The sequence below is a fragment of the Nelumbo nucifera genome, chromosome 6 (genome assembly GCF_055504915.1).
Source record: "Nelumbo nucifera cultivar China Antique chromosome 6, China Antique-T2T, whole genome shotgun sequence".
Classification (NCBI taxonomy): domain Eukaryota; kingdom Viridiplantae; phylum Streptophyta; class Magnoliopsida; order Proteales; family Nelumbonaceae; genus Nelumbo; species Nelumbo nucifera.
The window spans coordinates 44,593,812-44,665,900 of record NC_142654.1 but is presented as its reverse complement, the minus strand read 5'-3'; the positions used below and the strand labels follow the sequence as shown (position 1 = coordinate 44,665,900).

At 36.4% G+C, this 72,089-nt stretch overlaps 1 long non-coding RNA gene and 1 pseudogene across 1 annotated transcript; both read left to right on the top strand.

The window, feature by feature from the left end:
• The first annotated feature begins 43,475 nt into the window (after positions 1-43,475).
• Positions 43,476-48,289, top strand: LOC148790821 (uncharacterized). Its single transcript, XR_016077796.1, has 3 exons — positions 43,476-44,002; positions 44,103-46,282; positions 46,400-48,289. It is a non-coding gene; the product is annotated as an uncharacterized LOC148790821 (long non-coding RNA).
• Positions 48,290-48,293: 4 nt separating this feature from the next.
• Positions 48,294-58,170, top strand: LOC148790820 (serine/threonine-protein phosphatase PP1 pseudogene; annotated as a pseudogene).
• Positions 58,171-72,089: the final 13,919 nt, after the last annotated feature.

The window sequence follows — 72,089 nt, the reverse complement described above, 5'->3', positions numbered from 1 at the left end:
GGTGCGTTGTCAGGGTTTCTTGGGTTTCTTCGAGTGTCCACTTATGCGGAAAGCGTGTCGGCCTGTCTAAATGTTGATAGATGTGGCGGCGCGTGCGTTTGTTTCGAAATTTCAAAAAAAGCGCGCCACTTGGGGGCGCGAAAGCAGGCATTTTTTCAAATTTAAAAAAGACGTGCCGCTGCCGTTTTTTCTGAGGAGACGTGCGTTGGCGTTCCGTCAGTTTCGAAAAGATGTGCGCCGGTGCTGTCAGTTTCAGAAAGACGTGCGTCGGCGCTGTCAGTTTCAGAAAGACGTGCACCAATCACGTCTCGGTCTCGGGGGACGCGCGGTCAGGGCGGCCGTAGGCCGTCGGGTTGGCTTTGATCAAAGTCGTTGCCTTTTGGTCACTGTGAGCATAAATAGCAGGGGGGGGGGGGGACCCCGGTTGTTGTCGCTTTTGTATTTCTCTCGAGCTCGCGTCTGAGTTTCAACTCGCATCTAGTTCGCATCCGGGTTTTTTCAGTTCGCGCTCAAGGTCTTCCGTTCGTCCGCGCTCCTATGGTCTATAGCTTTTGTCCGGGTGAATACTTTCCTGGGTCTCGTCACTCCCAATGTCTAGCTCGAATGGCTCAGATAGTCATTTCAGCGGGTCTGATGTAGGTTCTACGAACCAAGTTGCATCCCCCGATAGCCTTAGCGAGCCGGAGGTAGAGCTCGAGGAAGAGTTCGAGCCTATAGGTCGTGGCGCTTCGGGTAGTTTGGCGTCCACCTCTCGCTGGGGTTGGATGTTAGACAAGTTCGGCCCTTCGGCCATGACGCCCGAGGGGCTCTAATCCCTCATTACTTACTATAACTTGCCCGGGGAGTATGCTTATTTTATACCTTCGGGTGGCTTTCCTTGGGAACACGGTCCTGATGAGATCGTAATATTCCGGGAGCAGTTCGCCGCGGGGCTGCGATTGCCTTTCCACCCCCTTTTCGTCGAAGTCTTGAACCACTTCGGCGTGACAGTCGGCCAGCTTCACCCGAATTCCATTCGCAACTTGGTGGGGACAATCTCCCTTTTCTGTGATGAGAGCTTTCCGTTGGACTTGGAGATTTTTTCTTCAACATTGATGCTTAAGAAGCAAGTGGGTCCTCTCCCCGGGTGCAGGCGGGCTTACTACCTGTCTCCTCGCCCGGATTTTAAGTTTTTACACGAGCTCCCCAACAAGGTCCCAGCATGGAAGCGGGACTATTTCGGGGTGCGAAGTGTGCTGGGGTGGCCTTTTCAGACCGGGTGGGGGATGGCCGCTCCTGACTCCGGGGTTACGCTTGACAAGGAGACGGCGAAGGGCCTCTGGCAATGGGCGCGGCTTGGGCTGAAGTGTGAACAGTATCTGACGGAGGCCAAGGTCATTGCGGCCGGCCTGAGCTCGGGTAGTTCTTCACTTAGCGACTCTTATCTTGCTGTCTTTCTTGCTTTTTACTGATGGCGAACTTCTTTTCGCAGGTGTGATGGATTCACGAGGGACCCGGGGTGGGCACTTGTTTCAAGGCATGAAGAGGAGAAAGTGGGTTGCCAAGCGAACTCGCGCCGAGGTGCCTCAGGATGCGGAGCCCGAGGTGTCGGGCTACCAGCCAGAAGATCCGCCCATGGGGCCCGAGATGGTCCCTCCGATGCAGGAGCCGGCGGGGGGCCCTTATGCTGAGACTACATACACAGGGGCTCCTACATACTCTGGGGCTCTTGCTTACTCTGGGTCTGCTCATACACGAGCTGGGCCCTCGGGCTCGGGGGCCCCGGGGGATTTCAGGAGTGTGTTGACGCCGACCCATGCTCTTCAAAAGAGCAAAGAGGCTATCTTCCCCGAGGAGGTCGCAGCGTGGACTGATCTCCCACTGCATCAAGTGGCCTGCCGAGCCGTTACCCATGCCATGGTGGTAAGTGTTTTCCTTTTTTAGAGCTCTTTGGCTTTTGTTTTGTTGGTTCTTTTGATCATTCGGTCTCTTTTGGTAGGTGAATTCTTCTATTCACGCTTTAGCGGCTCAGGTGGAGAGGAGCTCGGTGCAGGCGCGAGCTGCCGAAGAGGCTCGTCGCGCTGCCGAGGAGGCTGCTCGTGCTGCTGAGGCTGCTGCTCATGCTGCTGAAGAGACTGCTCGTTTTTCACGGATCAGGCAGGCGAGGTCTCAGAGAGATGCCGAGGCCATGGGAGTGGTGGTGAAGCACATGGCGGACTTGAGGCTGGATCTGCAGCATCAGGTCGAGTATCTTCAGGAGGATATCAGGGAGAGGACGCAGATCTTTTCTCAAGGTATCGAAGATGCCAAGAAGAAGGCCGTCGATGAGTACATTGCTTCGTCGGGCTTTGATGATCTGATGGTGGATTCATATAGGAGGGATTTTAAACTAAGCCGGTGGATGATCCGGAATACGTACCCCGAGCTTGATGTTAGTGCCATATCCACTTCGCGCATAACTCAGGAGATGGCTAATGCTGCTGACGCCGAGGCAGACTCTGAGGGCGAGGCGGGGCCTTCGGGTTTTGTTGAAGTGCCTTCTGATGATGAAGAAATAGCTCCGGGCTTGTAATTTTTTTTTTTTTTTATGTACTACCCTACTTTTGGAATGGAAGGATTTGTTTAAGTGCTGGTTATTCTCTCCCGAATTGAGCATATTTGCCGAACTACATGTATTTGCCGAACTGACTATACGTCCGGTTTGTTTTCTGCCTATTACCGCACTCGCGCGGACTGTTTTCTTTGCTTGCTTGTGCCAAGATTCCTTCGTTAGCTCGGCATCCTAGCCCGTAGGCATTGGTGGTGATTTTATCCACTTTGCTTGGCGGTCTATAGGTAGTATCACTTTAGGTTGACAATGTTCCATGCTCGGGGTACTTGTTTCCCCTCTAGGGTTTCAAGCTCGTATGCCCCCCCGAGTGCTTTCTTTACTCTGTAGTGTCCTTCCCAATTTGGTCCAAGTTTCCCTACGCCGGGTTCGGGTACCATGACCTTACGGAGAACCAGGTCGCCGAAGCGGAAGTTCCTCTTCTTTACTCGCGCGTTATAGTACCGAGCTACCTTTTGATGGTTGGCCGCAGTTCGGATGTGCGCGAGGTCTCTCACCTCGTCCAGTAGGTCAAGGTTGGTGCGTAACTCGTCTTCCTTTGTCTGCTCGTCGTATGCTTCTAGTCGCAGCGTAGGTACTTCGATTTCCGCCGGGATTACCGCCTCGGTGCCGTAGGTGAGGTTAAAGGGGGTCTCTCCTGTGGCGGTTTTTTCCGTGGTTCGGTGAGCCCATAGAACACTTGGTAGCTCATCCGCCCACAACCCTTTAGCTCGGTCTAGTCGTGCTTTCAGTCCGTGGAGGATGGTTCTGTTCATTACTTCTGTTTGGCCATTTGCCTGCGGGTGTGCGACCGACGTGAAGTTCTGACTAATTCCCATACTTTGGCACCATTCTTGGAACTTGATATCCTCGAACTGCTTGCCGTTATCGGAGATCAGTACCCAAGGTAGCCTGAGGTTTAGCTTCTATCCACTTTGTGAAGTAATCTACTGCCACCACTAGGAATTTTCTCCCGCCTGTCGTTGGTGGGAATGGCTCCAGAAGGTCAATGCCCCATTGGGCGAAGGGCCATGGACTGGTGAGGTATTTGAGGTTGGCAGCGGGCTGATGGTGGATATTGGCATGCTTCTGACACTTGTCACATTTTCTGACAAGCACGATGGCCTCTGTCCTCATCGTTGGCCAGTAGTATCCTTGTCGAAGTGCTTTTTGAGCGAGGGCTCTGCCCCCCAGGTGTCCGCCGCAGAAGCCTTCATGAGTGTCGCGGACTACGAGCTCGGCTTTGGCAGGGCGCAAGCATCGCAGGTAGGGGAGCGTGTAGGATCATCGGTACAACCGTTCGTCTATTATGAGGTATTTGGCTGCCTGGCGCTGCACCCTCTTGGCTGCGTTGCGGTCCACGGGGAGGGTTCCGTCTAGCAGGAAGCTCGCGAGTGGGTCGATCCAGCTCGGCTCTGCTTCAGAGACGGGAGCGACCTCTTCTGCCCCACCGAGAATGCTGGGCCAAGGTAAGTCCTCTACGTACATGGTTCTCATGGCGTTGTGGCTCGTGCTGGCTAGTCGGGACAGGGCATCGGCCTCAGTGTTCTCTGACCTCGGGATTTGCTTGATGAAGTGTGACTGGAAGTTGAGCAGGGCCTCCTTTACTTTTGCCAAGTATGCAATCATTGTGAGCTCGTGTGCTTCGTATTCGCCTGTAACTTGGTTGACCACGAGCTGGGAATCACTGCAGATAACTACATGCTTTGCTCCGACCTTGTGCGCTAGGTTCAGCCCGGCTATCAGTGCCTCGTACTCCGCCTCATTGTTGGATGCCGCGAACTCAAAGCGTAGTGCGTATTCCAACTTTGTTCCGCTCGGGCCGCGTAGCACTATTCCAGCCCCGCTGCCCTGCTGATTCGAGGAGCCATCTACGTGAAGGATCTAGGGCTCCTCATCCCAGTTCGCGCTTGGTCTAACCAGGAGAGATGCTACACTAGCTGCTACTTCACGGGGTTCAGACTCGATTGGCTTGGGAACTCTGAGCGCGCCCGAACTGGGGATCTTGGGCTCGACCGGCTCAGGGGCTTCGAGGCTAAATGTGCATTCGGCGATAAAATCTGCTAAGGCTTGGGCCTTAATAGCAGTTCTTGGCTTGTACTGGAGGTCGTACTCGCTGAGTTCGATGGCCCATTTCGTCAGTCGACCGGAAACCTCGGGTTTGAGTAAAACTTGTCTCAGAGGTTTGTCGGTCAGGACGATGACGGTGTGAGCCTGGAAGTATGCTAGCTTTTCTATCTGCGGGTATCTTGTCTCTGCTTCCTGCAAAATTTTATTAACATAATATATGGGTCGCTGGACCCGGTCTGTTTTCTTTATTAGTACCGAACTGACCACCTCGTCGCTTGCCGAGAGGTACAGTTCTAAGACTCACCGTCCTCGGGCCGGGCTAAGGTTGGCACACTGGCGAGGTAACCTTTTAGCTCGTCAAACGCGAGCTGGCAGTCTTGGGTCCACTCGAACCCTTTGCCTTTGATTGCTTTGAAGAAAGGTAGGCAGCGGTCTGCTGACTTGGACATGAAGCGGCTTAGAGCGGCTATGTGGCCGTTTAGCCTCTGAACTTCTTTTACTTTCCGAGGTGGTCTCATATCTAGGATGGCTTTTATCTTGTCCGGGTTGGCCTCAATACCGCGCCGATTGACAATGTAGCCTAGGAATTTGCCCGAGGTGACGCTAAAGACACATTTGTTGGGGTTCAATTTCATGCTAAACTGACGCAGGATTTGGAAGACAAAATCTAAGTCTTGTATTAATTCTTGTGAAAACTGTGTCTTGACGACCATGTCGTCTACATAATATTCTATCTTCATGCCAATCAGGGGCTGAAACAGCCTATTTACAAGTCTTTGGAAGGTTGCCCCGGCATTTTTTAATCCGAAGGGCATGACCTTGTAACAGTACAGGCCGAACTCGGTTATGAAGCTGGTTTTTTTCTCATCGGACTGGTCCATCCGGATTTGGTTGTAGCCTGAGTAGGCTTCCAGGAAGCTTAGCAACTCATGTCCCGAGGTCGCGTCCACTAGGCGGTCAATTCTGGGGAGGGGGAAGCAATCTTTCGGGCAAGCTTGGTTCAGGTCGGTGTAGTCGACGCACATGCGCCACTTGTCATTCGCCTTTTTTACCAGCACAGGGTTGGCCACCCAGCTCGGGTAATGGACTTCCCTTATGAAGTTTGCTGCGATGAGCTTCTCGACCTCCTCGTCGACCGCCCTCCAGCGTTCTAGGGCTAAGTTGCGTTTCTTCTCTCTAACGGGTCTGACTACAGGGTCAGTGTTAAGTTTGAGAGTTATAAGGCCAGGGTCAATACCGGGCATGTCGGCCGCGGACCATGCAAAAATATCTAAATTTTGAAGTAAAAATCTCACCAGTTCGGTTTGTAGGGGTTCTTCAATGGAAGCACCGATCTGGAGTGTGCGAGCTGGGTCTGTAGCCGAAGTTGGGATTGCGACTGTTTCCTCTGTGGGCGAAGCTCGTTCCTCGCCTTGCTCCGTAGGCCGCTCCAGTTCGAGGTCGTCGGCTGCCTTGGTTTTTCCCTTCAGGGCGGCAACATAACACTTGCGGGACTCGAGCTGGTCGCCCTGCGCTACCCCCACACCGAAGTCCGTAGGGAACTTCATGGCCAAATAGTAGGTGGAGACCACTGCCCGTAGGATATGCGTGATCGGCCGCCCTATTATGGCATTGTATGGGGAGGGGGTCGCGACCACCAGGAAATCATGGTTGAGTCTAACCGCACAAGGCCATGTGTCGACTTCCACAGGTATTGTTATTTTTCCGAGGGCCTGACTTCCTCTCCGCTGAAACCCACCAGGGGAGTGTTCGCGGGCTTCAGTTCACTCCTCTGTAGCTATAGCTGGTCAAATGCTGATTTAAAGAGGATGTCCGCCGAGCTGCCCGAATCTACGAGTACGCGTCTGACCTCGAAGTCGCTGATCCTTAGTTTAATGACAAGCGTGTCATCGTGGGGGTAGTGGACCCCTCGAGCGTTGTCCTCCGTGAAGAAGATTGGTTCTTCGGTCTTTGGTCTCTTTGGGGGGTTCCGTTCCTCGAGGGCCGCTTCGCAAACTGAAGTCCGAGCTGCTGCCGAGGTACATCCTGCTACCACCGAACCTCCCACAATTACATGGATGGTTCCCCGAACTGGCCTCTCTTCCGGAGGCTGTCGCTGCAATGGTTCGGCAGGTCTACTGCTAGATTCGGGGGCATCCTTTTTGTGTTCCCCTGGCCGACCTGCCTTATTGTTATTATGGTTGTGCTGTACAAAGTTTCTCAAGTATCCGCGACGGATGGGCCCCTCTATCTCGTCCCGGAGATTATTACATTGCTCGGTGCTATGACCATGGTCTCTATGGAAACTACAATACAAATTCTTATTTCTTTCGTTTGGATTTCCCTTTAGGCGAGGTGGCCACTTCACGTATGGGGCGTCCTTGATCGTCATTAAGATCTCGATCCGCCTTGTGATCGTCATTAAGATCACGTATGGGGCGTCCTTGATCGTCATTAAGATCTAGGGGAGCTCAAAACGACTGGTTCGGCTTCGGCTCTTGGGCCGGGTTCTTCCGGTCGACTGGGTTAGAGGGCTCGCCTTCCCTCTTTCTTTTCTCGTTCCCGCCCTCGGTTCGTTGGTTGATTTCTTCCTCTGTCCTCATGAACTTGTCCACGAGCTTGAGGAATTCGGTCACGGTTGCGGGCTGGTTAGCTACCATGTGCCATTTGAATTCTTTGTGCGTTACCCCTCTTTTTGCCGCCGCGAGCTGCACCGCGGGGTCTAACCGCGGTATCTGCAAGCATGCTTCATTGAATCGCTTGATGTAGCCCCGTATGGATTCTCCTTCCCTTTGGACTACTCCGAAGATGCTTTCCTCTGCTCTGGGGCACCGTTTGCGGGTGACAAAGTGTGCGGTGAAGACCTGCACGCACTGAGCCCAACACTTTATCGACCCGGGGTTCAGGTTCCTATACCAAGTGCGGGCTACCCCCCTGAGGGTGGTGGTGAAGGCCATGCACATGCATGATTCGCTGGCCCTGGCGAGGTGCATTTGGGACTGGAAAGAGTCAACGTGGTCGTTGGGGTCGAAGGACCCGTCATACTTGTCCAGAGGTGGGAGCTTGAAATCTCTGGGCAAGGGGACCGCCAGGAGTTCTGATGCGAGGGGGCAAGGAACTGAGAGAATCAGGGCAACTCCTACCTCGTCCGAGCTCGTCTCTTCTTTGCCTCTGAGCTCAGACAGGACACGGGTGGCGGTTCGGTGACTTCGCCGGCGCCTTCGCTGTTGAGTGGGCCTTGTACTGGCACTGCTGGCCTCCGTGTTGCCGAGCTCGATGGGCCCGAAATGCTGGTAGTCTGCTGTTGCCAATGCGCCGAATCGGTTTTCCGTGAGTGGGAACTCGGGCTTGGAGCGCCGAGGTGCTGATCTCGCGGGCGAGGTTCCCGACCCGCCTGCGAGCTATGAGGCGGGGATGATTTTTTTCTCTCTTCGACCTGGAGACGAGGCCTGGCTATTAGGGGGGTTCTGGGGCCTGGAGGCCTTTCCTTGGTGGGGGTGCCCATCCTGCGGGGAGGCCTTGACCGGCCTCGGAGCAGGGTGGCGAGGTGGAAGTAGTGGTTGGTTCAGCGGCAGTTGGGGGAACTGCTGTTGATAGTGATACTGGGAGATATTGTGCAGCACATGGTGCTGGTGAAGCTGGTGAAGCTAGTGTTGTTGGAACAGTTGCATTTGGGCTTGCATTGCCCGCATGCACTGCATCAGGTCGTCCAACCGGTTTTGGCTGGCTGCCAGGGGGACGGCAGTCGGTTCAGTAAAGGTTGTCTCAATAGGGGGAGGAAAAGGGGATGCTTGTGGTAGGAAGGTTTACGGGCGCCACTGCTTGTGGCGCATTCAAACTGGGGATTCCATCCACTGAAAGGGGGATGGTGAACTGTCCAACACACACCATGGGAACTTGAAGCTGTTCCCCGGTGGTGTTTATCTCCGTGCCGCGTTTGGCGTTGCTGGAAGAGGCCATGAGTGTTGAGTTTTTTGAAGAAGAAAAGGGGGTATGAGAGTTTGGAGGGAGGCTTTTTTGAAGCGCTTCCCACACGGCGCCAATTGATGATGCGCAATCCGACCGGTCTTAGCTGTCAGCGATCTTACCTCTAAACCGAGTAGCAGAGAACCTGAAACGGAGGAGATGAGGAAGCTCCGGGGAGAACCCGGTGTAAAGGCTCCGAAGCTTAAGTTAGAATCCTTCAAAGGCAAGATAAACTAGATAGCGCAAAGTTTGCATACATCCTCTTTGGGGATGGAGAGCCTTTTATACCACCTCGCGCACTCACTCCTAGACTCCTGTTAGGTCGGGAATGAGTATTTCCGTGCTTCTGCCAGTTCAGGCGTCATCGCCTCTGCTGGGGCAGAACCGTCACTGCTCCTTTTGTCGGAGCCGTCTCTGTAACTGGAGGCAGTGGTGACAGGTGATGGTGGCAGGTGGCCGTTTGAAATGCGGCCGTCAAGCGTCAGATCCCAAGTCAGTCAGGTGCGCCGCCCCTGGATACGGACTCCTTCGGTGTCAGGTACAGCGCGGTTCGTCCAGTTCAATGCTCCGGAAGCGAAGTGCCTAGAGCGGTGCGTGAGGCGAAGTCTCGAACTCGGATAAGGGGGGGCCCCGAACTGTCATAAGACGGGCCAGTTCGGGTCTCTGCTTTGTGTGACTCAGGGTCAAAGGGAGAGTTCGGGCTCCTCACAGGGAATTCGACCACTAAGTAGGGAGTTCGGGCTCCTCGCAGGGAGTTCGACCACTAAGTAGGGAGTTCGGGCACCCTGCAGGGAGTTTGATCATTAAGTAGGGAGTTCGGGCACCTTGCTATTCTAACTTAAACAAACCAACATAACTTATACCACTGGTTAGATAATCTAATTACTGTATGTTAAACAACCCAAAATAATTAGAGAAGCTGGGAAATCAACTCAAGCCCTTCAGTAAGTTAAACCTGACCTGTTCAAATCAAAACAATGAGAATAAACGTGGTTCAATCCAATCAAACCCTTTTAAGGAACAAGGAAAAAAATGAGCTGAAAACGTGACATAATCACATTAACCAACAAGAGAACCAAGTGTATTAAAACGCTAAAGTAACTGTTTTAACTTAGATGAACCCAACAAATCTTGAGAAGCTAAATCTACTCACTAGGAATGATAAGTGTCAAAACAGAACCTAAGGAACAGATTCAAGATACTCTCCACAGGTTGAATAGATGTGTTTGTGCCAGAAAAACTCACCAGACTTCCAAAAACGAAAAAAAATGTTTTCATTTTTCGAAGAGTTTATTATTCTTATCACTTACCATTACTCAGTCAGAAGAGTCTTCAAAAACCCTAAGGGATAATACGTTGTTGGTTTTGAAAATTATAAACCATTATGACTAACAACTTGTTAAAAAAATTCTCACAACAGAATCCGTTACAACGGAGCACAAACCAAACACAGTATGACCAACCAAAATTCGAACCAACACAACCATGTAAGGTTGTCCGAATATGTCATTCAGTAACCGATATAACAGAAGCCTTGGAGGAAGTAATCCACTTTTTTTAACAAAATCCAACCAAATCTTTCAAGACATTTTCAGAAGGAATCCATGAAATGAAAACGTCATTGAATTCAATCCAAACAATCCAAGACTATCCAAACTGACATGACCCAAGGCTAAATTAATGTCAACAAAAATGAAACAAGATGCAAACAATTTTAGATAACTCACATTCAAACGAACCTATCCTAATTGAAATGAATCAAACACAACAGAGATAAAACCGTTTGGTAGACATCGAATATAGCTAATGTAAATCAAGCCCATTTTTAAAATCCTGGGAAACTGACTCTTGCCAACCCTAGGTAAAACCAACTACACATTATTCAATACTAACCAAGCCGTGGCCAACCAACCAACCATCAGTCAAATCTATATAAAGTAATAAAACATATTAGATCAATAAACTCTCATTACTAACTAAAACAAACCAAGGATAAGCTAGGAAATCAACTCCACACCTCTAAAAAATATAACCAGACCTACACAAGGCAAAATTAAATGAATAAACCTAGATCAAGCCAAACAATCCCGTCTAAAAAATCTAAAACATTTCGAAAAAAAACATGACATAATCAATTTAACATATAAGAACTGAGATTTTTACAACTCTAACCTCGCTATTTTAACTTAAACAAACCAACATAACTTATAAAACTGGCTAGATAATCTAATTATTGTAAGTTAACCAAACCCAACATAATTACAGGAACTGGGAAATCAACTCAAGTCCATCAAAAAGCTAAAGTTGACCTGCTCAAATCAAAACAAAGACAATAAACGTGGATCAATCCAAACAAACCCGTTTAAGGAACAAGAAAAAAACATGACATGAAAACTTGGCATAATCACATCAACCAACAAGTAATTGTTTTAACTTAGATGAACCAAACAAATCTAGATAAACTAAATCTACTCGCTAGGAATTATAAGTGCCAAAACAGAACCTAAGGAATAGATTCAAGATACTCTCCACAGGTTGAATAAATGTGTTGTGCCAGACAAACTCAATAGACTTCCAAAATTGAAAAAAAAAAAGTTTTCATTTTTCGAAGCATTTATTTTTCTTATCACTTACAATTACTCAATCAGAAGAGTCTTCAAAAACCATAAGGGATAATACGTTATTGGTTTTGAAAATTATAAATCATTATGACTCTCAACTTCTTAAAAAAATTCTCACAACAGAATCCGTAACAAAGGAGCACAAACCAAACCTAGCATGGCTAACCCAAATTCGAACCAAGACTACCATGCAAGGTTGTCTAATCTGTCATTCAGTAACCAATAAAAAAGAAGCCTAGGAAAAGTCATCCACTTTATTTAACAAAATCTAAATCAATCAAGACATTGACAGAAGGAAGCCATCAAATCAAAATGTAGCTGAAATCAATCCAAACAATCCAAGACTATCCAAACTGACCTGACCTAAAGCTAAATTAAAGTCAACAATATCGGAACCAGATGCCGACAATTTTAGATAACTCACATTCAAACGAAACTATCCTGAAAAAAATGAATCAAACTCAAAATAGATAAAACAATTTAGTACACATTGAAGATAGCTAAGGTAAATCAAGCCCGTTTTTAAAATCCCGGGAAACAGACTCTTGCCAATCCTATGTAGAACCAACTACACATTATCCAATACTAACCAAGCATTGGCCAACCAACCAACCATCAGTCAAATCTATACACACTAACAAAACTTATTAGAACAATAAACGCACTTTAATAACTGAAACAAAACCAGCATACCCAGATAAGCTAGGAAATCAACTCAACACATTTAAAAAATATAAACAGACCTATGCAAAGCAAAATTAAACGAATAAACCTAGATCAACGCAAACAATCTCGTCTAAATAATCTATAACATTTTGAAGAAAAAATATGACATAATCAATTTAACCTACAAGAACAGAGATTTCAACAACTCTAACCTCGCTAATCTAACTTAAACAAAACAACATAACTTATACATCTGGCTGGATAATCTAATTATTCTAAGGTTAAACAGATCTAACATAATTAGAGAAGCTGGAAAATCAATTCAAGTCCATCAAAAAGTTAAACCTGACCTGCTCCAATCTAAACAAAGACAACAAACGTGGATCAATCCAAACAAAACCTTTTAAAGAATGAGAATAGCATAATCACAACAACCAACAAAAGAAACAAGCGTATTAACATGCTAAAGTAACTGTTTTAACTTAGACGAACCCAACAAATCTAGAGAAGCTACCGTGCAAGGTTGTCCGAATATGGAATTCAGTAACCGATATAACAGAAGCCTAGGAAGAAGTAATCTACTTTATTTAACAAAGTACAATGAAATCTATCAAGACATTGACAGAAGGAAACAATCAATTCAAAACGTAGCTGAAATCAATCCAAATAATTCAAAACTATCCAAACCGACCTGACCTAAAGCTAAATTAAAGTCAACAAAACTGGAACAAGATACAGACAATTTTAGATAACTCACATTCAAATGAAGCACTGGCAAACCCTAGGTAGAACCAACTACACATTATCCAATACTAACGAAGCACTGGCCAACCAACCAACCATCAGTCAAATCTATACACACTAACAAAACTTATTAGAACAATAAACTCCCTTTACTAACTGAAACCAACCCAGCATACCCAGATAAGTTAGGAAATCAACTCAGCACCTTTAAAAAATATAAACAGACCTACGCAAAACAAAATTAAACGAATAAACCTAAATCAACCCAAACAATCCCGTCTAGAAAATCTAAAATATTTCGAAGAAGAAACATGACATAACCAATTTAACCTATAAGAATAGAGATTTCTACAACTCTAACCTCGCTAATCTAACTTGAACAAACCCACATAACATATACAACTGGCTGGATAATCTAATTATTCTAAGTTAAACAAACCAAAACTAATTAGAGAATCTGAAAAATCAACTCAAGTCTTTCAAAAAGTTAAAACAATAAACAATAAACACCTTTAAAAAATAAACTCCCTTTACACACTAACAAATCTATACACACTAACAAAACTTATTAAAACAATAAACTCCCTTTACTAACTGAAACGAACCCAGCATACCTAGATAAGCTAGGAAATCAACTCAACACCTTTAAAAAATATAACCAGGCCTATGCAAAGCAAAATTAAATCAAGCCCAATAATCCCATCTAAATAATCTAAAACATTTTGAAGAAAATACATGACAAAATCAATTTAACCTATAAGAAGAGAGATTTCTATAACTCTAACCTCGCTAATCTAACTTAAACAAACCCACATAACTTACACAACTGGCTGGATAATCTAATTATTTTAAGTTAAACAAACCTAACCTAATTAGAGAAGCTGGAAAATCAACTCAAGTCCATCAAAAAGTTAAACTTGACCTGCTCAAATTAAAACAAAGACAACAAACGGGGATCAATCCAAACAAAACCGTTTAAAGAACAAGAAAAAAACACGACGCGAAAACTTGACATAATAACAACCAACAAGAGAACCAAGTATATTAAAACCCCAAAGTCACTATTTTAACTTAGATGAACCAAACAAATTTAGAGAAGCTAAATCTACTCACTACGAATTATAAGTGCCAAAACAGAACCTATAGGAACTGATTCAATGTACTCTCCACAAATCAAATAGACGTCTTTGTGCAAAACAATCTCACTAAACTTCTAAAAACCAAAAAATGAAGTTTTCGTTTTTCGAATCATTTGTTATTCTTATAACTTACGATTACTCAGTCAGAAGAGTCTTCAAAAACCCTAAGAGATAATACGTTATAGGTTTTGAAAATTATAAACAATTATGACTCTCAACATCTTAAAAAAATTCTAACAACAGAACCCGTTACAGCGGTGCACAATCCAAACCCAGCACGGCCAACCAAAATTCGAACCAACACAACCATGCAAGGTTGTCCGAATCTGTCATTCAGTAACCGATATAACAGAAGCATGGGAAGAAATAGTCCACTTTATTTAACAAAATCCAACCAAATCTATCAAGACATTTTCAAAAGGAAGCCATCAAACCAAAACGTAGCTGAAATCAATCCATACAATCTAAGACTAACCATACCAACCTGACCTAAGGCTAAATTAAAATCAATAAAAATGGAACAATATGTGGACAATTTTAGATAACTCACATTCAAACGAACCTATACTGATAGAAATGAATCAAACCCAACATAGATAAACCATTTAGTAGACATTGAATATCGCTAAGGTAAATCAAGCCCATTTTTAAAATCCCGGGAAACAGACTCTTGCCAACCCAAGGTAGAACGAACTACACATTATTCAATACTAACCAAGCCCTGGCCAACCAACAAACAAACAGTCAAATATATACAAAGTAATAAAACTTATTAGAACAATAAACTCCCTTTACTAACTGAAACGAACCAAGGTTAAACTAGGAAATCAACTCTGCACCTTTAAAAAATATAAACAAATAAAGCTAGATCAACCCAAACAATCCCTTCAAAAAAATCTAATACATTTCGAAGAAAAAACATGACATAATATATTTAACCTATAAGAATAGAGATTTTTACAACTCAAACCTCGCTATTCTAACTTAAACAAACCAACATAACTTATACCATTGGCTAGATAATCTAATTATTGTAAGTTAAACAAACCCAACATAGTTAGAGAAGCTAGGAAATCAACTCAAGTCCATCAAAAAGTTAAATCTGACCTGCTCAATTCAAAACAAAGACAATAAACGTGGATCAATCCAAACAAACCCGTTTAAGGAATGGGAAAATAACACGATGTGAAAACTTGACATAATCACATCAACCAACAAGAGAACCAAGCATATTAAAATGCTAAAGTAATTGTTTTAACGTAGATGAACCCAACAAATCTAGAGAAGCTAAATCTACTCCCTTGGAATTATATGTGCCAAAACAGAACATACAGGAACAAATTCAAGGTACTCTCCACAGGTTGAAATGACGTGTTTGCGCAAACAAACTCACTAGAGTTCCAAAAATGAAAAAAAAGAAGTTTTCATTTTTCAAAACGAAGTTGGAATCAATCCAAACAATCCAAAACTATCCAAACCGACCTGACCTAAAGATAAATTAAAGTCAACAAAACCGAAACAAGATACAAACAATTTTAAATAACTCACTTTCAAATGAAACTATCCTGAAAGAAATGAATCAAACTTAACATAGATAAAACCATTTGGTAGACGTGGAATATAGCTAAGGTAAATCAAGCCCATTTTTAAAATCTTGGGAAACAGACTCTTGCCAATACTCTCCACAAATCGAATAGATGTGTTTGGGCCAAACAAAATGCAACCAAATATATCAAGACATTGATGGAAGGAAGCCATCAAATCAAAACGTAGCTGAAATCAATCCAAACAATCCAAGACTATCCAAACCGATCTGACCTAAAGCTAAATTAAATCAACAAAATTGGAACAAGATGCAGACAATTTTAGATAACTCACATTCAAATGAAACTATCCTGAAAGAAATGAATCAAACTCAACATAGACAAAACCATTTGGTAGACATCAGATATAGCTAAGGTAAATCAACCCATTTTTAAAATCCAGGGATACAGACTCTTGCCAACCCTAGGTAGAACCAACTACACATTATGCAATACTAACAAAGCCCTGGCCAACCAACCAACCATTAGTCAAATCAATACAAATTAATAAAACTTATTAGAACAACAAACTGCCTTCACTAGCTGAAATGAACCAAGGATAATCTACGAAATCAACTTCGCACCTTTAGAAAATATAACCAGACCTACGCAAGGCAAAATTAAACGAATAAACCTAGATCAACCCAAACAATCCCGTCTAAAAAATCTAAAACATTTTGAAGAAAAAACATGACAAAATCAATTTAACCTATAAGAAGTGTGGGCTACCCCTTTGAAGGTGGTGGAGAAGGCCACGCACATGCAGGATTCACTGGCCCTTTGCCAGGTGCATCTGGGACTGAAAGGCGTCCACATGATCATTCGGATCGAATGATCAATCGCACTTGTCCAGTGGAGGGAGCTTGAAGTCTCTTGGCATGGGGACAACAAGAAGTTCTGGAGACAGGGGGGAAGGAACTGAGAGGAGAGGAGTAGCTTTTACTTCACCTGAGCTCACCTCCTCTTTACCTTTGAGCTCGGGCAAGACACAGGTAGCAATTCGGCGAGCTCACCGGCGTCTTCGCTGCTGCTTTGCCGGATCAGCGTTGGTGCTGCTTGCTTTAGTGTTACCGAGTTCGATGGGCTCGGACTGCTGGTGGTAGCTCTGGATCGAAGGACCCAGCCTGGTGTCTACGGCTAGGACCTCAAATGAACTTTCTGCGAGCGGGAGCTCGAACTGCCAGTGCTGGGGCGATACGGGCTTCACTGGCTGGGAGGCCCCCGACTTTCCCATAGGCTGCAAGGCGGGGGTGACTGGCCTCTCCTTTCTGCCATGGGAAGAGGCTTGGCTCTTGGCAGGATCCAGGGCCTAGGAGGCCTCTCCCCGGCGAGGTCGTTCACTCTAGCGGGAGGGCTTGGTTTGCTTTGAGGCCGGGTGTCTAGGAGGGAGTGGCTGCTAGGCCCGAGGCAAGGAAGGGAACTGCTGCTGATACTGGTACTGAGAGACCTGATGCAGCACTTGTTGCTGATAGAGTTGGAACTGCTGGAACTGCTGCATTTGAGCTTGCATGGCTTGCATGCACTGCACTAAGTCTTCCAACTAATTCTGGTTGGTCGCTGGGGGCACAACTGAAGGTTAAGCAGAGGTTGCTCCAGCATAGCTTAACGAATCTGTTACACATATGATATAGCTATGGTTAATTTAGGGCAATCTTCCAAATCCCATGAAACTGAGTCTAGCCAAACCAAGATTGAACCAACTACACCATAGCCAAAACCATCCAAGCCATCCAATCGACCACCAGTCAAATCCTAAACCACTAGCACAGCTTGAAAGAACACTAAACCCTCTATTCTAATTTAAATGAAACTAGCATGCTAGATAAACTACGAAATCAACTCAACTCCTTTGAAAGATGGAACTATACATACTCAAAGTAAAATAAAGCCCATAAACCTGGATCATTCCAAACAATCCGTCCTATTTAACCTAAAAAACAAATCAAAGCAAAATCAAGAACTTAATCACTTTAACCAACAAGTACCAATTTTATTTCTACTCTAAACTCACTAATTAAAACAAGCCCAACATATTTAGGTAAAGTAGAAAATTAACTCAATTCCTTTATATGATTAAAACAGACCTAATCCCCACTGAGAATTATATCTAGATAAACTTACTATTCTAACTTAATCGAACCCATTATATCTAGATAAACTAAATAAACTCACTGAGAATTATAAGTGGCAATAAAAGCCATACAAGCAGATTCGAACTAATCCCCACTGGATGCATAAAATTTGAACTAATCCATTATTCATTATTCAAACAAACCCTCCGGCTAGTACCTGATTGGACCTAAGTGCAAGTGGTAGCTGTTAGACAGTTTTGTATGCCCTTAGCTTCAATCAGAATGAGGTAATTTATGAGTTTATTGTAAATGAATAAAAGAGCATATTTGATTCATGTTCCCTTGGTATTTTTCTGTGTAATACCCTTAAACTGGACACTTAATGAGACTCGTGTTAGTTTAGAATGTTCACAGCCAGTGGATCGGTCTCGGGAGACCTATCCTGACAAGGTTGACACTGTGGTGCCACCAAGTCGGTTGGGGTGGACTGTCTCAGTTGCCAGGGTGAGACCCTAGGCACATACAGTGTAGGATTAATTGAATCTTTGAACTGGATCAGATTTTCAATATTGCCCTGGACCTTGGAGATTGATGGGCAAAACTGGAAAGTTACACCCGACCCCTAAACTCAATTATGATACTGCACTAGGTGTCGGATTGGGCTGTCTTTGATATTCCAATCGGTGAGATCCTTAGCAGGGGTCAAAACCTGGGTATGTTGGGACTGTCTGAGAATTCATTTGAGTGGGTGATCATAGTGACAGGATCAGCCCCTTTGTCGGACAAAGGTAATGATCGAAGATGCACTCTCACTGATGGAAACCAAGACTGCCGGCAGCCGATTTCAATCGTTGAGATTTGTTTTGCAAAATATATTTTATATGAGATATAAAAGTATATATACTATGGTTTCTAAAATGTTTGCAAGAAGGTTTTAATTCCCGGGATCCATATAAGTGGAGAGTGCAACACTGTTCCTTGCAGCCGAGGGAGAGGTCCTCTTTTGTCGGGCAGTGTATGATCGTTATGGGCTGAGAGGTTGAGTGTAAGACCATTGAGGATAATACCTGATGGGCTAATCTTGCATCTGCCCACAATCCCAAGGTGTTACAAGGTGGCTTGGCCCAGGGACCACTTAGGGTAAGTGTTGGGCCCATAGAGCCCATTCGATGGGTTTCAGGGGGTGTACTGTCTTTAACAGTATATTCGGCCAGGCCTTGTAACAAAGGCTGGGCCGAACCCATGTGGCTGATGTGTATATCAATGCTTGGGTCCCACGCCATACAAGGAAGCCCAACTGGGCAGCAGTTAGGACGGTTAAGTGAGCACATAAGCTTAATTTGCCTAAAGCCCATTTCGAACTGGGCTATTTATTTAGTTAATTAAAGGGGTGAATTCTGAGATAGAATTAGCAGATAGGATAGGGTCAAGACCCTATCCACTCAGAGAATCCAGATCTGAATGTAATTCAGATCTAGAAACCTCCTAATGAGATTAGGAGAAAGCTAATCTAATCTGCATATAAGATAAGGGTTTTATCCCTATCACCTAAAGAGAGGTCTTATCCAAATATGATTTGGATAAGCTGCTCCTAATGAGATTAGGAGCTGATCTTTTTTAGGTTAAAAAAAGAAGGAGGGGGCGGCAGCCTTTAGAAAGACATCATATTTTCTTTAGTTGAAAAATCAAGAAGAGAGAACTCTGACCCTGCGAATAATCTCTTGCCGCGCCCTGTTTGCCAGTTCGATCTCCAGCTGTGGGAGAAGTCAATCTTCGATCTTGACATCAGTTCTTTGTGAAAGGATTGAAAGGAAGCTGTGTTCACATACCATCCTGCTATTTCTTGCGAATGACAGAGTTCTTGGAGAAGAACACTGCTGATTCTGCTCCATCCTGCACTGCGCCATCTTCAGTGGGAGCAGTCTTTGGATCCTTTCTTGGGCGTGAACACCTCCATTGGGAGATACTACTTCTCCGTATCAGGTATAATTCTCTCCTACTCCTTTTGGTTCAGATCTGATTCAGTTTAAGGTTCAAGAATGATCCTTGAAAATATGATTTTCTAAATAGGGAATGTGATTCCCAGTTGAAGGGAGAGAAAAATTTTTGAAATTTGCCCCCTTATTCCGCAACCTTTGGGCATCAATGGGATGGATCTCTCATCTTGAACCATTTTGTTTCAGATCTGAACCTGCGCAAATGGGCAGAAGGTGTTCTACCCGATTTGCGCAAATATGGATTTTGGGGAATCTGTTCCCAAAATTAATGGGCGAATAATCTGAAATTATTTTTATATAAATCTGATTATTATTTAGAACTGTTCTTTATGATTTTCTTGATTTATGGGTTGTTCGTACAAGAGGAGATCGAATTCTTGGTTTGCGCAGGGAACCTGCGATTTTGCAGTTCTTGAATTAATTTTTGGTCTGTAAATAATTTTTTTTTCTAGACTCAATGTATAGGTATTCGATCTAATGTAATTATTAATAGAAATAGGATTTCTATTTATTTTATTTTGGATCGAAGATGGCGGCGCAGAAAAGGAGATTTCGCAGAGAAGAAGTTTTCGTAGATGGGAGAACTGCATTCTGCGATTTGCAGTTTGTGAAACTACAAACTGTGATCTAACCTCTGTTTTGTAGGGTGGATTGTGTGAACAACCCTGTTTGACTGATTCTTGGTTTTATTTCATCAGTATTTAATTTCAGATTATTTTCTTGAATTAAAGATTTAATTAAAAATCAAACCCTAGACCCATTCGAACCAAGATTGGTTCAAATTGTTTGAACCGAATCTAGGGTTTAATCAAGGCTGAAGGTCAGCCCTAATTTTCCCACTAACAGGCCTAAGGATTGATGTTTAATTAAATGGTTAATTCGGCCCAACCTGTAAAGGCCCAGTTTTAAAAGGTTAAAACTGCTGAAAGCCCACTTAACATTTAAACCTATATGGGCTGAACCATTCCGCCCATGTACCTGGATAATATTAATGGTTAATATTATGGATTTAAAATGGGCTTCAAATGGGCCTTACAGATGATTAATTGATTGGATCAATTTATACCTGCATGTGATGTATGGATGTGTGATGTGCTACGTACATGGGCCATAAGTACTTGGCCCATGCTCCATCGATAGTGGCTCTTGCGCACATCATGGCTGAATGCACATCATTGCCATGGTGTTCCTTTTGGTCATTGGATGACCTCCCTCAGTGGTGGGCCCCACACCTCATCGAGAGGTTACGTGCGGAACCCTAGCCAATTTAGGCCCACCGAAATCTGGCTTTATGAAAGTCAGTGAAAGCCACTTTGGTTTGACCTAAAATAAGGATTAAGGCGTAATTAACTGTTCCCTCCGGCTAATATGAGTGCATGTGATAGGGAGATTCATATGATGAACTCTCTAAATGCCTTCCATCATTAGCATGAGGATGGGTCCTTCAGTAATGAGAAAACGCACGAGAAAATGGGCTATCCATTTGCTGTTGGGCTTGACTGAGTGTTTCATAAGATGATAGGGGTGTCATAGACCGATGTGGGAGGGGCTTCACCAGAAAATGGAAACTCTTTCACGATACCTTGGCGTTCACGAACATGATGGGTAAGACTCACTGGACAGAAGGGTTTACCTGAAAACGGCTTTGAACCATGTCTGACAAAGGCCAAAGGGAAAGCTCATGTGATGAGTGGATATGATCCTTCACAGAAAGGTGGTGGGGTTATGCAGCTGAAACAGTTGGCTCCATCCACCCTATGTGATTTCCCACATTTCCAGAGACAACCTGTAGTCTCCGTCACTGGGGAAGGAGAGAAATCTCAGAGACGAATAAATGGAAATGGAACGTAGATTAAAATCCATATCTATGAAATGAACATGAATCAAATAAGATTGTGGACTGATGTTTGCTCTTTTATCAGAAAATGGCAAACGGATCATTTGCAAAACTGCTTGATGACAACAAGTTAAAGGGCCCAAACTATGCTGACTGGTACAGGAACCTTATGCTAGTCCTAGCTTCTGAAAAGCTGGACAAAGTGGCAAAGAATCCTGCCCCGGAGCGTCCGGGTGATAGGGCTTCTAAGGCCCAAAGGAGAGACTATCAAGAATGGGAGGAGAAAAACTCCCTTGCCCGGTGTTACATCATTGCCTCCTTACACAACTCGATACAGAGGCAGTTCGATCAGATCAAACTTGCCAAAGACATATTGGACAGTCTCAGGACAATGTATGAAGAGTAGAATCGTTCTACTCGACAAAAGGTCTTGAAATAGTTCATGACCGCACAAATGCCCAAGGGTCAACAAGTTCACGACCATTGTCTTCGGATGATGGGATACATCAACGAACTAGAGGCTCTTGGATCCGGGCTGGAGCTTGCAACCCAGATAGATGCTATCCTTAATTCTTTGCCTCCTTCCTTTAATCCGTTCATCATGAACTATAACATGAACAAGCTGAATGTCAACTTGCAAGAGCTCAGCAATATGTTGCAAAGAGCTGAAGAACTGATTAGAAAGGATGAGCCTATAGCCATGCTTGTTGAAGCTGGCAAGACAGGCAAGAGAAAGAGGAAGGCAAAGAAGCCTCAGAAGAAAGCCACTAAGGGTAAGAAGCAAAAGAAAGACAAAGCATCGGATGCCTGTCACTTCTGCAAGAAGACCGGCCACTGGAAAAGGAATTATCCTGCCTACCTGGAATCCAAGAAAGGTAACTTCGAAACTTGTGTTATAGAAACCAATTTATTGGTAGCTTCTGCGTCCTGGTGTATTGACTCCGGGGCTTCAATTAATGCGTGTAACTCACTGCAGGGGTTCAAAGTAAGCAGAAGGCTAAGTGAAGGAGAAGTCACACTCTACTTGGGAACTAATGCAACTGTTGCAGCCGCGACCATAGGAACCGTGGAGTTATTTTTTAGAGAATGAACAATTGTACTGAAAGATTGTCTTTATGTACAAAATTTAAGGAGAAATTTCATTTCTGTTTCAAAACTGTGTGCAGATGGTTATTCTGTCTTCTTTAGTAATACGATTACTATTAAAAGAAACAACAGATTCATCGCATATGGGGATCTAGAGAATGTATTGTGAGGATTTTTATACGAGATCGAGAGTCATAATGGTTTATAATTTTCAAAACCAATATCGTATTATCCTTAGGGTTTTTGAATACTTTTCTGACTGAGTAATTGTAAGTGATAAGAATATTAAACGCTTTGAAAAACAAAAACTTCTTTTTTGGTTTTTAGAAGTCTAGTGAGATTGTTTGGCACAAAGACGTCTATGCGACTAGTGGAGAGTACATTGAATCTGTTCCTATAGGTTCTGTTTTGGCACTTATAATTCCTACAGTGTAGATTTTGCTTCTTCTAGATATGTTGGCTTAATCTAAGTTTAAACAGCGACTCTAGTGTTTTATTACTTTTTGTTCTCTTGTTGGTGGAAGTGATTATGTCAAGTTTTCACGTCATGGCTTTTTCTCATTCTTTAAACGGGTTCGTTTCGATTGATCCACGTTTATTGTCTTTGTTTTGATTTGAGTAGGTCAGGTTTAACTTTTTGATGGACTTGAGTTGATTTCCCTAGGTCTCTAAATATGTTGGGTTTGTTTAACTTAGAATAATGAGATTATCCAGTCAGTGGGATAAGTTATGTGGGTTTGTTTAAGTTTGATTAATGAAATTAGCGTTGTAAAAATCTCTGTTCTTATAAGTTAAATAGATTATTTCATTTTTTTTTCTTCGAAATATTTTAGATTTTCTAGATGGGATAGTTTGGGTTGATCTAAGTTTATTCATTTTATTTTCTTTTGTGTCTGTCTAGTTATATTTTTTACAGGAGTTGAGTTGATTTCCTAGTTTATCTGGGCATGCTGGGTTCGTTTCAGTTAGTAAAGGCAGTTTATTGTTTTATAGGTTTTGTAAGTGGGAATAGATTTGACTGATGGTTGGTTAGTTGGATAGGGCTTGGTGAGTATTGGACAATGTGTAATTGGTTCTACCTAGGTTTGGCAAGACTAAATTTCTAGTTATTTTAAAAATGGGCTTAATCAACCTTAGCTATATTCGATGTCTACCAAATGGTTTTATTTATGTCAAGTTGGATTCATTTGTATTAGGATAGGTTGGATTGAAAGTGAGTTATCTAAAATTGTCTGCATCTTGTTTCGATTTTGTTGAATTTCATTTAGCTTTAAGATTAGGTCGTTTTGGATATTCTTGGAATGATTGGACTGATTTCAGCTACGTTTTGCTTTGATGGCTTCCCTCTGGCAATGTCTTGATAGATTTAGTTGGATTTTGTTAAAAAAAGTGGATTAATTCATCATACGCTTCTGTTATATCGGTTACTGAATGACTGATTCGGCCAACCTTGCATGGTTTGGTTGGCTCGAATTTGGGTTGTCCACGCTGCGTTTGGTTTGTGCTTTGTTGTAATGGATTCTATTGTGAGGATTTTTATACGAGGTTGAGAGTCATAATGGTTTATAATTTTCAAAACCAATAATGTATTATCCTTAGGGTTTTTGAAGACTTTTCTGACTAAGTAGTTGTAAGTGATAAGACTATTAAATGCTTTGGACAACGAAAACTTCTGTTTTAGTTTTTAGAAGTCTGGTGAGATTGTTTGGCACTAGCATCCAATCAACCTGCAATCAAATCCATAACCTCCAACCATGCTAATAGAACACTAGACCCTCTATTCTAATTCAAACAAAACTAGCATGCTTATATATAAACTAGGAAATCAACTCAACTACTTTAAAAAAATGAAGTTAGACATACTCAAAGTAAAATAAAACCAACAAACCCGAATCATTCCGAACAATCCTACTTATATAACCTATAAACAAATAAAAAATGAAGTTAGACATACTCAAAGTTAGAAGATTAAAACATAGCTATTAAAATAAAAAATAAAAGCAAATAAACTAGGATCAATCCAAACAATGCCGTTAAACAAATGAAAGCAAAAACTCTACACAGTTCTTTCAACCAATTAAAAAGAAGCATATTACAAATCTAACTTACTATTCTAACTTAATCGAACCCATTATATCTAGATAAACTAAATCAACTCACTGAGAATTATAAGTGGCAATAAAAGCCATACAAGCAGATTCGAACAAATCCCCACTGGACGCATAAAATTCCTTCTTTCAAACAAACCCTCCTTGTCTTCTAACAACCATATAAAGAGGCTTCATTATTCAAATCCATAATTATTTAAACCACTTATAATCACTCAAACCCAAGGGTTCTCCAAAACCAAAGCTATCAAATTATCATATGCAACCTATAAACTATAATCATTCCCAAAATCTTAAAAGAACAATCCCAATCAAATCCATCACAACAGAGCCCAAACGAAACCAAACGTGGCCAATACAAATTAGAACCAACAAAACGACACAATGTCAGCCCGAATCAAGGAGACCAAGACATTGCCACATCAAAACCATCGAAGCAAAACATAGCTCAAATCATTCCAAAAAACCCAAGATTATCTAGACCGACTTACCTATCAAGATAAAGATAAATCAAACTCAACAATACTGTAACTAGATGCTAATAATTTTAGAGTACTCACTTTCAACGAAACCTCTCCTGATATACAAATGAATCCAATCCGGCATAGCTTAACGAATCTGTTACACATAAGATATAGCTACGGTTAATTTAGGGCAATCTTCCAAATCCCATGAAACTGAGTCTAGCCAAACCAAGATTGAACCAACTACACCATAGCCAAAACCATCGATGCCATCCAATCGACCACCAGTCAAATCCTAAGCCACTAGCACAGCTTGAAAGAGCACTAAACCCTCTATTCTAATTTAAACGAAACTAGCATGCCTAGATAAACTACGAAATCAACTCAACTCCTTTAAAAGATGGAACTATACCTACTCAGTAAAATAAAACCCATAAACCTGGATCATTCCAAACAATCCATACAATTTAACCTAAAACAAATCAAAGCAAAATCAAGAACTTAATCACTTTAACCAACAAGTACCAATTTTATTTCTACTCTAAACTCACTAATTAAGACAAGCCCAGCATATTGAGATAAAGTAGAAAATTAACTCAATTCCTTTATAAGATTAAAACAGACCTATTAAACGAACCATATCTTGATAAACTAAATCCACTCACTCAAAATTATAAGTTCTACAAAAATCCACACAAATAGATTCAAACTAATCCCTATTGGCCGCATAAATGTCCTTATATCAAAAGAACACTCTTTGTCTTCTAACAAGCATATAAAGAGGTTTCATTATTCAAATCCATAATTCTTCAAACAACTTATAATCACTCAAACCGAAGGGTTATTAAAAGCCAAAGGATATTATCAAATTATCAGCTGCAACTTAAAACCGAATCCATTACAACAGAGCCCAAACGTATCCAAACATGGCCACTGCAAAGTAGAACCTATACAACCACACAATGACGGCCCAATCTGCCATTCAGTAACCAATCCAATCAAAGATACCGAGACATTGCCAAATCAAAACCGTTGAACCAAAACATAACTAAAATCAATCCAAACAACCCAAGATTATCCAAACCGACCTACCTATCAATACAAAGACAAATCAAACTCAACAAAATTGTAACTAAATGCTAACAATTTTATAGTACTCACTTTCAACGAAACCTCTTTGCAAAGCTTAACCAATCTTGTACACGTCTGATATAGCTATGGTTAATTAAAGGCATTCTTTCAAATCCCATGAAACTGAGTCTAGCCAATCCTAGGTAGACCAACTACACAATATCCAAAACAAACCAAGCCCTAGCATCCAATCAACCTGCAATCAAATCCATAACCTCCAACCGTACTAATAGAACACTAGACCCTCTATTCTACTTCAAACAAAACTAGCATGCCTATATATAAACTAGGAAATCAACTCAACTACTTTAAAAAATGAAGTTAGACATACTCAAAGTAAAATAAAACCAACAAACCCGAATCATTCCGAACAATCCTACATATATAACCTAAAACAAATCAAAGCAAAAACAAGACATAATCACTTTAAATAACAAGAACCGAGCTTATTACTACTCTAAACTGACTAACTTAAACAATCCCAGCATATTTAGAGAGAGTAGAAAATGAACTCAACTCCCAGTGAGTTGATTTATCTTTATTAGCATATTCGTAGCTATATCATATGAGTAACAGATTTGTTAAGCTATGCTGGATTGGATTCATTTGTATATCAGGAGTGGTTTCGTTGAAAGTGAGTACTCTAAAATTATTAGCATCTAGTTACAGTATTGTTGAGTTTGATTTATCTTTATCTTGATAGGTAAGTCGGTCTAGATATGATATTTAACCCACTTTAAATAACAATCCTAAAACTCCCAAACCCGAATCATTCCGAACAATCCTACCTATATAACCAAAAACAAATCAAAGTAAAAACAAGACATAATCACGTTAAATAACAAGAACCGAGCTTATTACTACTCTAAACTGACTAACTTAAATAATCCCAGCTTATTTAGAGAGAGTAGAAAATGAACTCAACTCCCAGTGAGTTGATTTATATTTATTAGCATATTCGTAGCTATATCATGTGTGTAACAGATTCGTTACGCTATGTTGGATTGGATTCATTTGTATATCCGGAGAGGTTTCGTTGAAAGTGAGCACTCTAAAATTATTAGCATCTAGTTACAGTATTGTTGAGTTTTATTTTACACCCTCCTTGTCTTCTAACAACCATATAAAGAGGCTTCATTATTCAAATCCATAAGTATTTAAACCACTTATAATCACTCAAACCCAAGGGTTCTCCAAAACCAAAGCTATCAAATTATCATCTGCAACCTATAAGCTATAATCATTCCCAAAATCTTAAAAGAACAATCCTAATCGAATCCATCACAACAGAGCCCATACGAAACCAAACGTGGCCAATACAAATTAGAACCAACAAAACAACACAATGTTAGAAGCTATAAGCTATGCGTCTAGTGGGGATTAGTTCGAATCTGCTACACATTATGGATTTGAATAATGAAGCCTCTTTATATGGTTGTTAGAAGACAAGGAGGGTTTGTTTGAAAGAAGGAATTTTATGCGTCCAGTGGGGATTAGTTTCTCTCATTTTCTCACCTAATTACTTATATAGTTATGCTATTAAGTTAAAATATATTTACTGAACTTACTAAGTTATTTTAGTTTATAATCAAATTATCTCTCTCTCTCTCTCTCCCTCCCGAGTTACATATTTAGGGTTGTCAATGGATTGGGTTTAGATCTAGATAGTTTGGATATTTATTCATTTTTCCAAAAGTTAGTAAATTATTATCCATAGGTTTTATTTATTTATGTAACTAAAATATTCATCTAATTAATGATTTAATTTATGAACAACGGATTAGTTCTGGTGTAGAATAGGCTGTACATGTCTTGTCCCAATAATAACTGAAAATTTATTTATTTATTTTACTAAATTAAATTATTCATTTATTTGTTTTAATATATTAAATAAATTATTCCATAAAGTTTTATTTATTTAATTCAACCTGTGACCACTATTTACGGTTGTCAATGATGCAAGTTTGGTTGGGGATAGCTTGGACTAGTCTTGCACCAATCAAAAGTGAATATTTATTTATATTTTTTTGTTAATGTTAATTATTGATTTATCTATTTTATAAAATTAAGTAAATTATTATCCATAGATTTCTATTTACTTAATTTATTGAATTCTTTAATTAACTAATTAATTAATTATTTTCCTAACAAATTATTTTTCTCTCTCTCTCCCGTAGTTTATTTTTAGGGTAATTAATATGTTTAGTGAGGTGTGGGATAGGATGTACCTGTCCTATCCCAATAATAAATGTAATTTTATTTATTTATTTTTCTAAACCAAATTAATCATTAATTATTTTACAAAATTAACTAAATTGGTATCCATAGGTTCCTATTTATTTAATTTATTAAATTATTCAAGTAGTTAATAATCTATAGATTCCCCCCCAACTCGAGCAAAATTTTTAGGTTTATAAATTGGATAGGTATCGGTTGGGATTAAACCTTTTCATTAGTTGGGCCATGTCTGGTTTGGGCTTTGCCTTTATTTCAACAGAACTTATTAAGGCCCAAGTCTAAGCCAAGGCCAACCATCAAAACTAGATTTTGAGCCTGTGCCCAACCATCATATAAAGCTCGGATTGCGATAATGAATTTTTTGTTCTTTGTCTCTTTCTCATTTTCTAGAAATCTCTGTTCCATATTTGTTGCTAACATGTAACAATTTACAATGATGCCATTAATAAAGAGCTTACTACTCTCTCTTTTTCTTGCCTAATTATTTATATACTTATTTTAAAAAGTTAAAAGATTTTATTGATTTAATTTACTAGATTATTTAATTATATCCCTCTCTATCTTACTGCTCAGTGTCCAATATTTAAGGGTTGTCAACAGGTGGGGATTGGTCTAGGTAGCTTGGATATTTATTTATTTTATTAAATTAAAATTTTCAATTATATATTTTACAAAATTAAGAAAATTATTATCCATAGATTTCTATTTATTTAATTAACTAATTGACTTCATTAATTAATAATTTATTAACAAGTTATGAAGGTTGGGATTAAACTTATTCACAGGTAGTGCCAAGTTTGGGTTGGACTTTGTCTTTATTCAATACAATATATTGAAGCCCAACTTTAAGCCCGACCAACCACTAGATCTATCTCTTGAGTCGAGCCCGGTGAGGAAAGTGTTATTGTTTATTACTCTCTTATTTCCTCACCAATTTATTTATATATTTAATTTAGTAAGTTAAAAAATTTTATTTATTTAATTTTATCAAAAAATTATTTTAGTATATCTCTCCCTCCCCCGAGTCTAATATTTTGGGTTATCAATGGGCCGGGCTTGGTTTTAGATAGATTGGATATTTATTTATTATTTTACTAAATGAATTGAGTCATTATATATAGACTTTATTATTTAGTTTAATAAATTAATAAATAATTTAATTTTCTCTCTCTGGATCCTTATTTTTTGGGTTATCAACGAGTTAGGTCTAGTGTGGTATAGCATGTACCTGTCCCATCCCAATAATTAATGAAATTTTATTTATTTATTTATTTTACTAAACTAAATTATTCGTTTATATATTTAAATACATTAGATAAACTATATTATGTATAAATTTTTATTTATTTGATTCAACCCGACACCCAATAATAAATGAGTATTTAGTTATTTTATTAAATTAAATCATTGATTTGTTTATTTTACAAAATTAAGTAAAATATTATCCATAGGTTTCTATTTTTTAATTTACAAAATTATTCAAGTAATTAATAATTTATTTAACTATTTAGTTATTTCAATCCCTCTCCCTAAGCCTAATATTTAGGGCTATTAGTAGGTTAGGTCTCAGCTTGGATTAAAATTATTAACGGGATTAATAGAACATATTTATGCGCAAGTCTGATTCCAGGTTGAACTTCAGGCCTACATCTTGAGCATGAGCCTAAAGTTCATATAGAGCCCGAATCATGGTGAGGAAATTCATTGTTCCTCTCATTTTCTCACCTAATTACTTTTATAGTTATGCCATTAAGTTAAAAAATATTTACTAAACTTACTAAATTATTTTAGTTTATAAACAAATTATTTCTCTCTCTCTCTCTCTCTCTCTCTCTCTCTCTCTCTCTCTCCCTCCTGAGTTACATATTTAGGGTTGTCAATGGATTGGGTTTAGATCTACATAGTTTGGATATTTATTTATTTTTCCAAAAGTTAGTAAATTATTATCCATAGATTTTATTTATTTACGTAACTAAATTGCTCATCTAATTAATGATTTAATTTATGAACAACAGATTAGTTCTGGTGTCGAATAGGTTGTACATGTCTTGTCCCAATAATAACTGAAAATTTATTTATTTATTTTACTAAATTATTCATTTATTTGTTTTAATATATTAAATAAATTATTCTCCATAAAGTTTTATTTATTTAATTCAACCTGTGACCAATATTTACGGTTGTCAATGATGCAAGTTTGGTTGGGGATAGCTTGGACTAGTCTTGCACCAATCACAAGTGAATATTTATTTATATTTTTTTGTTAAAGTTAATTATTGATTTATCTATTTTATAAAATTAAGTAAATTATTATCCATAGATTTCTATTTACTTAATTTATTGAATTCTTTAATTAATTAATTAATTAATTATTTTCCTAACAAATTAATTTTCTCTCTCTCTCTCTCCCGGAGACTACTTTTAGGGTAACTAATATGTTTAGTGAGGTGTGGGATAGGATGTACATGTCCCGTCCCAATAATAAATGTAATTTTATTTATTTATTTTACTAAACCAAATTAATCATTAGTTATTTTATAAAATTAACTAAATTGGTATCCATAGGTTCCTATTTATTTAATTTATTATATTATTCAAGTAGTTAATAATCCATAGATTCCCCCCCAACCCGAGCAAAATATTTAGGTTTATAAATTGGATAGGTATCGGTTGGGGTTAAACCTTTTCATTGGTTGGGCCACATCTGGTTTGGGCTTTGCCTAATATTTAGGGCTATCAAAAGGTTAGGTCTCAGTTGGGATTAAACCGGTTCACGATCCGTGCCAGGTTCAAGTCTTTCTTTGCCTTCATATCAGTAAAACATATTCAAGCCCAAGTCTGAGCCTGGGCCGGCAATCAAGCCTAGACCTTAAGCTTGAGGCCAACCCTCATATAAAGCCCAAAGCACGACTTGGAAATTTTAATTCTTTGTTTCTCATTTTATTGCATAATTATTTATATATTTATTTTATTAAGTTAAATAATTTTATTTATTTATTTTTATTAAAAAATTGCTAAAAAGCCCTCTTCCATAGATCTTGCTAAATATCTAATTATTTGTAATGATGCCATTAATAAACATCTATTATTTTATTAAGTTAAAAAATTATTTATCTAATTTAAAGCTCAGATTATTATTTTGAGCGTGCCTGATCATATAAAGCTCGGATTGCGATAAGGAAATTTTTATTCTTTGTTTCTCTCTCATTTCCTAGAAATCTCTCTTCCATATTTGTTGCTAACATGTAACTATTTACAATGATGTCATTAATGAAGAGCTAATTATTCTCTCTTATATTCTTGCCTATTTATTTATATACTTATTTTAAAAAGTTAAAAGACTTTGTTGATTTAATTTACTAGATTATTTAATTATTTCCCTCTCTTTATTACCGTTCTGTGTCCAACATTTAAAGGTTGTCAATGGGTGGGGTTTGTTCTACGTAGTTTGGATATTTTATTTATTTTATTAAATTAAATTATTCATTTATATATTTTACAAATATATGTAAATTATTATCCATATATTTCTATTTATTTAATTTACTAATTTATTTCATTAATTAATAATTTATGAACAGTTTAGGGTCTGAGTTGGGATTAAACCTATTCACAGGTAGTGCCATGTTCGGGAAGGGCTTTGTCTTTATATCAAAAGAATACATTGCAGCCCAACTTCAAGCCTAACCCAACCATCAGGTCTATCTCTTGAGTCAAGCCTAGCGAGGAAATTGTTATTCTTTAGTACTCTCTCATTTCCTCACCAATTAATTTATATATTTAATTTAGTAAGTTAAAAATTCTATTTATTTAATTTTATCAACATATTATATCCCTCTATCTCCCCCTCCCTCTCCCTGAGTCCAATATTTTGGGTTGGTTTTAGATAGTTTGGATATTTACTTATTTACTTATTTATTATTTTACTATATTAATTAAATCTTTATCTACAGATTTTATTATTTAGCTTAATAAATTATATAATTAATGAATAAATTATATTATTAACAAATTATTTCTCTCTCTCACTCTCTCTGGATCCTTATTTTTTGGGCTATCAACGAGTTAGGTCTAGAGTGGGATATGTACCTATCCCGTCTCAATAATAAATGACATTTTATTTATTTATTTATTTTACTAAACCAAATTATTCATTTATATATTTTAATACATTAGATAAACTATTATGTATAAATTTTTTTTTATTTGATTCATCCCAACACCCATAAATAAATATTTAGTTATTTTATTAAATTAAATCATTGATTTATTTATTTTACAAAATTAAGTAAAATATTATCCATATATTTCTATTTTTTAATTTACTAAATTATTCAAGTAGTTAATAATTTATTTAAAAATTAAGTTATTTCAATCTCTCTCCCCGAGCCTAATATTTAGGGCTATTAGTAGGTTATGTCTCATTTGGGATTAAAATTATTAATGGGTTCGACCAGGTTTGGATTGGGATTTGTGTTTATATCAATAGAATATATTTAAGCCCAAGTCTGAGTTTGGGTCGGCCTTCGGGCCTAGATCTTGAGCATGAGCCCGACGTTCACATAACGGTGAGAAAATTCTTTGTTTCTCTCTCATTTTCTTACCCAATTATTTAAATAGTTATGTATTAAGTTAAAAAAGTTATTTATTGAATTTACTAAATTGTTTACTCTATAAACAAGTTATTTCTCTCTCTCTCTCCCTCCTCGAGTTAAATATTTAGGGTTGTCAACGGATTAGGTTTAGATCTAGATAAGTTGGATATTTATTTATTTTACCAAACGTTAGTATATCATTATCCATAGATTTTATTTTTTTTACTTAACTAAATTATTCAATTAATTAATGATTTAATTTATGAACAAAGTATTTTTCTTTCTCTCTCCCTTTTTAAGTCTATCAATGGATTAGTTATGTTGTCGGATAGGCTATAAATGCCTTGTCCCAATAATAACTGAAATTTTATTTATTTACTTTACTAAATTAAATTAGTCATTTGTTTGTTTTAATAGATGAAATAAATTATTCTCCATAAATTTTTATTTATTTAATTCAACCCATGACCAATATTTATTTAATTCAACCCATGACCAATATTTAACTAATAAGTTATTTCTCTCTCTCTCTCTCTCTCTCTCTCTCTCTCTCTCTCTCTCTCTCCCCGAGCCTAATATTTAGGGCTATCAAAAGGTTAGGTCTCAGTTGGGATTAAACCAGTTCACAGTCCGTGCCAGGTTCAAGTCAAAACATATTCAAGCCCAAGTCTGAGCCTGGGCTGGCCATCAAGCCTAGACCTTAAGCTTGAGGCCGACCCTCATATAAAGCCTAAAGCACGACTAGGAAATTTTAATTCTTTGTTTCTCATTTTATTGCATAATTATTTATATATTTTATATTATTAAGTTAAATAATTTTATTTATTTAAAAAATTGCTAAAAATCCCTCTTCCATAATTGTTGCTAAATATCTAATTATTTGTAATGATGCCATTAATAAACATCTATTATTTTATTAAGTTAAAAAAATTATTTATCTAATTTAGGCCAAGTTCAAGCTGGGATTTGTCTTTATATCAAAAGGATAGGGGTGGAGGTAGGGGGGACCCAGGGGAGCCATGCCCCCCCCCCCCTATGGCCCAAAAATCCCCACTATTCCATGTAAATTTCCTAGGAGTGCAACTTTTCCGTGTTAGGGTTGGGATTTTGTCAAAATTTCAATTGGCCCAACCTGAAGTCTGAGCCCAAAACAGTGTAAACTGTTAACTCGGGACAACCCGAATTGCACCCCTAAATTTTCCCCTCCCCCACTCTCCACCCCAATGGGGTGTCCCCCCTTTAACCATCCATATTTATTCCCCCCAGACCCCCAAATTCCAACTTAGTTTTAGGCCCCTTCATGAAAATTTTCTAGCTCTACCCCTGCAAAAGAACATATTCAAGCCCAAGTACGAGACCAGCCCAACCATTGGCCCTAAATATTGAGTCGAGCCTGCCCAAGGAGATTATTATTCTTGTTGGTGATGATGGAATCAGATTACCAGGTAATGCTTTTGACTCTCAATTTTATTTTGATAGGCAAGTACTCTCTTTCTTTGTAATCTGAGTTGGTTCAGATTGATGTGCTTTGCCTAAATTTAATAAATCTGTTATATTACCTTTTTTAGCCTTTTTTTCCTAATTAGACAAAGAACTGTTGTTGGTTGTATTTTGCAACAATTAATAGACGTTTGAGATAGTTTTAGGGACTTGTTAGATGCTTGAATATCGTGTTTTCTTTTTTCCTTTTGAATTTTTGTTCATTCGCGCAATCTCTCTCTCTTCCCGTCCTGGGCAGATTTTTAACTTTCTAGCTCCCTTTTGAGTACAAATTAGTATATCCAATTTTCTCACCGGTGCTTCTTAATTTTCATTGGTCATTTAATTGTTCAGAAGGAAAAGGTTTGCGATTTGCCAACAATCATGAATTTTTAGCAATAATGACCCTGTCCAAAACTTTATTCACATCTTTCTAACAAATCAATGTTGGACACATTACTCTAACTCCTCAAAAAATTACCAATTGAAACATAAATATTTTCTATTGAGTTTTTGGATGAGATTGAATGCAATTAGTTATTAATTGGAGATATGCTCAGCTTGGTTGTTAGCCTGTAAAAGACCAAGAAAATGCAATCTGTCATGAATTTGTGACCACATGCTGGTGTTGACGAAGTACTAGAATTTTAATCCATACCAACACCAACAAAGAACATTTGAAAGTTAACCACATGCTTTGAAATGGATTTGTTCTTGTTTAATGTTGTGTGAATATCTTATTGTCAATATGGGTTGCTTTTCTTGTCAATATGGGCACTCAATCTATTGTTGCAAGGGTAAATATCTTCTAATGCTGTTAATATTATTTGATTACTTTAAATGAATTTATTTCGTTTAAGACTCATCTTTATAATGAAACATCAGGGGTAGGGGTATGCATTGCTTTTCTTATCAATATGGGTGCCCAATCTGTTGCAAGTGTGAATTTTGATAGCAGTTCATATACTTTACCCATATGATCTGCAAGCATATTTCTAGATTGCAAGAATGTGGTGTATCTTTATTATAAAAATTTGATTCAACAACTTAAGGTTGTTTGTACTCACTAGATGATTTTACTAATGAAATAGATTTGTAATAACCAATTACATGGACGTCATAGATACCACGGATATTTCTTTATTTTTTATTTTACTTAATTAACTAAATTACTATCTACAGATTTTATTCATTTTGTTTAATAAATTATTCAATTAATTAATAATTTTGTTCACTAACAAATTATTTTGGGCTATCAACATAGGTCTAGAGTGGGATGGCATGTACCTGTCCCATCCCAATAATAAATGAAAACTTATTTATTTATTTATTTTACTAAACTAAATTATTCATTTATATATTTAAATACATTAGATAAACTATTATGTATAAATTTTTATTTATTTGATTCAACCCGACACCCAATAATAAATGAGTATTTAGTTATTTTATTAAATTAAATTGTTGATTTGTTTATTTTAAAAAATTAAGTAAAATATTATCTATAGATTTCTATTTTTTAATTTACTAAATTATTTAAGTAATTAATAATTTATTTAACTATTTAGTTATTTCAATCTATCTCCCCAAGCCTAATATTTAGGGCTATTAGTAGGTTAGGTCTCAGCTTGGATTAAAATTATTAACGGGATCAATAGAACATATTTCTGCGCAAGTCTGAGTCCAAGTTGAACTTCGGGCCTACATCTTGAGCATGAGCCTGAAGTTCATATAGAGCTCGAATCATGGTGAGGAAATTCTTTGTTTCTCTCATTTTCTCACCTAATTACTTATATAGTTATGCTATTAAGTTAAAAAATCTTTACTGAACTTACTAAATTATTTTAGTTTATAAACAAACTATTTCTCTCTCTCTCTCTCCCTCCTGAGTTACATATTTAGGGTTGTGAATGGATTGGGTTTAGATCTAGATAGTTTGGATATTTATTTATTTTTCCAAAAGTTAGTAAATTATTATCCATAGATTTTATTTATTTACGTAACTAAATTATTCATCTAATTAATGATTTAATTTATGAACAATGGATTAGTTCTGGTGTTGAATAGGCTGTACATGTCTTGTCCCAATAATAACTGAAATTTATTTATTTATTTTATTTTATTAAATTATTCATTTATTTGTTTTAATATATTAAATAAATTATTCTCCATAAAGTTTTATTTGTTTAATTCAACCTGTGACCAATATTTACGGTTGTCAAAGATGCAAGTTTGGTTGGGGATAGCTTGGACTAGTCTTGCACCAATCACAAGTGAATATTTATTTATATTTTTTGTTAAAGTTAATTATTGATTTATCTATTTTATAAAATTAAGTAAATTATTATCCATTGATTTCTATTTAGTTAATTTATTGAATTATTTAATTAACTAATTAATTAATTATTTTCCTAACAAATTATTTTTCTCTCTCTCTCCCAAAGACTATTTTTAGGGTAATTAATATGTTTAGTGAGGTGTGGGATAGGATGTACCCGCCCCGCCCCAATAATAAATATAATTTTATTTATTTATTTTACTAAACCAAATTAATCATTAATTATTTTACAAAATTAACTAAATTTTTATCCATAGGTTCCTATTTATTTAATTTATTAAATTATTCAAGTAGTTAATAATCCATAGATTCCCCCCCAACCCAAGCAAAATATTTAGGTTTATAAATTGGATAGGTATCGGTTGGGGTTAAACCTTTTCATTGGTTGGGCCACGTCTGGTTTGGGCTTTTCCTTTATATCAACAAAACTTATTAAGGCCCAAGTTTAAGCCTACGCCAACCATCAAGCCTAAATTTTGAGCTTGTGCCCGACCATCATATAAAGCTCAGATTGTGATAAGGAAATTTTTGTTCTTTGTCTCTTTCTCATTTTCTAGAAATCTCTCTTCCATATTTGTTGCTAACATGTAACTATTTACAATGATGCGATTAATAAAGAGCTAACTACTCTCTCTTTTTCTTGCCTAATTATTTATATACTTATTTTAAAAAGTTAAAAGATTTTATTGATTTAATTTACTAGATTATTTAATTATATCCCTCTCTATCTTACTGCTCGGTGTCTAATATTTAAGGGTTGTCAACAACTGGGGATTGGTCTAGGTAGCTTGGATATTTATTTATTTTATTAAATTAAATTATTCAATTATATATTTTACAAAATTAAGAAAGTTATTATCCATAGATTTCTATTTATTTAATTAACTAATTGACTTCATTAATTAATAATTTATTAACAAGTTAAGGAGGTTGGGATTAAACTTGTTCACAGGCAGTGCCAAGTTTGGGTTGGACTTTGTCTTTATTCAATAGAATATATTGAAACCCAACTTTAAGCCCAAGCCAACCATTAGACCTATCTCTTGAGTCGAGCCCGGCGAGGAAAGTGTTATTGTTTATTACTCTCTTATTTCCTCACCAATTTATTTATATATTTAATTTAGTAAGTTAAAATTTTTTATTTATTTAATTTTCTAAACGATTTAATTTTATCAAAAAATTATTTCACTATATCTCTCCCTCCCCGAGTCTAATATTTTGGGTTATCAATGGGTCGGGCTTGGTTTTAGATAGATTGGATATTTATTTATAATTTTACTAAATGAATTGAGTCATTATATATAGATTTTATTATTTAGTTTATTAAATTAATTAATAATTTATTTTTCTCTTTCTCTGGATCCTTATTTTTTGGGTTATCAACGAGTTAGGTCTAGTGTGGTGTAGCATGTACCTGTCCCATCACAATAATTTATAAAATTTTATTTATTTATTTATTTTACTAAACCAAATTATTTGTTTATATATTTAAATACATTAGATAACTATTATGTATAAATTGTTATTTATTTGATTCAACCCGACACACAATAATAAATAAGTATTTAGTTATTTTATTAAATTAAATTGTTGATTTGTTTATTTTACAAAATTATGTAAAATATTATCCATAGATTTCTATTTTTTAATTTACTAAATTATTCAAGTAATTAATAATTTATTTAACTATTTAGTTATTTCAATCTCTCTCCCTAAGCCTAATATTTAGGGCTATTAGTAGGTTAGGTCTTAGCTTGGATTAAAATTATTAACGGGATCAATAGAACATATTTATGCCCAAGTCTGAGTCTAGGTTGAAATTCGGGCCTACATCTTGAGCATGAACCTGAAGTTCATATAGAGCTTGAATCATGGTGAGGAAATTCTTTGTTTCTCTCATTTTCTCACCTAATTACTTATATAGTTATGCTATTAAGTTAAAAAATATTTACTGAACTTACTAAATTATTTTAGTTTATAAACAAGTTATTTCTCTCTCTCTCTCTCTCTCTCTATCTCTATCTCTCTCTCTCCCTCTTGAGTTACATATTTAGGATTGTCAATGTATTGGGTTTAGATCTTGATAGTTTGGATATTTATTTATTTTTCCAAAAGTTAGTAAATTATTATCCATAGATTTTATTTATTTATGTAACTAAATTATTCATCTAATTAATGATTTAATTTATGAACAACGGATTAGTTCTGGTGTCGTGTACATGTCTTGTCCCAATAATAACTGAAAATTTATTTATTTATTTTACTAAATTAAATTATTCATTTATTTGTTTTAATATATTAAATAAATCATTCTCCATAATGTTTTATTTATTTAATTCAACATGTGACCAATATTTACGGTTGTCAATGATGCAAGTTTGGTTGGGGATAGCTTGGACTAGTCTTGCACCAATCACAAGTGAATATTTATTTATAATTTTTTGTTAAAGTTAATTATTGATTTATCTATTTTATAAAATTAAGTAAATTATTATCCATTGATTTCTATTTACTTAATTTATTGAATTTTTAATTAACTAATTAATTAATTATTTTCCTAACAAATTATTTCTCTCTCTCTCTCTCTCCTGGAGACTATTTTTAGGGTAATTAATATGTTTAGTGAGGTGTGGGATAGGATGTACTTGTCTCATCCCAATAATAAATGTAATTTTATTATTTTAAAGTAGTATATATTATTTTATGGAAAATGTTTGCAAAAGGTTTTAACCTCGGAATCCATCTGAGTTGAGAGTGTGACACTATACCTTGATTTTCCTGTTCCATCAACCTCAAATGTGGATTCGTCATGATTGAGGACCGGAGAAAAAAAATCTACCAATGTTTTAAAATAGGATAAAAGGTAATGTTTTAAAAACCGACCCGAAGACTAAAACATTTTTGCCTTTGGGTCATAGGTAGGTTTCGAGTGTCTAGGTCCAACGGGTCAGACAGTGCCACGTCAACATGGTCTGACATGTTGACTATGCATCTAGTCTGATATGTAGGTATGTATATGTATGCATATATATATATATATATATATAATATTTTTTCCAACTTCATTCGAAGAATTTCTTTTTGTTTTACTATCTTTATTCTAGTGGTGGTGGGGGATGTGTTGTGATTTTACATATGCAAGTTCGCATTTGCAACTTGAAAATCTAAGTTCTGATATGCGTAGATAACCTAAACAAGTTAATGGCACTTATGATTTGTTTAGTATTATGCATCTAGTCTTAGTGTTTTATGATAATCTCAATTTGTTCCCCTTTTCAAGGGTTGTGTTTTACTTAAAGTTCGTCTTCCAAACTTCATGCCTAAAGGGTTGAAATCTATAAAATTAAACTGAGTGATCAAAAAGCTTGGTTTCAAAGTTGTTTTCACCTTTTCCTAAAAAAAAAAAACTGAGTGATCAAACAACTCTTTTTTTGGGTATGCAATGGTTAATGAATTGGATGGTGAAAATTTTGGAATTGACCCTTGAAACTAGAAAGACAAAGTCTTGATATAAATGGTTACAGATTTGTGGTCAAGATTGTATGTTGCAAACAACAACATTGTTGCATGAAGCTTAGTATCCTCTAACTAGAGGTGTAAATCGGGTCATGTTGGGCCAGCATGGCACTGTCCGCATGTAGACCGCACAAAGAGCAGATTGTGTCATGCTGGCCTGTGGGCCAAGCCGGACCGTGCTTCCCTCCCTTGGGATAATTTGTGGGGTTAGCCCGACACGACGCACAACTCGAGCCCGTGCAGGTTTGGGACAAGCGAGCTACAAGTCGTACCGATTGGGAATATGGGTCGGGCTTTGCGCTTGGGCCGAATCGGGCCAGAAAGGCCCATACTGATTTTTCTTGTTGTCATTTTGACATTTTATTTTGTTTTTTTAATTTTTTTGCTAAGTAAAACTAAAATACTTAACTTTCATTTGGGAACAAATTGAAAAAAGCAAAAAATCTAACAAAGAAATAAAAAAAATTCTTTACCAAAATACAAAATGGATAACAAATTGTAAAAAAATAGGAATTTTATTTCATTTAAAATATAAAAATTATAAATTGAAAATAAAAAATTACATTGTTGAAAAAATAACAAATAATTTAAATAAAATTGAAAAAATGACTCTATCTCCATGACTTTAATCATGTGCTCCATCAAGTGTAGTAGTGTCATGACCTCCTTTGTCTTGTAATTTATCCTTAACATCTAACAAATAATCTTTGAAGTGGATGTCTTTTTCTTGTTTCTCATAGAAGAGCAAATGTCTATCCAAGTGCCTAATGCTACCCTTGCTACTAAAGTTAAAGCCAATCCTACATTTTTGGCAAATGGCTCTTTTTCTCTTCCCCTCAACTTCATCTATTTTAAATATTTTCTAAATTAGGCTAATGAACTTAAAGTTAGGGAATTAGTTTCAGGAGGAGGAGCCAACCATTTTTTTTTTTAATTCTAAAAAATAAAAATTTATTTAATTGCAATTACTTGCATGATTAGATTACCAGTTTAGAATCTCAACTTGATTTTAACAGTTGAAGCCTCAAAGCCTCCTAAATTGCTAAGTGTATGACAGTATGCGATTGTATGAGATGAGATGAGAGTATGAGAATTGAGAAAAGAATTGCTAAATTGGTGTGGTGAGAATAGTGGAGGATAGGGTTATTTATAGGAATTGAAAATAATTCAATTGCCTAAAATACCCTAAATACTAGTAGTTTTTTAGTTGTTGAGAGGGGTATTTTGGTTATTGTAAAATATCTATCACTTTACCCAAATGCCCCAAATGTCTCAAACTAGTTGATATATAATTATAGGATATAGTTATTGAAGGGGCATTATTGTCCCAAACTAGCTATTTATAGGCTTATAGTTGTTGATTGAGGTGGTATGTCTATAAAAGCCCCTTGAAAAAAAGTTGAAACTAGCTGTTTGGGGGGGGGGGGGGGTCCCCCAAGGGCCCCAACGGCTAGTTTCTCGAATGGGATACACTCGATCCATTGCGGGCTTGTAGGTTGTGCTACATGTTGGGCTGTGTCGTGCAGGCCTATGGACCTGAAACCCCCAACCCAGCATGATCCACATGATTGTGTTGTGCCCAGCACGGCCCGTGTGCAGGTCTGGTCCAAAATCTTGTTATGGCCCAGAACAATTCGATTTACACCTCTAATCCTCTCCCTTGGAAAGCGGGGTGTTCAAATTTGGATCAAAAACCGAAAACCGAACTGAACCAAGCTGAATAAGCTAATTCAGGTATTGGTTTGGTTCGGTTTTTGATGTGTTAAAAATTTAATAAAATCAAACAGAAAACCAAACTACTATACTATATAAAATTGTATATTATATAATTAATTATTTATATTAATTGTATTATGTTTCACTAATTTATGGAAAAATTCTCGATTACTACCTTGTAGTCCTAGTGTCATTTTACTCCCCAAACATTAAAACACGATAATTTGGTACCCAAACTTTCAAAACATGCCAATCCAGTACCTACCATTAACCATACGTTTAGTGGCATTTAAAAAGACACAAATGCCCTTCATGTGTCATCTAATTCTCTTTATCAACCATCCAAATGTTGATAAAATAATGAACAGTGCCAAATCCTTGCCTCTTCTATTCAAGAAAGTTGGAGTCACTATAATGCCCACTAAGACATGACCCCAGCTTTCATGAATAGAAGAGACAATGATTTGAGACTATTCATTTTTTGTCAACGTTTGGATGGTTGCTAAAGACAATTAGATGACACTCAAAGGGTGTTTATGTCTTTTTAAATGCCACTTAACGACTGTTTAATGGGCTGGTTAACGACAAGTATTGGATTGACACATTTTGAAAGTTCAGGTATTGAGTTGTCACATTTTAAAGTTTGGGGACCAAAGTGACACTAGGCCCAAAGTATACGGTACTAATTAGGAATTTTCCCTTAATTTAATTATTGTTTTATATATTACTCTTTTTCTTAAATCTCCCTTTAGGCATTGAGCCCAATCGGAATTTTTGTTAGTATCAATACTAAATAAAAACACTAATTTAAATTAATTACTACTTTACTAATTAGTGTTTAGTAATTAATAGTAACTAGTAAGTGGGAAACACAAAAGACAACACATTGGAGTGCCCGAGTTGGGTTAGGAGTCAAACTATCAAAGAGTAATTACTAATTAGTATTTACTAATTACTAACTCTTGTTTGATTTTTCCCTTTTTCTACTAACTCAGTCATTTTATTTTTTAAATACGGTATGGATTGGTTCAGTTTAAACCCTGTTTCGTTCGGTTCAATTGAGGGATATGACCAAACTAAATAGTGGGTTAGGTCATCAGTTTGAACCGAACCAAACCGAATGTACACCCCTACTTGTCATATAAATTAAACAGTTATGTAAGGGACACTTTCATCATATTCTGAATTCTCAAATCATACCTTGTATTATGATAGAGTCCCTCTTATGTTCGGACATTCTCAGAATTCCCTCTCACCACTCTGTTCCACAGTCCAACGCGCCGGTGTGTGGTGAGTGGCCAACGGGATGCTCGGGTTGGGGCTCGAAGAAGATGAGGACAAGAGATGGGGAGGGGAGAGTTCGAATGACCTTAAAACTTTTGAAAGAAGCCCTGTTTTTGAATTTTGTCTTTTTGCGGGTGGTTAAACCGGGTTTGTTCAGCTAACGGCTGAACACCCGCTAATATTAGTATTTTTGTCGAAATGCCAATGTGGCCCACGAGTGCATAAAACGTGGACTCTCACAATCCGGACTTCGGTCCCAACTTTACACTATCTCGGATTCGGACTTCCGGCCAGGCCCATTAGAATTTTGACAAAACCCAAGCCCGAGCCCGGCCAATGAACAGGCTTCGGACGTTCTGAAAATTCCCTCTCCCCACTCCGTTCTCTTTTTCTGTCTGGCTGCTTATTCCCTTTTTGATCTGTCTGGCTACTTTGGATGGAGGTGAAGGACACGGTAATTCCCGAAGGCCACCACCGCTCGATGACTAATTCTGTTAGAATTTTAAATATACCGTTGTAAGAATCGTGGTATTTATTCTGCAATCTTTGATACGCTTTACCTTGTCATTTAAATTGATTTTGTAACGGTCTAAATCCTTATCAATCGACCTGAGAGCAAGAGATCATCGATTAATTTCTATATAAGAGTTGGTGTTTTCCATTCAGAGAAGAGCTCGATATCGTGCTTCTTAGAAAAGAGAAAACAGAGAACAAAACCACTCGATTTCCTCAGACTTACCTGCGAATGGCGATCCATGGCTCCAGAGCCAGTTCACTCAGGTGGAGCTTCGCAGCTTGAATTCCTATGTGAGTAATCCTCAAAACCCTAAAACCCAAGTAGCTTTCTTGTTTGTGGGTTTCTTCGATGTTTTGTCTATTTTCTTGATTTGGCGGCTGGTTTCTGCAGTTCCTCTCAATGAGGAGGGAGATCGGGCGAGTGACAACCGTTGGAGAGTCTTTGACTGAGGGAGATCGGGCGAGGGAGATCCCGCAGTTCCAGGACGTCGGAGCTGAAAACCGTTGGAGAGTCTTTGACTGAGGAAGAGAGGGCTGCGTGTTTGATCGAATCGTATCGGGACATGGACGAGGAGGTATAGGATTTTGAAGTCTTCCTTCGGGTGAGTATAAAAGATCATAGCGAATGATCTTTCTATGATATGTGTAAAGGTGTACTATGTGTAACTCTATTTTATGTTGGCCAGTAGATGCTTTGATTCCGAGACAGAGCTGTGTCGAGTAATGGGCATATAATCGTATTAGTATGTAATGCAGCAACTGTCACCAATAAGGAAATGTTCTCGGAAACCTTCTAGAGCACCAATAAGGAGTTATTTGATGCGAGCTGATGGTCATCTAGGTACTAGGAAAATGCCAAAAGCTATGAGTTGAGGTTGTGAAAACTGAGAAATGACCTGATGACTCGTGGTTTGGCAGAGGGACCTAGGATGGGCTGGAATTATGATATGATAAATGTAGCTGACCCAGTATAATTGGTAAATGTCTCTGTTGAACTGAATCAAGTTGAGTCCAGTTTTCAGAGAATTTGGCTTGTTGGATGATTGTTCTGGATTTGAAACATAGGGTACATGGTTTGTTTAAATGATCTATTTTAAAAATGCCTTCCTTTGTTTATATTTTGTTTGGTAGATCCTTTTGTGTTATATTCCTTTGTAATGGTTTGTCAACTTCTCAAGTACCTTTTATTGCTGTTTATATTAGTAGTAATGGTCTATTGACTTTTAAAATAAATAAATATAAAGACCATTCAATACCTGAATGGTCTATTAGATTTTATGGCTGTGATTTATGAGTCAAATGAAAATAATTTTTAAGTTTTTTTGGTGTTGCTTCTGGTTGTCCACATTTGTATCTCTATGCCAGCCTGATGATGCCTTTTGCACTTTACCTTTTCTTGTAGCACTTTAGAGGAGCTAAAAATCCATTATTTTCTGCAAGTAATTTGATGCAGTTTTGCACCAATTTCTCAAAACATTGCAATGCATCGTGTCAAGATAAATCTGAAACTTATTGGAAATGGTTTTAGGAGGTTCCTTTTTTTGTTCTCCATAACAAAGCAAAATTACTTTCTCCAATGTCAAATCCTGAAAATGGAAATGATAATTATATTTGCACCTGAAATTTGCAAATAGAACTCATTAGTATAAATGCCTTCTGTCTTACTATGTCATCTATAACATGCATAATCTTACCAAAGAGATTAGACTCATTTGCTTATATATTATATGTTGAGGCATGATTAAATTTGATCATGTCTAAGCAGTCATATAAAAAAAAATTTTGGTCTCAGTAGAGATGATTGGGCATCATTGCATTTTGTGATAAAAATTTTTAACAGAACTGAGCTAGTTGACTGAGGAATTGATATAGCTTTGTTGCCAGACACCCTGATCATATCCATCTTGAGACCCATTATTATTTTTTTCTGTTCCCCCATGCATGTATTCCTTATCTATCTTACCCAGCAGAGTTGGGAAGCTCATCAAGATTTTCAGAAAACATCCCACCCTTCTAAGTTCTAACCTTCTACCTATCGGAATATACACATTCCTTTTTCCTCCCTTACCAAAAAATTCCTGCCAGGGTTATAAATTGGCCTTTCTAGCAGGGTTTCTGTTCAACAACCTCCTACCTAAGGATGGATCCAGCCTATGGGGCATGTCTCTCCTCATCCATTCACACCATTGAGTGCCCCTGGAAAGTCTGCGGACACGATGCCCACCTGGCAATGTTAAACTCGGCTCCTTCCGCTTTGCAAGGAACCAGATAAGGGCCACCATGACTCTGTGAGGGTGTACTTTGTAAGCAACGGGTGGATAAGGCTTATCACCTTTGGACGTATTGGACATACACTTACTTTACTAAGCTCTCGGCTCTGATTCTCTGCCCACTAGCTCTGGTTCTCTTTGGCAGCTTGGTACTAACTTGCCTGTTAGAGTCCCCTTGCCTGGGTCATCCTCTCGGGCTCTTTGATGTGTTTGATCTTGTAGATACGACTTGATGACCTTAGTTCACATTGTTTGAGCTGTCATTGCCAGACTCAGCGCGATTTGGTCCTCATCACCTTGTGTATGTCTTTTTCTCTGATGTACATCTTCTCATGTACTACCTCTTTTAGTTAATCAAATATTTTGTTATCCTTTCTCAAAAATTAAAATAAAGTAACACCATTTGCTCTTTTTTAAGCTATCTGGATAGAGTGCTACAGCCAGATCTTTGACTCAAAAGCTTCCATCATAGAGGTTGTTATGCATAGGACTGAGTGATACCTGATCTGCTGGCAAAGGGACTCAGCAATTCCAGGGGTTACAGCTAAGCAATCCAGTGTAACTGGGATTCCATCTCTCTCTCTCTCTCTGATGCAAGCTGTCTTGTGTACATTCTGTTCTTTGTTTTGTTCATCTGAGTATATATCTCAATACTCCATTATAAATGAAGAGTTTCCCTGCTTTACAGCAATATAATCATATACCACTTAAAAAAATGCTTATCCTGAAGAAAGTCATTGGTAAAGAAACTCAAGTTGAAATGAGGGAAGTGTTGGGAGTGTTATATTTAGGAGGGGAGTTTTCTGAACAGTTGGAAGATGGGGAAATAAGAGAGCAGAAATCGGGGGAAGTTTTAGAAACAGAACACTATGTGAGGTTCAATTGAAAAGAATGGGGTGGGAGTTAATTATCAAAAAAAAAAAAGAATGGGGTAGGAGTTTAGTTGACACCGGTAACCATATTTGGAGTATGGTTTTTGGATAGAGGTCTGAGAGAATCCTTGTTTTTTCTTGTTTGTAATGGTTCTTATATTTGGGTCATAGTTTTCAAAGTGTGACATACCCATTATGTGTGCCATACCGCCATTAGTCTATGTAAGTTCTTATTTGATTAGTCATGATGGGGAGTTTAGGATGCTTGTTGGTTCTCTTGTCCTTTGTGGGTAATTCCTTACAACCTATTTTTGTGTCTTCATTTTGTTTTAATGAATTTTTCTTTACCATAAAAAATGCTTATTCTGTCCAAGATTCCAAGGAACTTATCCCATAGTTTTGGAGATGTATTAGATCAGATGCCTGTGAGCAGAAAATCTGAATGTCATGTAATTACGTCTCTTTCACACTTTTCCTACTACTCTCCCTCATTGAAAGATTGAGTCACTAGGGTCAGAAATATGATGGAGGGAAAGGTTTTAGCTTCAATTGAAATGAGATTTTCTCCATTTTGTAGCATGGAAAGATCCATGATGAACTTTAGAAGAAAGTAAAGGAGAATAAAGAGAGAAGAAAAGATTGGGAGTAAAGGGCCAATGGAAAGAACTACAAGATTGGTGATGGTCGTTCAAATGGCCTGGGAGAGCAGGGAACATAGAGCCAAGAAGACTAACTGGATGTGAATTCACACTCGCATCCAACTTTCTTTCCCTGATGTTGTTTGCCTTAGCCAAACTATGTGGTGAACATGTTTAGAACAATCAAGTGTTGAACAAGTCGAGATCAATGAAACATGGGGGACCCTCATGGACCAACTCCTGTAATGTTCAGGATCAGTGTCTCATCCACAGACTCCACCAGGTTGGTTTTTACCCAATAAAGAACTAATAGAGGACAAATATTCATATCTAAGCATTTATCTTTTTGTTGACTTCATCCTATGTGTCACATCATAGGTGTTAAGATTAATCAGATTTTATAACAGACATTGTCTAACACATGGTAACAGCATATGTTTGCCTTTCCAAAGCCTGTTATCTTAGATACAAAAATGACAACTCCCATTATCTACATGCTTTTATGATTGTTTTGATTGATATTTGAGAAAAATGATTGTGGATTTCGATTGAGTAATGAGTATCTCAGAGAAAAGGCAGCCATATTTTGAATTTTATTAAGTACCGGAAAGAGCAAGTTGTTTGTTTTGTTGGGCATCTACCCATGCACACAGCTGATGCAAATGCATAAAGATAATTTTCATATTTACCAAGTTCCCTAATTCAATTACAACATTTTCTGTTAAACTGCAAATATCTTGTGTGGAGTAAAAGTGTAGCTCCATTCATTTGCTTTAATAATGAAATCTCCATTGCTGAACTACTTGACTCTTTGGCAGGAGATATCCATGGTCAGTATTCTGATCTTCTTCGGCTTTTTGAATATGGTGGACTCCCACCTTCCACAAATTATCTCTTCCTTGGGGATTATGTGGACCGTGGTAAGCAGAGCATAGAGACCATTTGCCTTCTCCTTGCATACAAAATTAAATACCCGGAGAACTTTTTCCTTCTTCGGGGCAACCATGAGTGTGCTTCCATCAACCGAATATATGGGTTTTATGACGAGTGCAAGAGAAGTTTTAATGTCCGCCTTTGGAAGACATTTACAGATTGCTTCAACTGCTTGCCAGTGGCTGCTCTTATTGATGACAAGATCCTTTGCATGCATGGAGGATTGTCCCCTGACTTGAAGAACTTGGATCAGATACGGAATATTGCTCGTCCTGTTGATGTGCCCGATCAGGGACTTCTCCGTGATTTATGGTCTGATCCTGATAAAGATATACAAGGATGGAGAGAAAATGACAGAGGTGTATCTTATACATTTGGAGCTGACAAGGTCACTAAATTCCTTCAAAAACATGATCTAGATCTCATTTGTCGTGCTCATCAGGTAGATATGATTCAAATGCCATAGCCTGGCTCTTTTGGCTTGCTTAATCAACTTTTGTTACTTCATTAACATATGCATCTATCGGCTTATGTCTAATTCTATAGATTTCAGTTGTGCATCTAGCATCAAATCATGGTCTAGATTAGTGCATGTTTCATGAAATCATAGGGTCCCATCAGAATGGCATAATTCATAATCCTCACTAAAAGTTATGGCAAACAAGTAGGGGTGCTACAACTTCCATATCTAGTAGTGGACTTTCCAGTGTGATAGAAGGTAATTTGGGTGACTAATGATGAAAAATAGATATGAATAAACAAAGATACAGCTTGCTGTCCACCAAAGTTTGAGTGGGAACTAGATTTCATCATGGAAGCACTTACAGAAGTAAAGAAAAAGAATTGTTGCTCTTAGTTTCCAAGGTGCCAAGGCAAGGCTAGGTGACCATGGCGGGGCGCCCGGGCACCTAGGCACCTAGCCCTCACCTAGGCGATGGAATTTAAAAATAATAAGTTGATGGATTTCTACCCATTCTGAACTAGTTTCTTTGGATTTATGTATTCTGCACTTTTGTGCTTGTGTTTCTTGCAGTGTTGCTTCAAGTAGGCAAAACAATTTATTAGAGTTACAACTTATAACTTAGGAGTTGGAACTTAAAAGAACTGAAGGGGGTGGAGCCCCTATTTGAGATCAACAAAACATAGGGAACAAATACTAAAATAAAAGAAAATGAATGTGAAAAGTAAACAAATGAACTTTACGAAGTTCAACCTTGATGGAAGAAAGAGGTATGAGTTGGAATGCAAAAAGAATGCAAAAGGTTGTTACATAACTCTGCAGGAATTCTTTGGAGGAAGAAAGAAGCAGGTGGTCTGCTTCCCAGAAAGTAGAAGGGGTAATGGTTGGAAGGCAGTGGCACAGGTACTGAGTGACTTTATTCAGCAGCTGAAAACAAAACAAGTAGAGGCTATAGCAAAGGAAAAGAAAGGGGGTATACAAAAGAGAATGGAAGACCCCAGTGACAGAAACTGGTTGATTGCAGAAAAAGGAAAAAGAAGTTCTAAACTACAGTAGAAAAGGAGAACTAGGGGAAGAAATTTGTGGTGGAAACCTCAAGTTCACCAAAGGATTGGAGAGGTATTGCGCAGGCGATACTCAGAGAATTAAACCTGCAAAAGCCGATGGTGATTACTCCTTATGCCTCTTGTAAAGCTTTGTTAGATCTGGGTGAAGATGAAGTAGAGATTTCAGCTTTAATTATTCACTCAGAGGTTGGTGTTGCCACAGTCTCGAAATGGTGTCCTCTCTGCAATACCAAAAGTTTTGTGATTGAGGACAATGTAATAGTCAGATTGCTAGGGTTACTTTTCAACCTCTGGAAGGAGGAAGTATTACAGTCAATAGTTGTAGTCTGTGATGCAAGATTAGATGGTGTGTTTGATTGTGATCTCCTTCAGTTGTAGTGATGTTAGGTGGTATTAAACCCAATGATATTCCAAAGAAGATAGAGGTTGTTTCAGATGGTTTAGTTTACCCCGTTTGGCTTGCTACCTCCATTGAAGCCCAGCTATGGAAGGAGGGAAGAAGAGAGGAAGATGAAGAGACAAAACAGGCTTGATTGTGTGGTTTGCAAGGCAGTGTAGTCTCTACAAGAGAAGTTAAGGCAACTGAGGTTCCCAAGAAAAAAAGAGAAAAAAGATGATGATTTAAACACTTGGGGAAAGTCTGCATGGCAAGGTGGGCTGAGGGATGGCAGGTCCTATGTTCAGTCGGTGACAGGGGAATTAAATGGAGATGGGCTTGTTCCAGTTCAAATTTCAAAACAAAATGAACAAAGGTCGGCAAGGTTTCAGGGTTCAAGCCAATCCTGTGAGCTGGTTCAGTCTGGTCCAATGAACCGAGGCTAGTCAACCATTCACATGTTATTTTAAGTAACACGTGATTGGCAAAGGGATAGAGGGTTGGGCCAAGGCCCATCAGGATCTAATGGGTCTAGGCAAGTGAATGGGGACTTTTTTAAATCGGGTGGACCCAAACCTTAAAAAGCCACGCGCCCTTTTAAGTAGGCACGTGACCAAAGGAGATGGGGAGATGATGGACCAAAACGATGGTCTATCATCATCTCCCTTGAGCAATTCGCAACCAACGCCTGCGGGAAGTAGGGTTAGCCGCAGTGGTGCGGCAAATCTGAACTGGGCTTGTTGCTGATCAAAACTAAGGAAAGGGTAATTTGGCAGGTAAGGAATGAATTCAGGCACTTCAAACAGCTTTGTAGAGATATGCTCATCCAAATAAGATGGCTTAGAAGATCTGCAAACAGCATGGCAGATGGCCTAGCTAAACAAGGAATTCAGAGACAACCCATGTTTTGGGCTCATGTGAAAATTTGGGCTGGCTTTTTGGGTTTGCTGTTTTTTTTACAACCTCTAGTTGTATCTTTCTATTCTAAATTAATATTTCAATTTTTCTGTTGCTGATCAAAAAAACAAAACAAAAAAAAAATTGCTTATCATGTTACTTTGAACAGTGAAAGAAACAGGGCCTTTTACCTCTTCTGACCGCACTATATAGCCCTCCCCCCTCCCCCATAACAGAAATATTTTCCTTCAATTCAGTCCTACATCCTAAACATCCTAAAGACCACCACTTTATATTACATTCTATCATTTATGGGCGATAATTGGTGACAGTTGCTGCATTACATACTAATACGATTATATGTCCATTACTCACTCTGTCTCGGAATCAAAGCATCTACTGGCCAACATAAAATAGAGTTACACATAGTACACCTTTACACATATCATAGAAAGATCATTTGCTAGATCCTTCCACTAATGATCTCTTCGAGATTGTAAAAGATGGCGTTCTTCTATGGTGATTTCCCTGTTAAGCTCTTTGCTTTAATTTGAATTTGGAGATGGTTTTCTTTCTTGGTTTTGGGGCTTTGTAATCTGAAGGCATATTCTTTGATGTAGTAAACTTATCAATGTAGCAGTCCCTGGGACACTGATGAACGAGCAATCAATACAAAGAGGGTGTTGAACCCTTGGGAAAGGAATGAAAATCTTACACTATGCCTCGATTCTGCTAAGGCTATTGGATGTACAGTAGTTAATATTGGCACGCAGGACTTCATTGAAGGGTAAGTATACATGCTGTTTCAGTCGTTAGTTTTTTTCTATTTTCAAGAATATTTTGGTCCTGTCACTAGTTTTTTGATAGTTTTCTGAATATTCTGTTCCATGCCAAAGTACAAAGAAGTAAAACTTATTAACCTAATATTCTATTAGGTTCTTTTCATATGAACCCTGAAGATTATCTAAAAAGTGCATGATAGAAAGCCTGTAAACTTCAAACAAGATTGGAGTTTGCTATCTATGTTTATTTCATTATTCTGCCCTTGCTTGTACAATAGTTGATACCATATGCTCGGTAAGTACAATGCTAAGTTACATGTTTTGTGTTGTTGCACTGCACATTCTTTTTTCTTTATTTGGTCATTCTGACGACTTTGGTTGGATTTTTGTTATTTTCTTCCTCTATAATTACGTTGGCATATTGCAATCTATGAACAAATGTATATTTTGAGATGGATTTTTGTTGCATCATGTTGATTTTGATTAAATTTATTTTTCCCTCTACTAAGTTATGGAAGTTGGTAGGGTGCTCCTAAGTGCTAGCAGTTTCTGGTCAGTAAGAATATTAATATTCTCTGTGTTTTTTTTTTTTATTTCCTCTGTCATCTAGTGCTTCGGTTGATATCTCAAATCATTAAGGTATGCTCTGGTTGTCATCTAAAAATCACTATTTATATGAATGAAGTTTGAGCTTTCTTTAGTCTTGATTCTGGACTGTAATTGTTTGAAAGCCATTTTTCTATTTTGACTTTTGAGCACATGGTGATGATACAAACTGAAAATTATATAAGTAATATTTTCTATAATTGAAACAATTACTTTGATGTTTCAACCTTAGATACAACTATGGGCGGACCTCAATTTGAGGAAAGCACCTCAATTGGTGGAGTTAGTTGATGATAGTAAGGTGAAATAGCCTTTGTATAGAAGTTTTCTGCTTATTTGTGATTTTTTATGAAATGTTATTTGCTACTTTTTAGCTCATATGTTGTATTTTGTTCATAAATCGTTAGGACGTGGAGGAGCTGATGAATCAACCACCTGAGAAGATCTTATTGAGATGGATGAACTTTCAACTGACTTTCTCAGCAGATGTGAAGGTAAGTTAAAATTGGGTTAATAGATTCCCCTTTTCTTTATTTCGTTTGTGTGTTCATAATCACTATAACCTACCTTTGACTTTCTCAGCAGCTTGAAAACTTAATATGGTAGTGTACTATCTCAAAGTGGATATGAGATATCTGAAACAAGTGGTTGTTGATTCATCGAAACTCGAAATCCCATTTAATTATATTTGGCAGTTAGAACTAAAAGATGCTTTATAACTCAATTTTATTTCATCCCACTTGGTGCTTGAATCCCAAAAACCAGAAACCAGAAACCAGGCTGCATGTTTCATTGAGTTAATTGAAATCACTTAGCAGTAAGCACTTTCCAGTTTCCATACTTTGAACACTGGAACATGCCTACTTTTCTGATCAGTAATTGGAAGGCCCTCTTCCTCCTCCTTGCACAAATATAACAAAAGCAAGTGTGCAATTAGTGAGCATATGCAATTGCAACTTGTTTAAATCTCAACATTAGGACAAGCTCTTTGTAGTAATAGCATCAAATGCATCAAAGTTTAGTTTATGCTAATAAGTCATTTTCTCTAATTGACTTTAAAAAGTCTGAAATCATTGCTATCCAAAACTGGCCTTTGGAAGATTTAAATAGCTGGTAAATTCTTGGGATCTCCAAAAAAGGCAAAGTGATATATTGTGTTCTATACCAGAAGTATTCATTTGGCAAGAGAGAAAAGCAAAGTGTTTTTAAAAACAAGAAGATGCAAAGGGATGAAGTACTTAGGAATATCCTCCAGTATTAATTGTTCTTCAAAGGAACAACAATGTTTTCTAGTTGAGGAAGTGTTAACCGGAAGGATTGGTGCCAATTTGGGAACGGATCCAAGAGGATTAACTGATTAGGTAAATCTTATTTGGTGCATGTTACTAAGGTTTTTTCGTGGTTAAAAGAGAGACTTGTTGAGACTGGACCCAGCAATAAATATAAGAGGGTTTTTTCAAAGAAGGTTGGTTCTAGAGCTACGAATCATAAGGTTCTTATTGATATTAACTCCAGTGATCAAATTAACATTCATGACAGTTATGAAGTTGGGGAGTTGAAGATTGGAGTCCTTGAGGTGAAAGGGAAGGGGGATGTGGGTAAAACTTTGATAAGTAATGAAATTTTGAACTTAGATAATGGGAAAAGGAAGAGTCGAGTGGACTTAAGGAAACTAGTGGAGAGGGATATTGAAGTTGGTAAATCTGTAGGGCTATTCTTTTTGGGTGGTGAGGCTTTTGCTAGAAGGGCTTTTGAAAGAGTTTGAGAAAAAGAAAAGGCGAAGTGAAAGAGCAACACTCAAGAGGAAGGTGGAGAGGCATGGGATGAGGGAGAGGGTCAAGATTTCAGACGTGGAGGACTAAGTGCGATTGATGGGAGGAGTTGTGGAAGTTTGATTTGCTGGTTTTTACAGGAGGCAGATGCTGTTGTTTGAAGTGTTCAAGAGGGTTGGTTGGAGATTTTCTCATCTTGATCAGGGCTAGTGTTGCTTTGTTTAGTTCTTGGAATATGGTTTTAGTTTGGTTTTGTGTGTTGACCCTGGATTTGTGCTGTAATTTTTTTTTTCTCATCTTTTGCTGTTTGCTGTTGTGGGAGTATTGTTTTTGCTTTCGGATGATGTTTTATCACCTTTTAATTGTAATCCCTTGTTTTATTTTTTAATGAAATTTACTCTGGAAAAAAAAATCCTTTGTTCTCTAAGCTCCTCATATGGTGTTAAATGAGTTCAAAGACTACTGCTTCAAAGTGTTCTTTCTGCATATAATCTGTGGGGGTAGTTTTGTAGTGCCCTTGTCCACCTTAGTTGTGTTTCTTCCATTTTTTTGAAATACTTTCTCTTTTGTTTTGTTTTTTTTTTTTTTTGTACAGTTAATGTATAGGAGTTCCTGGTATTTGGAGTTTTTAATAGCTATTGCCCACCTTATCCCATTCTTCTGTTCCTTCTCCTCCTATTCGTGTTTTCTCTTTCGACCCAAGTCCACACTCAACCTCCACCTTTACTTCCTCAAAATGCAAACCATCTTCAAAACAACCTTTATCCTAACACATACATACATGCATTGATAGGCTGAATAAACTGAAAATCTCCTCAAATTTATTGTTGTTTATTAGGTGAATTCCAAGAGGGAATATAATGAGTGAGAGAAATCTTTGTAAGTGGGAGACTTTATTCTTGTGAATGATCCAAACTTATCACAATTCATGAGGTTAAGGAAGCTGAATATGACTTTCACCATGACCAGCCCTAACTACCTTCATGTGTACAATGCACTTGATTGAATAATTGATAATCATTCGAGCTAGTTCACATCTGAACTGCTAATGCATGAGGTTCAACAATTGAAAAAGAGAAAAAGAAAGGGACAAAGTCCAAATGACTTCGCTGGCATGAACTGAATAGTAAAACTAGCGGTTTATGACATGAGTCGGTCCTAACTCCGCTATTCCGAGCTGAATAGTAAAACTAGCAACTTGGAATATGAGTATTGTTATCTGCCTCAAGCCTGTGACCAATGTGAGATGGAGCATAAAATGCACTCACACCAAAAAAAAAAGAAAAGAAAAAAAGAAAGAAGCAAATACCCCGTGTGAGATGGAGCATAAAATGCACTCACACCAAAAAAAAAAAGAAAAGAAAAAGAAGAAAGAAGCAAATACCCCGTGTGAGATGGAGCATAAAATGCACTCACACCAAAAAAAAAAGAAAAGAAAAAGAAGAAAGAAGCAAATACCCCGTGTGAGATGGAGCATAAAATGCACTCACACCAAAAAAAAAGGGGAAAGAAAAAAAAATTGGTGACGGCTGAGGTTCAAAGGGACAAAATGTGGTTGAACACTCAATGAGGTGCAGTGACAGATTTGAGACCAAGCTCAAAGTAAGGGTTAAATTTGGCAATCAATGAGCTGATTTATATATTGAATTGGAAGTGAATGTTGGGGCATGAAGAATTTCATATTCTCCCCTTCCTTGACTCTTCTGTATGTGATAAGAATGACAATTCAAAGGAATGAATCAGAATACCTACACAGGTTTCCCAACCACTCAATGTATTCTCATCCTAGAATTCATCCGGTAAATGGTAATAATAAGGGGGGATGATCAGTTTATGGCTGAGGTCTTTACTTGAGGACAAGCAAAAGCTTAACCCACTTGTGAAGGGGTACCTTTTCCCTATGCCCAGTCATTGCCAATGTTTCCCTGAAGGGTGCAATGCCTACTTTCATCTCATCATACAAAGGCATCATCGCTCTATGGAAACTCTACATTGGCTAACTATTCTTGGGTGATGGTGCCCCTCATGTGCATTGAAAACAGAGAGGACACATCCTCTACTGATATCCAAAACTCCCCAAAAGGCCCAAAAAATGTGTATAACAGCAATGACCCAGTAATGGGTCCATACCTTTTTGATGATTATGTGCACCTTTAATCTTATAATGCTGGGCTTTTCTGCTAGAATGGAAACCTATATTGTTGGTGATGATGGAATCAGGTAACCAATTAACGATTTTGGTTTCAATTTTATTTTGATAGGCAAGTACTCTCTTTCTTTGTTTTTCGGTTGTTCTAGAGATTAGTGATTTAGTCTGAGTTGGTTCAGAATGATGTGCTTCGCCTAAGTTTTCTAACTCAGTTATAATACAATTTTTAGTCTTTTTTCCTAGTTACACTAAGAACAATTGTTTGTGGTAATTTGCAATAAATTATAGAGGTTTAAGATAGTTTTAGGGACTTGTTAAATGCTTGGATTTTGTGGTTTTTATTCTATTTTCCTTTAGAGTTGTGGTTTAATCGTGCAATCTCTCTCCTCTCTCTCCCTGGGTGAAGTGCTTGTTATTTTTGCTTTTTGAGTACCAGAACTTAATCCACTTGTGAAGGGGTACCTTTCCCCTATGCCCAGTCCCTGCCAATGTTTCACTGAAGGTTGCAATGCCTACCTTCATCTCATCATACAAGGGCACCATCGATTTATGGAAGACACTTTGCATTGGCTAACTATGCTTGGCTGATGGTGCCTCACATCCTCTGCTGATACCCCAAACTCCCCAAAATACCCCAAATGTGTATATAACAGCAGTGAGCCAGTATTGGGTCCATACCTTTTTGATGATTATGTACAAGTTTAATCTTACAATGCTGGGCTTTCTGCGGGAATGGCAACCTATATTGTTGGTGATGATGGAATCAGGTAACCAGGTAATGCTTCAATTGTTTTAGAGATTAGTGATTTTAGTCTGTGCTGGTTTACATTGATGTGCTTTTCCCAAGTCTTTTTTTGTTCTAGTTAGACAAAGAACAGTTGTTGCTTGTATTTTGCAATAATTAATAGAGGTTTGAGATACTTTAAGGACTTGTTAGATGCTTGGATTTTTTTCTCATCGGTTCTTCTTATTTTCATTGGTCATTTAAATGTTTAGAAGGAAAAGGATTGCCAATAATCGTGAATTTTTAGCTATAAAGACCCTGTTCAAAACTTTAATCACATCTCTCTAACAAATAAATTTTGGACACATTACTCTTAACTCCTCAAAAAATTACCAATTGAAACAAAATATTTTCTATTGAATTTTTGGATGAGGTTGAATGCAATTACTTATTAATTGGAGATATGCTCACTTGGTTGTTAGCCTATAAAGACCAAGAAAATGCAATCCGTCATGAATTTGTGCCCACATGCTGGTGTTGTCGAAGTACTAGAATTTTAATCCATACTAATACTAGCAAAGAGTTATTTAAAATTTGAAAGTAAACCAAATGCTTTTACTTATTTGCATCTTAAGAAATTTATTTTACTAAATTAAATGATTCATTTATTTATTTTAATAAGTTAAATAGGACAAGTAGGTCTTGTGTTGTGTGATAGCTTGTCACATAATTAATAGAGGTTTGAGATTTGTTAGATGCTTGGATTTAATCTTGGATTTCTCTCTCTTTCTCTCTCTCTCTCTCTCTCTCTCTGGGCCACATTTTAACATTCTAGCTCCCTTTTGAGTTCAAATCAGTATGTTGAATTTTCTCACCGGTGCTTCTTGATGTTGATTGGTGGTAACCAAACATTTAATTGTTTAGAAAGAAAAGGTTTGTGGCGACTTGGTCGAATTGGGGGAAGCTGTAGGTATTATTGCGGGTCAATCTATTGGAGAACTAAGGACTCAACTAACATTAAGAACTTTTCATACCGGCGGAGTATTCACAGGAGGTACTGCAGAATAGGTACGAGCCCCTTCTAATGGAAAAATAAAATTCAATGAGGATTTGGTTCATCCCACACGTACACGTCATGGTCATCCTGCTTTTCTATGTTATATAGACCTGTCTGTAAAGAAGATCTGTGATCCCTTAAAAAAGAAAAATATTCGTGACTACTTCCAGTGACAATTGTTCGGTCGATCTGATGGATACAAGAAGCTCATATTCTTCCAGTTCTGATTTTCTCAATCAGATGAAAGAATAACGGCCTAAATCCTAACTCTTTTTCTTACATGAGCCTTCTCTATTTCAATTTCATTCTATTCACCCCACGAAAAAAAAGAAAATGCAATCTTTATCTATAGATTTTCTTTCATTCTATTTTACTATATGAATTAAATCTTTATCTACAGATTTTATTATTTAGCTTAATAAATTATATTATTAACAAATTATTTCTCTCTCTCTCTCTCTCTCTCTCTCTCTCTCTCTCTCTCTCTGGATCCTTATTTTTTGGGCTATCAACGAGTTAGGTCTAGAGTGGGATATGTACCTATCCCGTCTGAATAATAAATGACATTTTATTTATTTATTTTACTAAACCAAATTATTCATTTATATATTTTAATACATTAGATAAACTATTATGTATAAATTTTTAGTTATTTGATTCAACCCAACATCCAATAATAAATAAATATTTAGTTATTTTATTAAATTAAATCATCGATTTGCTTATTTTACAAAATTAAGTAAAATATTATCCATAGATTTCTATTTTTTAATTTACTAAATTATTCAAATAGTTAATAATTTATTTAAAAATTAAGTTATTTCAATCTCTCTCCCCGAGCCTAATATTTAGGGCTATTAGTAGGTTAGGTCTCATTTGGGATTAAAATTATTAATGGGTTGGGCCAGGTTTGGATTGGGATTTGCGTTTATATCAATATATTTAAGCCCAAGTTTGAGTTTGGGTTGGCCTTCGGGCCTAGATCTTGAGCATGAGCCTGACGTTCATATAACAGTGAGAAATTCTTTGTTTCTCTCTCATTTTCTTACCCAATTATTTATATAGTTATGTTATTAAGTTAAAAAAGTTATTTATTGAATTTTACTAAATTGTTTACTCTATAAACAAGTTATTTCTCTCTCTCCCTCCCCGAGTTAAATATTTAGGGTTGTCAACGGATCAGGTTTAGATCTAGATAGCTTGGATATTTATTTATTTTACCAAAAGTTAGTATATTATTATCCATAGATTTTATTTTTTTACTTAACTAAATTATTCAATTAATTAATGATTTAATTTATGAACAAAGTATTTCTCTTTCTCTCTCCCTTTTTAACTCTATCAATGGATTAGTTATGTTGTCGGATAGGCTATACATGTCTTGTCCCAATAATAATTGAAATTTTATTTATTTACTTTACTAAATTAAATTAGTCATTTATTTGTTTTAATAGATGAAATAAATTATTCTCCATTAATTTTTATTTATTTAATTCAACCCATGACCAATATTTAACTAATAAGTTATTTCTCTCTCTCTCTCTCTCTCTCTTAGCCTAATATTTAGGGCTATCAATAGGTTAGGTCTCAGTTGGGATTAAACCGGTTCACGGTCCGTGCCAGGTTCAAGTCGGTCTTTGCCTTCATATCAACAAAACATATTCAAGCCCAAGTTTGAGCCTAGGCTGGCCATCAAGCCTAGACCTTAAGCTTGAGGCCGACCCTCGTATAAAGCCCAAAGCACAACTAGGAATTTTTAATTCTTTGTTTCTCATTTTATTGCGTAATTATTTATATTATTAAGTTAAATAATTTTATTAATTTATTTTTATTAAAAAAGTTGCTAAAAATCCCTCTTCCGTAATTGTTGGTAAATATCTAATTATTTGTAATGATGCCATTAATAAACATCTATTATTTTATTAAGTTAAAAAAATTATTTATCTAATTTAGGCCAAGTTCAGGCTGGGCTTTGTCTTTATATCAAAAGAACAGGGGTGGAGGCAGGGGGGACCCAGGGGAGCCATGGCCCCCCTATGGCCAAAAAATCCCCACTATTCCATGTAAATTTTCTAGGGGTGCAACTTTTCCGGGTTAGGGTTGGGATTTTGTCAAAATTTCAATAGGCCCAACCTGAGCGTGAGCCTGAAACAATGTAAACTGTTAACTCGGGACAACCCGACTTGCACCCCTAAAATTTCCCCTCCCCCACTCTCCACCCCAATGGGGTGTCCCTCCTTTAACCATCCATATTTATTCCCCCCAGACCCCCAAATTCCACCTTACGTTTTGGCCCCTTCATGAACATTTTCTAGCTCCACCCCTGCAAAAGAACATATTCAAGCCCAAGTACGAGCCCAACCCAACCATTGGCCCTAAATATTGAGTCGAGCTTGGCCAAGGAGATTATTATTCTTGTTGGTGATGATGGAATCAGATTACTAGGTAATGCTTTTGATTCTCAATTTTATTTTGATAGGCAAGTCCTCTCTTTCTTTGTAATTTGAGTTGGTTTAGATTGATGTGCTTTGCCTAAATTTAATAAATCTGTTATAATACATTTTTTAGCATTTTTTCCTAATTAGACAAAGAACTGTTGTTGGTTGTATTTTGCAACAATTAATTGATGTTTGAGATAGTTTTAGGGACTTGTTAGATGCTTGAATATCGTGGTTTTTTTTTTTCATTTTGAATTTTGGTTCATTTGTGCAATCTCTCTCTCTTCCTCTCCCTGGGCAGATTTTTAACTTTCTAGCTCCCTTTTGAGTACAAATCAGTATGTCCAATTTTCTCTCCGGTGCTTCTTAATTTTCATTGGTCATTTAATTGTTCAGAAGGAAAAGGTTTGCGGTTTGCCAACAGTCATGAATTTTTAGCAATAATGACCCTGTCCAAAACTTTATTCACATCTTTCTGACAAATCAATGTTGGACACATTACTCTAACTCCTCAAAAAATTACCAATTGAAACAGAAATCTTTTCTATTGGGATTTTGGATGAGATTGAATGCAATTAGTTATTAATTGGAGATATGCTCAGCTTGGTTCTTAGCCTGTAAAAGACCAAAAAAATGCAATATGTCATGAATTTGTGCCCACATGCTGGTGTTGACGAAGTACTCGAATTTTAATCCATACCAACACCGGCAAAGAAACATTTGAAAGTTAACCACATGCTTTGAAATGGATTTATTCTTGTTTAATGTTGTTTAAATATCTTCTTGTCAATATGGGCACTCAATCTGTTGTTGCAACTGTAAATATCTTCTAATGTTGTTATTATTTGATTGCTTTAAATGGATTTATTTCGTTTAAGACTCATAATTATAATAAAACATCAGGGGTAGGGGTATGCATTGCTTTCCTTGTCAATATGGGTGCCCAATCTGTTGCAAGTGTGAATTTTGATAGCAGTTCATATACTTTACCCATATGATCTGCAAGCATATTTCCAGATTGCAAGAATGTGGTGTATCTTTATTATAAAAATTTGATTCAACAACTTATGGTTGTCTGTACTCACTAGATGATTTTACTAATGAATAGATTTGTAATAACCAATTACATGGACGTCATAGATACCATGGATATTTCTTTATTTTTTATCTTACTAAATTAAAAAAATTACTATCTACAGATTTTATTCATTTAGTGTAATAAATTATTCAATTAATTAATAATTTAGTTTATTAACAAATTATTCTGGGCTATCAACAAGTTAGGTCTAAATTAAATTATTCATTTATTTGTTCTAAATAAATTATTCTCCATAAAGTTTTATTTATTTAATTCAACATGTGACCAATATTTACGGTTGTCAATGATGCAAGTTTGGTTGGGGGTAGCTTGGACTAGTCTTGCACCAATCACAAGTGAATATTTATTTATATTTTTTTGTTAAAGTTAATTATTGATTTATCCATTTTATAAAATTAAGTAAATTATTATCCATAGATTTCTATTTACTTAATTTATTGAATTCTTTAATTAACTAATTAATTAATTATTTTCCTAACAAATTATTTTTCTCTCTCTCTCTCTCCCGGAGACTATTTTTAGGGTAACTAATATGTTTTGTGAGGTGTTGGATATGATGTACCTGTCCCGTCCCAATAATAAATGTAATTTTATTTATTTATTTTATTAAACCAAATTAATCATTAGTTATTTTACAAAATTAACTAAATTGGTATCCATAGGTTCCTATTTATTTAATTTATTAAATTATTCAAATAGTTAATAATCCATACATTCCCCCCCAACCTGAGCAAAATATTTAGGTTTATAAATTAGATAGGTATCGGTTGGGGTTAAACCTTTTCATTGGTTGGGCCACGTCTGGTTTGGGCTTTGCCTTTATATCAGCAGAACTTATTACGGCCCAAGTCTATGCCTAGGCCAACCATTAAGCCCAAATTTTGAGCCTGTGCCCGACCATCATATAAAGCTCGGATTGCGATAAGGAAATTTTTGTTCTTTGTCTCTCTCATTTTCTAGAAATCTCTCTTCCATATTTGTTGCTAACATGTAACTATTTACAATGATGCCATTAAAAAAGAGCTAATTACTCACTCTTTTTCTTGCCTAATTATTTATAAACTTATTTTAAAAAGTTAAAAGATTTTATTGATTTAATTTATTAGAATATATTGAAGCCCAACTTTAAGCCCAACCCAACCATTAGACCTATCTCTTGAGTTGAGCCCAGCAAGGAAAGTGTTATTGTTTATTACTCTCTTATTTCCTCACCAATTTATTTATATATTTAATTTAGTAAGTTAAAAATTTTTATTTATTTAATTTTATCAAAAAATTATTTCACTATATCTCTCCCTCCCCGAGTTTAATATTTTTTGGGTTATCAATGGGCCGGGCTTGGTTTTAGATAGATTGGATATTTATTTATTATTTTACTAAATGAATTGAGTCATTATATATAGATTTTATTATTTAGTTTAATAAATTAATTAATAATTTATTCTCTCTTTCTCTGGATCCTTATTTTTTGGGTTATCAACGAGTTAGGTCTAGTGTGGTATAGCATGTACCTGTTCCGTCCCAATAATTAATAAAATTTTATTTATTTATTTATTTTACTAAACTAAATTATTCGTTTATATATTTAAATACTTTAGATAAACTATTATATATAAATTTGTTTTTATTTGATTCAACCCGACACCCAATAATAAATGAGTATTTAGTTATTTTATTAAATTAAATTGTTTATTTATTTATTTTATAAAATTAAGTAAAATATTATCCATAGATTTCTATTTTTTAATTTACTAAATTATTCAGGTAATTAATAAATTATTTAACTATTTAGTTATTTCAATCTCTCTCCCTAAGCCTAATATTTAGGGCTATTTGTAGGTTAGGTCTCTCAACCTGGATTAAAATTATTAACGGGATCAATAGAACATTTTTATGCAAAAGTGTGAGTCCAGGTTGAGCATGAACAAAAATTCATATAGAGCCCAAATCATGGTGAGGAAATTCATTGTTCCTCTCATTTTCTCACCTAATTACTTATATAGTTATGCTATTAAGTTAAAAAATATTTACTGAACTTACTAAATTATTTTAGTTTATAAACAAATTATTTCTCTCTCTCTCTCCCTCCTGAGTTACCTATTTAGGGTTGTTAATGGATTGGGTTTAGATCTAGATAGTTTGGATATTTATTTATTTTTCCAAAAGTTGGTAAATTATTATCCATAGATTTTATTTATTTACGTAATTAAATTATTCATCTAATTAATGATTTAATTTATGAACAACGGATTAGTTTGGTGTTGAATAGGCTATACATATCTTGTCCCAAAAATAACTGAAATTTTATTTATTTATTTTATTAAATTAAATTATTCATTTATTTGTTTTAATATATTAAATAAATTATTCTCCATAAAGTTTTATTTATTTAATTCAACATGTGACCAATATTTACGGTTGTCAATGATGCAAGTTTGGTTGGCGATAGCTTGGACTAGTCTTGCACCAATCACAAGTGAATATTTATTTATATTTTTTATTAAAGTTAATTATTGATCTATCTATTTTATAAAATTAAGTAAATTATTATCCATAGATTTCTATTTACTTAATTTATTGAATTCTTTAATTAACTAATTAATTAATTATTTTCCTAACAAATTATTTTTCTCTCTCTCTCCCAAAGACTATTTTTAGGGTAATTAATATGTTTAGTGAGGTGTGGGATAGGATGTACCCGCCCCGCCCCAATAATAAATATAATTTTATTTATTTATTTTACTAAACCAAATTAATCATTAATTATTTTACAAAATTAATTAATTGGTATCCATAGGTTCCTATTTATTTAATTTATTAAATTATTCAAGTAGTTAATAATCCATAGATTCCCCCCCAACCCGAGCAAAATTTTTAGGTTTATAAATTGGATTGGTATCAGTTGGGGTTAAACCTTTTCATTGGTTGGGCCATGTTTGGTTTGGGCTTTGCCTTTATTTCAACAGAACTGATTAAGGCCCAAGTCTAAGCCAAGGCCAACCATCAATCCTAGATTTTGAGCCTGTGCCCAACCATCATATAAAGCTTGGATTGCGATAAAGAAATTTTTGTTCTTTGTCTCTTTCTCATTTTCTAGAAATCTCTCTTTCATATTTGTTGCTAACATGTAACTATTTACAATGATGCCATTAATAAAGAGCTAACTCTCTTTTTCATGCCTAATTATTTATATACTTATTTTAAAAAGTTAAATGATTTTATTGATTTAATTTACTAGATTATTTAATTATATCCCTCTCTATCTTACTGCTCTGTCCAATATTTAAGGGTTGTCAACAGGTGGGGATTGGTCTAAGTAGCTTGGATATTTATTTATTTTATTAAATTAAATTATTCAATTATATATTTTAAAAAATTAAAAAAAATTATTAACCATAGATTTCTATTTATTTAAATAACTAATTGACTTCATTAATTAATAATTTATCTATTTTACAAAATTAAGTAAATTATTATCTATAGATTTCTATTTACTTAATTTACTAAATTCTTAATTAATGAATTATTTTCTTAACAAATTATCTCTCATCCCGAAGCCTATTTTTTGGGCAATCAATATGTTTGGTCAGGTATGTGATAGGCTGTACATGTCCTGTCCCAATAATGAATGAAATTTTATTAATTTATTTTACTAAAACAAATTAATCATTATTTTTTGTACAAAATTAAGTAAATTGTTATCCATAGATTCTTATTTATTTATTTTATTAAACTATTCAAGTAATTATAATTCATTTAACTAATAAGTTATTTCTCTCTCTCTCTCTCTCTCTCCCCCAACTTCAGCCTAATATTTTGGGTTATCAATAGGGGTTGGTCGGGCCACGTTTAGGTTGGTCTTTGCCTTTATATCAACATAACTTATTAAAGCCCAAGTCTAAGCCTACGCCAACCATCAAGCTAAGATTTTGAGCGTGCCTGATCATATAAAGATCGGATTGCGATAAAGAAATTTTTATTCTTTGTTTCTCTCTCATTTCCTAGAAATCTCTCTTCCATATTTGTTCCTAACATGTAACTATTTACAATGATGTCATTAATGAAGAGCTAACTATTCTCTCCTATTTTCTTGCCTAATTATTTATATACTTATTTTAAAAAGTTAAAAGACTTTGTTGATTTAATTTACTAGATTATTTAATTATTTTCCTCTCTTTATTACCGCTCTGTGTCTAACATTTAAAGGTTGTCAATGGGTGGGGTTTGTTTTACGTAGCTTGGATATTTTATTTATTTTATTAAATTAAATTATTCATTTATATATTTTACAAATATATGTAAATTATTATCCATAGATTTCTATTCATTTAATTTACTAATTTATTCCATTAATTAATAATTTATGAAGAGTTTAGGGTTTGAGTTGGGATTAAACCTAATCACAGGTAGTGCCATGTTTGGGAAGGGCTTTGTCTTTATATCAATAGAATATATTGAAGTCCAACTTCAAGCCCAACCCAACCATTAGGTCTATCTCTTGAGTCAAGCCCAGCGAGGAAATTGTTATTCTTTAGATAAACTATTATGTATAAATTTTTATTTATTTGATTCAACCCGACACCCAATAATAAATGAGTATTTAGTTATTTTATTAAATTAAATTTTTGATTTGGTTATTTTAAAAAATTTAGTAAAATATTATCCAAAGATTTCTATTTTTTAATTTACTAAATTATTCAAGTAATTAATCATTTATTTAACTATTTAGTTATTTCAATCTCTCCCTAAGCCTAATATTTAGGGCTATTAGTAGGTTTGGTCTCAGCTTGGGTTAAAATTATTAACGAGATCAATAGAACATATTTATGCACAAGTCTGAGTCCAGGTTAAACTTCGGGCCTACATCTTGAGCATGATGAGCCTAAAGTTCTTATAGAGCCCGAATCATGGTGAGGAAATTCTTTGTTTCTCTCATTTTCTCATATTTAGGGTTGTGAATGAATGGGGTTTAGATCTAGATAGTTTGGTTATTTATTTATTTTTTCAAAAGTTAGTAAATTATTATCCATAGGTTTTATTTATTTACGTAACTAAATTGTTCATCTAATTAATGATTTAATTTATGAACAACGGATTAGTTTTGGTGTCGAATAGGCTGTACATGTCTTGTCCCAATAATAACTGAAAATTTATTTATTTATTTTACTAATTTAAATTATTCATTTATTTGTTTTAATATATTAAATAAATTATTCTCCATAAAGTTTTATTTATTTAATTCAACTTGTGACCAATATTTACGGTTGTCAATGATGCAAGTTTGGTTGGGGATAGCTTGGACTAGTCTTGCACCAATCACAAGTGAATATTTATTTATATTTTTTTGTTAAAGTTAATTATTGATTTATCTATTTTATAAAATTAAGTAAATTATTATCCATAGATTTCTATTTACTTAATTTATTGAATTGTTTAATTAACTAATTAATTATTTATTTTCCTAACCATTTATTTTTCTCTCTCTCTCTTGGAGACTATTTTTAGGGATAAATTCCCAGTGAGTAGATTTAGCTTCTCTTGATGTGTTGGGTTCATCTATGTTGAAACAATGACTTTAGGGTTTTTATACATTTGGTTCACTTTTTGGTTGATGTGATTATGTCAGGTTTTCATGATTTCCCAATTTCTCTAATTTTGTTGGGTTTGTTTAACTTACAATAATTAGATTATCTAGCCAGTGGTATAAGTTATGTTGGTTTGTTTAAGTTAGAATAGCGAGGTTAGAGTTGTAAAAATCTCTGTTCTTATAGGTTAAATTGATTATGTCATGTTTTTTCTTCGAAATGTTTTAGATTTTTTAGACGGGATTGTTTGGGTTGATCTAGGTTTATTCATTTAATTTTGCCTTGCGCAGGTCTGGTTATATTTTGTAAAGGTGCGGAGTTGATTTCCAAGCTTATATTTGGTTCGTTTCAGTTAGTAAAGGGAGTTTATTGTTCTAATAAGTTTTGTTAGTGTGTATACATTTGACTGATGGTTGGTTGGTTGGCCCGGGCTTGGTTAGTATTGGATAATGTGTAGTTGGTTCTACCTAGGGTTGGCAAGACTCTGTTTCCCGGGATTTTAAAAATGAGCTTGATTTACCTTAGATATATTCGATGTCTACCAAATGGTTTTATCTATGTTTAGTTTGATTCATTTCTATCAGGATATGTTCGTTTGCACATGAGTTATCTAAAATTGTCTGCATCTTGTTCCGTTTTTTCTTTTACTTTAATTTAGCTTTAGGTCAAGTCGGTTTGGATAGTCTTGGATCGTTTGGATTGATTTCAGCTACGTTTTGATTTGATGGCTTCCTTCTGTTAATGTCTTAATAGATTTGGATGGATTTTGTTAAATAAAGTGGATTACTTGTTCCTATGTTTCTGTTATATCGGTTTCTAAATGACAAATTCAGACAACCTTGAACGTCTTGGTTCGGATTTGGGTTGGCTGGGTTTGGTTTGTGCTCCGTTGTAACGGATTCTGTTGTGAGAATATTTTTAAGAAGTTGTGAGTCATAATGGTTTATACTTTTCAAAACCAATAACGTATTATCCCTTAGGGTTTTTGAAGACTCTTCTGACTGAGTAATTATAAGTGATAAGAATAATAAACGCTTCGAAAAATGAAAATTTCTTTATTTCGTATTTGGAAGTCAAGTGAATTTGTTTGGCACAAACACGTTTATTCAACCTGTGGAGAGTAACTTGAATCTGTTCCTATAGGTTATGTTTTGAAACTTATAATTTCCAGTGAGTAGATTTAGCTTCTCTTGATGTGTTGGGTTCATCTATGTTGAAACAATGACTTTAGGGTTTTAATACATTTGGTTCACTTTTTGGTTGATGTGATTATGTCAGGTTTTCATGTCGTGTTTTGTTCTCATTCCTTAAACGGGTTTGTTTGGATTAATCCATGTTTATTGTCTTTGTTTTGATTTGTGCTGGTCAGGTTTAACTTTTTGATGCACTTGAGTTGATTTTCCTGCTTCTCTAATTATGTGAGGTTTGTTTAACTTACAATAATTAGATTATCTAGACAGTGGTATAAGTTATGTTGGTTTGTTTAAGTTAGAATAGCGAGGTTAGAGTTGTAAAAATTTTTGTTCTTATAGGTTAAGTTATGTTGGTTTGGTATGAAAATGAGTTATCTAAAATTGTCTGCATTATGTTTCAATTTTGTTGAATTTCATTTATCTTTAGATTATGTTGGTTTGGATAGTCTTGGATTGATTGGATTTATTTCAGCTACGTTTTGCTTTGATGGCTTCCCTCTGGCAATGTCTTGATAGATTTGGTTCGATTTTGTTAAAAAAAATTGTTTAATTCATCCTACGCTTCTGTTATATCGATTACTGAATGACTGATTCGGCCCACCTTGCATTGTTTTGTTGGTTCGAATTTGGGTTGGGCACGCTGGGTTTGGTTTGTGCTCTGCTTTAATGGATTCTATTGTGAGGATTTTTGTACGAGGTTGAGACTCATAATGGTTTATAATTTTCAAAACCAATAACGTATTATCCATAGGGTTTTTGAAGAATTTTCTGACAGAGTAATTGTAATTGGTAAGTATAATAAACTCTTCGAAAAATGAAAACTTCTTTTTTGGTTTTTAGAAGTCTAGTGAGATTGTTTGGCAAAAAGACGTCTATGCGACCAGTGGAGAGTACCTTGAATCTGTTCTTATAAGTTATGTTTTGGCACTTATAATTCTCACTGAGTAGATTTAGCTTCTCTAGATATGTTGGGTTAATATATGTTTAAACAGCGACTCTAGTGTTTTAATACGCTTTGTTCTCTTGTTGGTTGTTGTGATTATGTCAAGTTTTCACGTTGTGGCTTTTTCTCATCCCCGTTTATTGTCTTTGTTTTGATTTGAGTAGGTCAGGTTTAACTTTTTAGTGCTTTGAGTTGATTTCCCTAGGTCTCTAAATATGTCGGGTTTGTTTAACTTAGAATAATGAGATTATCTAGTCAGTGGGATAAGTTATGTGGGTTTGTTTAAGTTTGATTAATGAGATTAGAGTTGTAAAAGTCTCTGTTCTTATAAGTGAAATTGATTATTTATTTTTTTTTCTTCGAATTATTGTAGATTTTCTAAAGGAGTTGAGTTGATTTCCAACTTATCTGGGCATGCTGGGTTCGTTTAAGTTAGTAAAGGCAGTTTATTGTTCTTATAAGTTTTGTAAGTGGTAATAGATTTGATTGATGGTTGGTTGGTTGGTTGGATAGGGCTTGGTGAGTATTGGATAATGTGTAATTGGTTCTACCTAGGTTTGGCAAGACTAAATTTCCAGTTATTTTAAAAATGGGCTTAATCAACCTTAGCTATATTCGATGTCTACCAAATGGGTTTATTTATGTCTAGTTGGATTCATTTGTATTAGAATAGGCTGGTTTGAAAGTGAGTTCTCTAAAATTGTTTGCATCATGTTTCGATTTTGTTGAATTTCATTTAGATTTAGATTAGGTTAGTTTGGATAGTCATGGATTGATTGGATTGATTTCAGCTACGTTTTGCTTTGATGGCTTCCCTCTGGCAATGTCTTGATAGATTTGGTTTGATTTTGTTAATAAAAGTGGATTATTTCATTCTACGCTTCTATTATATCGGTTACTGAATGACTGATTCAGCCGACCTTGCATGGTTTTGTTGGTTCGAATTTGGGTTGGCCACGCTGGGTTTGGTTTGTGCTCTGCTGTAATGGATTCTATTGTGAGGAATTTTATACGTAGTTGAGAGTCATAATGGTTTATAATTTTCAAAACCAATAACGTATTATCCTTAGGGTTTTTGAAGAATTTTCTGGCTGAGTAATTGTAATTGGTAAAAATAATAAACGCTTCGAAAAATGAAAACTTCTTTTTCGGTTTTTAGAAGTTTAGTGATGTTGTTTTACACAAAGATGTTTATGCGACCAGTGGAGAGTACCTTGAATTTGTTCCTATAGGTTCTGTTTTGGAACTTGTAATTCCCACCAAGTAAATTAAGCTTCTCTAGATATGCTGGGTCAATCAAAGTTTAAACAGCGACATTACGGTTTTAATACGCTTTGTTCTCTTGTTTGTTGATGTGAATATGTCAAGTTTTCACGTCGTGGCTTTTTCTCATTCCTTAAACGGGTTCGTTTGGATTGATCCAAGTTTATTGTCTTTGTTTTGATTTGAGCAGGTCAAGTTTAACTTTTTTATGGATTTGAGTTGATTTCCCTAGTTCTCAAAATATGTCGGGTTTGTTTAACTTAAAATAATGAGATTATGCAGTCAGTGGTATAAGTTATGTGGGTTTGTTTAAATTTGATTAATGAGATTAGAGTTATAAAAATCTCTGTTCTTATAAGTTCAATTGATTATATCATATTTTTTCTTCAAAATATTTTAGATTTATAGACGGGATAGTTTGGGTTGATCTAGGTTTATTCGTTTTATTTTCCTTTGCGTCGGTCTAGTTATATATTTTAAAGGAGTTGAATTGATTTCCTAACTAATCTGGGCATGCTGGGTTTGTTTCAGTTAGTAAAGACAGTTTATTGTTCTCATAGGTTTTGTAAGTGGGAATAAATTTGATTGATGGTTGATTTGTTGGAGAGGGCTTGGTTAGTATTGGATAAGTGTAGTTGGTTCTACGTAAGTTTGGTAAAACTAAATTTCCAGTTATTTTAAAACTAGGCATAATCAAGCTTAACTATATTCGATGTCTACCAAATGGTTTTATTTATGTCTAGTTGGATTCATTTGTATCAGGATAGGTTGGTTTGAAAGTGAGTTATCTAAAATTGTCTGCATCTTGTTTTGATTTTGTTGAATTTCATTTAGCTTTAGATTAGGTCGGTTTGGAGTTGGATTGATTGGAATGATTTCAGCTACGTTTTGCTTTGACGGCTTCCCTCTAGCAATGTCTTGATAGATTTGGTTGGATTTTGTTAAAAAAAGTGGATTACTTCATCCTACGCTTCTGTTATATTGGTTACTGAATGACTGATTCAGCCGACCTTGCATGGTTTTGTTGGTTCGAATTTGGGTTGGCCACGCTGGGTTTGGTTTGTGCTCTGCTGTAATGGATTCTATTGTGAGGATTTTTATACGTAGTTGAGAGTCATAATGGTTTATAATTTTCAAAACCAATAATGTATTATCCTTAGGGTTTTTGAAGAATTTTCTGGCTGAGTAATTGTAATTGGTAAAAATAATAAACACTTTGAAAAACGAAAACTTCTTTTTTGGTTTTTAGAAGTC